General features: G+C 36.6%; 5 protein-coding genes across 8 annotated transcripts in view; 4 read left to right on the forward strand and 1 right to left on the reverse strand.

Annotated features, from left to right (window-relative positions):
- LOC146465993 (uncharacterized) overlaps positions 1–1,868 on the forward strand; it is a 6,304-nt gene extending 4,436 nt beyond the window's left edge. Inside the window, exon 2 of the mRNA XM_085128067.1 lies at positions 1–1,868. This exon is cut by the window's left edge and continues 442 nt beyond it. Coding sequence (XP_084984193.1) covers positions 1–562 — 562 coding nt within the window. The 3' untranslated portion in view covers positions 563–1,868.
- A 6,717-nt stretch (positions 1,869–8,585) lies between these two features.
- Positions 8,586–15,026, forward strand: LOC146465994 (uncharacterized). Of its 4 annotated transcripts, none has more exons than XR_014868171.1 (5): positions 8,586–10,099; positions 10,207–10,325; positions 10,723–10,831; positions 12,928–13,089; positions 14,206–15,026. XR_014868171.1 is itself a non-coding variant. In XM_085128018.1 (4 exons), the coding sequence occupies exons 1-3, from the start codon at positions 9,847–9,849 to the stop codon at positions 10,813–10,815; spliced, it is 465 nt and encodes a 154-aa protein (XP_084984144.1). In that variant the 5' UTR covers positions 8,586–9,846; the 3' UTR covers positions 10,816–10,831; positions 14,206–15,026. The 4 variants fall into 4 exon arrangements, 1 of the variants encoding a protein (XP_084984144.1); XR_014868172.1 differs by having other exon boundaries at positions 12,928–13,078; XM_085128018.1 differs by lacking the exon at positions 12,928–13,089.
- A 5,544-nt stretch (positions 15,027–20,570) lies between these two features.
- On the forward strand, positions 20,571–22,450 carry LOC146465995 (uncharacterized). The gene has a single exon (XM_085127921.1). It carries the CDS (start codon positions 21,645–21,647, stop codon positions 22,308–22,310), a length of 666 nt encoding a protein of 221 aa, XP_084984047.1. The 5' UTR covers positions 20,571–21,644; the 3' UTR covers positions 22,311–22,450.
- LOC146465996 (uncharacterized) lies at positions 22,446–24,578 on the reverse strand. The gene is made up of 2 exons (XM_085127920.1): positions 23,740–24,578; positions 22,446–23,283 (listed from the first exon to the last, which is right to left on the reverse strand). The coding sequence occupies exons 1-2, from the start codon at positions 24,401–24,403 to the stop codon at positions 22,871–22,873; spliced, it is 1,077 nt and encodes a 358-aa protein (XP_084984046.1). The 5' UTR covers positions 24,404–24,578; the 3' UTR covers positions 22,446–22,870.
- A 23,812-nt stretch (positions 24,579–48,390) lies between these two features.
- LOC146465997 (uncharacterized) lies at positions 48,391–50,259 on the forward strand. The gene is made up of 2 exons (XM_085128147.1): positions 48,391–48,470; positions 48,893–50,259. The coding sequence occupies exons 1-2, from the start codon at positions 48,403–48,405 to the stop codon at positions 49,746–49,748; spliced, it is 924 nt and encodes a 307-aa protein (XP_084984273.1). The 5' UTR covers positions 48,391–48,402; the 3' UTR covers positions 49,749–50,259.
- The last annotated feature ends 18,527 nt before the right edge of the window (positions 50,260–68,786 follow it).

A 68,786-nucleotide genomic window follows, 5' to 3' on the forward strand; every position in this document is an offset into this window, starting at 1 on the left:
GGAATCTTCAGTTCAATTTTGTCATACACCATATGATAGTCTTTTATTTCAGGCCATGTGCTCCCTTGCCTTTTTTGCTTGTATGCGGGTCGGTGAGATCACTTTAACGACCACAAAGGAGAGAGGCTCTCTTATTCAACTTCACCAACTTACGCAGCTGGTGGACGCAAGTCAGGGGGTCATTTCTCTAAAGTTCACCTTTCTTGACTTCAAACATAATTACAATCAGAGACCTTTTTCAGTTGTTATTAATCGCCACCAAAATTTTTGTCCTGTACAAATCATATTGGATTATTTGTCTCTCAGGGGGGACAGGCCAGGGCCTCTTTTTTGCTGTGCGGATGGTTCCCCTGTCTCAAGAACTATATTTATTGACAAGCTTTCCATGGCCATTAAGTATTGCGGTCTTGACCCTTCACGTTACAAAGGTCATAGCTTTCGGATAGGTGCTGCTTCTTATGCTGCTGATGCTGGAATGTCTGATGCACAGATTAGGGCTTTAGCGCGTTGGAAGTCCAATGCTTTCCAGAAATATATAAGAATCCCTTCATTATCTTCATAGTTGATTAGTTTAGGCTGGTGGTGGCATCCGGCGGGGGAGGTTGCTGCTCCCGCTCCTGCCATACTCTGGACTGATTTTATTTTACTGACTTGCAAGGGCAGCATTTTGAATCGGTTCCGAGTTAGGTAGTAGTGGTATCTTAGGTTTTTATTTTGTAGATATTTTAGATGGGAGCTGACTTGCAAGGGCAGCAGTCTCCCGTTTAATTTCTCACGTATTTTTCAATACTTACTGGGGCTGGCTTGCAAGGGCAGCAGTCTCATAATTTTTCTAGTTTTTTCCTGCATCCAATTAATTGTAACAGGGTGGAGCAGGGTGTCAATTTGTACATACAAGGTCTGACTAGCAGGGGCAGTATTCTCCTGTTCTAATCTATTATTTCATCTCTGTCCCGGGGTTGTAATATGGCCGAGCAGCATGTCGGTTTATCTTTACTCATTAACGTGTCGAAGGACTGACTTGCAAGGGCAGCAGTTCCATAAATATTTGGTTTTTCTCAGTTGTCTTAACCTATCTTAAGTATTTTTGTTACCTATTCATGGGGAAGAGGAGTTTGCTTGCAAGGGCAGCAGTTCCTTTTCCTCTCCTCCTTTTTCAGGGCTGCATTTCCTTTGGGTGGGGCGAGCATCATTATTTCGGAGAATCGTGATGCTTTTGGCGTTTTTGAGTGCCCTCACCTTTACTGGGCCAGAAAAATATTTCATTTTGTTCCTTGAAAATTTATCATGATCTCAAAACAATAATTTTATTAAAGCGGCTATGGGCCTTTGTTCATAGCCATTTAATTCCAATATTGATGTGTTCTGATATTGTGTTTGGGCCCAGCAAACAAGCTTCAGGATATGCAGCACTGATTTAAGGTAGATGGGAGGAAGGGATAAAACATAAATGAAATATTTGCTTGCGAATAGGATTTTTATGTTTTTCCCGGACAATCTAATGTTAAATGATCTTGTTGCGTTACGGGGTGCGTGACAACATCCGGGCATGTGCCGAGAGGTCATGGGGGTAAATCATAGGATGCCCCCTCTAGGGGCATGCGGTACTACTACACAGTCAATTGCTGTCGCGTCATTCAATTCTTTGACTCGCTGGGGAAAGAGTGTTTTTCCCCTCCCAACCCTTCCCTGTTTTGTCCTCTCAGCAGTGCTCTGGGTTGTTGTTTTGCAGTTTCGTTTTTGAGTGCCCTCACCTTTACTGGGCCAGAAAAATATTTCATTTTGTTCCTTGAAAATTTATCATGATCTCAAAACAATAATTTTATTAAAGCGGCTATGGGCCTTTGTTCATAGCCATTTAATTCCAATATTGATGTGTTCTGATATTGTGTTTGGGCCCAGCAAACAAGCTTCAGGATATGCAGCACTGATTTAAGGTAGATGGGAGGAAGGGATAAAACATAAATACCAGTTTAGTTGTTCCATCTCTGATATCCATCTTTTGTTTTGTTAGATCAAAGTATAAAAACCCGAATAATGATTTGAAATTAGATGCAGTCAAAAGTGTACCTTGTCCATATTCATTGTTTGCATGAACATACTTCAGCACATCTCGGTAAACACGTGTCATATCAGTTGATGGGTTGTAGTGCACATCAGGATATTCATTACCATTCGCAACAACCAGATGAGCAGATGATAGTGCTCGATCATTAGCAACATTGAATGTGTTGTACAAGAAAGGATTAGTCGTTTGTGCACCAATATTAGCATCATTGATGATGAACACAAACACATGTCTTGGTCGTTCGATGCCAGTTGATATTGTAAATGTGCCAGATCGTAGTCTAGTACTGTTTGACCGTTCGATGTTCTCACGGAGATAGGTCCACTTATGTGGTTTCATAAACTGATCAATGTATAATGACTGTCCTTCTGAATTGAAAGTTATTCTTGGCACAACTAGTTGCATCCTCATTATCATAACACGGCACGCAGCCCCAGCTTGCCAAATAAGATTATTATCTGATTCAATTTGTAGATTTATTTCCAATCTTGTTGAAGGAAGAAGTTCATCTCGTAGTGCCTCAAAAAATGAATAACGATTCAGTGATATTTCCGTGGGAACCTCAGCTGAAAGACCGAGGGTCGCTTTTCTTGCAGCAAACCCTTTATTGTAATTTGCCTGAGCAGGTCTTTCTTCAGCGTTTCGGTTTGTATCCAAATAAAATAATTCATTTGTTGCAGTTGATTGGGCGTATTCTTGACTGTATTCTAACAAATTTTTGATATTAACAGCTTGATTTGCATCGTTACAGTCATAAACTTTCCGACCATTTAGTTTAACATCGAAGTTGTTGATGAATGAATGGGATCCATTAACAATCCCATTATGATCCTCAGCCGCAATATTAGCGCTAGCCATTGTTTGTACTTAGAAGGTCATTGAGATTCTGGCATTGTACCAGTCGAAAGGTGTTACCTCACCTGTGTTGTCAACCACAAACCTGTATCCGGTTTTCTTCTGAGAATTGTCGTTTCCTGGATCACCAGTATTCAGTGGTGTTTCAAGTTCGAAAAAGACATCTTCATAACGTTCTAAATATTTTGGATTCCTGAATGATTTCATTATACTAATATATTACACAATTTTCCTCCTTCTCATTTTTCCACCAGATATTATCTGATTAACTCGATCTGCTATTTCCATATCAGAAAGTTGTTTTGCACTCGGTTTACTTGAACCAACTGGATCAAGTGCCACCATTGGTTTAGGCACACTAGTGGGTGACATGATTGGAGGTTGTTTTTTGCTCAATAACTGAACTATCTTATCTCCGGCTTTATTGCCAATATGTTCTCCAGTTTTTGTAACAGCCTTTTCAGCTGCTGTTTTCACTCCTTTTTTTAGCTAATTCCTTGGTTGTTTTTCCGAATAATTTTGATGCAATCGATGTAAATATATTCCCACCAACAATTGATTCATCATAAATATTCTTTCTAACATAACGGCCCAATTCTGGGTCAAATCTTCTTTTGAATTCACTTTGTCTCATTATACAATTTCATTACACAAAACTTGAACGTAGAATTAAACTCATAAACCAATCTATATTATTTAAATCAATGGGTCTGTTTAATGCATCCGTTACCGTTATTCTCATCTCGGATATGATATTTTTTGACACTGGACTGAATAAAGCTCTTTTCGGTTCAAAAGTAAATGGTTGTGATCTTCTTAAATTATCTGTTGGGATCATTATCGGTGTATTTGTTAATACTCCATCGCTGATACTGTCAGTTATAAGATCACAATTTATGTTTATGACATCAATACTATTGGTTATATTTGGAAGTTTTTTGCTATATTCAGTGGCAGTAATTATTTTGGGCTCAAAACCGATCAGATCACCGAATTTTGAATTGGATATATCTAATCTCCATTTGTTTCCAAGTTCGACAACGACACGATAACTACTTTTAACGAAATACAGTTTGACAGCTATGCCATTGGCTGGTTTATCATCATTTTGTTCAATGGCTTGTGTAATATAATCATCGAGATCATCATAACTGTACATACCATCAACAAATGTGATTGTTTCCCAATTGGCTCCACTGTCTTTGGAGTATTTGATTCTATTATTGTTGTTTTCATTATTGATATTATGCCAAGAATAAGTCATTGACACACGATTAACTGCCAGTTCATGTTTCATATCACTGTTAAGATTGATTGATGGATTAAACTTGATTGAAAAGTCTTCAGGCCGACTCCTACCTATTTTTTGACGATTAACGGATGATATCTTTATTTCTCGTTCTTGAATATATATCATTATAATACATAGTTTTTCAACAGCTTAATGAGTTGTTTATTGGAAATCGTACCTAGTTGATTCAATTTATGGGCAATCTGTGAAAATTCATTTTTAACTCCATTGTTACCAGCTAGTATACTTCCACCAAGTAATTCCATTCTGTCAAGTAGGTCATTTATATTATTGAAATAGACAACTCCTGATCCTATTTTTTTGAACTTATTACTGGTTTTATGGATTGGAATTTCACTCAGTTGGTTTAATTCATTGAAAACCATTTTGGCTATATCGCTAAATTTCTTTTTCGAATTGAGTCTCTTTGTCAACAGATCGATAGTATCAAAATCAACCTTCTTATCAAGCACTTTTTGATCGCCTTTAGTTGCAACAAGTCTCAACTGTCCCATCAATTTGGGGATATCAATCATGAGACCACCATACTGACCATATTGATTTATCTTATACGCATTCCGCTTTGGTTGTGTATGCAAACCTTTACCACTGAGGGTTTTGAGACCTTCTGGTAAAATTATAATTCGATCTCTGTATTTCTGTAACGTTTTGATTTCTTTGGTTAACATATCGATTTCATCTTTATTTTTCTGTTTTAATTTATTTGTTTTCGATAAATTACCTTTTCGTCGATCTAGAGCCTTCAAGTCTTCACCAATTAATTCATAATAAGTTTCAAAATCTTCCTTACCTTCTTTGATATTTTTCAACAATGAACTAGGTGGGATTATATTATGTTTCATTAAAATTTCAATCTCATCATCATCGAATCCCTTGTCTAGATTTGATTCATAATTAGACATCATCATTGTTGATTTGTAACCAATCGGCAGTTTTGTTGCTTGTTGTGGTTGTTTTGGTTGTGGTGGTTGAATTGCCGACATCTCAATGTTCTCCAGTCCTGATGTTATAGCTTTTTGGTTTTCCTGCAGCTGCTTGATCAATTTGTCTTGTTTGTCATCAATTGTTTGTTTTGTATCTTCCTGAGCTTTAATTATTGGTTTGAACGTTTCTGATAAACCCAGTTGTAAATCTTGTTTATTATGCTTATATTCCTTCAACGTGTCTCTTACCCCTTTAGTTAAGATTCCGGTCTTATAATCTTGGCTTCAGATATTTGTTTTAATCTTTGTAAGTCCATTATACTATTTGCTTACACAAAGTTATCTCAACTTATCTTAACTTATCTTTCAGAAATCATATATAAGTCAATCATAAACCTTATCTATTGTCTAATGTTGTATAAACAATAATATATGGATATTCCAAATTATGACAATAAAGATGAAAACAACAATTTCAAACGGTTGTATGGATTCATGCCAAATGATACATTTCGGATGCTTATCTGTGGTAATTCTGGTTCGGGGAAAACTAATCTTCTTTATCACATGCTTATGAAGCCATTATTATACTATGACCAGATACATCTTTATGCAAAAAATCTTGAACAACCAAAGTATAAAGATATGATTAAAAAACTGACTGATATATCAGATAGTGTTGGTTACGATGTTATATTATATAACAATGATCTGATAGTTCCAGTTGAGAGTTTAATGGATGATGAATCACAAAAGATTGTCATATTCGATGACTTTATTTGTGATAAAAACCAAAAACCATTAATTGACTATTTCATTAGAGGCCGGCATAAGAACTGCTCTGTTATTTATCTTAGTCAATCATTTTACAAGACGCCAAAGGACATCAGGTTGAACTGTTCACATTTCTGTGTCTACGACTTCCCAAGTAATAATGAACAGAGTCTGATATCCCGTGAATTGGGAGTTGATAAGGGGATATATTAAAGCCACTAAAAAACCATATTCTTTTCTCTATGTGGACAGATCTATGAAGGCGGTAAAAAGAAACTTTTACGGAACAGTCTCGTGAGAGACTTTATCCCAAGCAAAGCTTGGAGGAACAGTCTAATCAATTAGTATAATGGGAATATTCAACGATATTGAAACAACTCATGCAACAGGTTCTGGAAGGAGAGGACAGCAAGGACCTCAGGGTATTGGTTTCAAACTAACATCTGCTGGTGATTATGATATGCAAAATGAAAAATTAACAAATGTCAAACAAGGCACTAATCCTAATGATGCTGTTATAAAGAGTCAGATTCAATTGTTGGATGGAGCACAATCAGGTACAGTCATTAATAATAAAGCAGTAATTTACAGCAATACTGGCAGTGTTCATACCAACAGCATATATTTACAAGATACACCAGACGGTGCTGGTAGCTCCAATGATGTTCGATTAATGACTGAGCATCAGTCTTATGAAAACATTCATCTTAATATACCAGATTTGAAAAACTTTGATGGCCATGGTGGACGAGCTAAAAGCGAAATAATGGTTACATCAACAGAACAACATATTACCGGACGAAAAACATTTTTTGATATTAATGTTTTAAAACCTGATAATGACCATCAAGCAGCAAATAAAAAGTACGTTGATGATTCTGTTAAAAAAATACCATCACCTGATTTATCAGGTTATTTGGAAAAGGATGGATCAAGACCAATGACTGGTAACTTGAATATGAATAATAATAAGATAATAAACCTTGCTGCTGGTACTCAGGAGACTGATGCTGTTAATGAATACTACGTTGATCAGAATTTTCTTAACCGTCTAAAACCTGATGCATTGGATGGTGATCTAGACATGCGTGGTCATACAGTTAAATTTCTGGAATTATCGAGCGAGCCATCAGCTGCTGCTCGGGTGGCTGAGCTGAATCTCAAAGCTGATAAAAACTATGTTGACAATCGAGATACCAATGTTATCAATACTGTTTCAAATTTAGTTAATACCAATTTGAACACCACCCTTAGAATAAATGGGAGCAATTCAATGACTGCTGATTTAAATTTGGATGATCATAAGTTGATAAATGTTAAAGAACCAACCAATGATAAAGACGGTGTAAATAAAAAGTATTTTGAAGATAAACTTGCTGAATCACATTTGATTAGCAGTCACAAAACAAACGAATTCAAATACCTGTATGACACAGATGAATCAGCTTCAGAATATAATATCAGGGTAGATGGGTTTGAAGAAAACTTTAGAGAATCTGCTCATCAAAATAAAAAGGCGTATTCAATCACAATGATTAAGGACACTGATGGATCCAATGATTATCGAAGTGGTATCTCATTCAACATTTATCCATTACCCATTGGTACGTTCACAATGATATTCGAATACTATTGGCCTGAATCCACCAATGTATCATTATCAACTCAAGGAACAACTGTCTATATTCACAAACAGGTCTACCGAGCATTTGACACGTACGGCAAACTGCTTGTTCAGATAAATAATAACAGTAAAAACACACCCGATCGTATAACATTGTAATCCATGGCAGAGCTGTTGTCCAGAACCCAGAAGGATACTTGGTTATTTATGGAATCAAAGGATGGAGTGATAGTGTTGATCCACGGGTTTATGATGGATTAAAAAATGAAATGTATGCTGAAATTAATATGAATAATCATAAAATTATAAATTTAGCTGATCCAGTTGATGACTCAGATGCTTTAACTAAAAAATGGGTTAAAAATAATACGTCTGAAATTTATTTAGCTGGTCCAATTTTTTCTGATGACAAATTCATTTTACCTTCCATTTTTAAACCACTGACTTTAGAAAATATTTTTATAAAAGAAATTATGCTTAACGGACAATGTGTTAGAAATGGTATGGAATTAAGAATCTGGGGAAAAATAACTAAAACACAGCAACATCCACAAAATTACATTTATATCTTTAATTCTATAAAAAATAAAATTACTATATCAATTAACAAGTTTTTTAGTAATATTGATGAAATAAATATTAATCCACGATTAGGTAAAAAAGTCGCTAAAGCTTACATTATAAAATATTCAATTTTTTATGTTGTATAAATATATAATGCCGTTCGTTGTAGATGAGAATGGAAATCATATTTTTGATGAAAATGGTAACAAGCTAGAATACAGTTGAATATGAAGATTACGATCCTGATTATAAAGAACCATTGCATGTAAATGATGGTCACCTTGGCTCAGAAGACCGTCATCTGCACTGTAAAAACTGACTAGTTAAAATGACTATTTTAAATAGTCACGACTAACAACAATGGTCATTTTAACCATTCCTAACAGTTGAAATTGTCAACAAATTAAAATAGTTAAAATAACCTTTAATAATAGGTTTTTTAACCATAGAGATGAGTCATTTAACTCTGACTATTTTGATTAGTGTAAACGACCAAAATCATTAGTCATAGTACAAGTGTTTTAATTTTTTTTCCGTTTTTTTCTGTGTTCTTCGGGAGGTGTATCTTCAATTACAATTTCCATCCCTTCTTCTGCTACACTGTCTTCACGACGCACGACCGGTTGATGAAGATTGACTTCTTTATGCGCTCTTCTCAGATGGCTTTTGTAGGCATGCGCGTTCTTGAAAGTGCGTTGGCAACCAGCGAAATCACATTCGGATGAAAAAGTCAGGATTACTTTGGTGAACTTTAAGCAAATGACTCAGCATTAAAGCCATTGTCAACGAGTAAAAAGTGGAGCACATCTGGCACCTAAGTTTGCGCGCCATAGCGCGCGTAGCCGTAGTTTAGTGAGATAGTCCTGACGGGTTTCCCGCTTTTTCTAAGGTTTTCCAGCCAAAGATAAGATATTCACGTTGTTAACACTACTATTCGGAAGTTACAATATACATCAGTGAAATATTCCGGTTGGTTGTAACTGAGACATGATATCTAAATGAATAAAAATTTACTGTTACTGAAAAAAATACTGAACGTTTTCCATCCTCAAGATCACCAACAAACTCTGATAATGATCCTGACCATCGAAAACAAACTAGTGGGTTTTTTTAAATAACATTTAGTCCTTCTCATAAGTGAAATAGGACTGTGAGAGCTAAATTAGTGGTCTGTTTATACACAATGCAACCCACTTGGCGATAATGGTGTAAATAGAGGATTAGTAAGATAAATGCATCCGAATAATATACAGCCGCTTCCTCTGCTCGTTTCTTTGGCTGTGGCTTTCCGTAACCTAATATGTTTGAGTGCTTTTGCGATCAATAAACATCGGTCCCTAGCTGCTTGACAAGATTACACTGAACTGAGTCGTCCTAATGTATGATTTTAGGGCGATGGATTTCAGCCAATCTGGGTGCCGGATCTAACGCCAATGGTGATTGCAGTCAACACAGTGCTTGAAAGTTTTTTTTTTTTTTTCACTCCGACCGGGATATTCGGTGATTATGAGGTTAGCGTGGGAACCGTCGCTAGTAGTGACACTTTTCAATTCTTTTACTGATTTGTTGAACATCTCGGCCTTGAGCTTTGAAGCTAAGTTTTGAATAGAAACCGGCTTTATCAAAAAACCGCATAATCTCTGGAATTTCCTTTGGTATTAACCAAATGACACTTTAACGGAAACCGCTTTTATTTTTAAAACAATGAACTTTTGGTTATCAAATAATGCTGTTTGGTCACGTAATTATATATAATGAAAGTCCCTTTGTGACATGTCATTCTTATGACTTGTACTTGCCAAGCGTTTCAGTTTGTGAGAAACGTCCATCCGGTGAACATTCTCCGCTGTCGATAGAGGTTTTTTCGTCCGTTTTTGTAATGGCATCAGTGCTTGATCTGTCAAAAGATTCCACCATGGAGGACATAATGGACTTTTTAAAGGAAAGAGAGTTTCATGAGCTGATAGAAGCATTCAAAGGTAAGCCGAGTTGAACTATATCCAAATTATGTCCACCTCTTGAGGGCAGTACAGACAACAGCAAATTTCATAATTGCCTCTTTTATCGTGTTTTGACCCAAATGTAGCTAACGAAATAGACGGAGAAGATTTCTTTGAGTTTGATTATTTGACGATCAATTCCATCATACCGAACCTGAAAACAAGAAAACGTTTCATCGTGGCATGGACAGAGGTGACGCACGTGGTAGGTGGCTTCTCAGTGTTACTCAAGTTTTCGTTTACATACATAAAATGAGAAGTTTTCCGAGAGAGGATCTTTTATTTCTTGTATATTTAGAATCTCTCTATGGATGAATTACAGATCGTAAAAAAACAGTTCCCGCCTAAAAGCGTTGGGGCATGGCGGTCTGCGGCATTACTCACATTCTTACGTGGTTACAAAGCCATGCCTGGTTACATTGCTGCAAGCAGACCAAAAGTCATCATGCAGCGATGTATAAACCTCGAAATATGCTTCGAAAAAAAGCGATACAGATTGAAAATCTATTGGAAACTAATTTCGTTTGAACTATTTAACTTGTCAGTCGATCGTGATGTCTGTATTAATTTATCTTGTTTTGTTATTTGTATTCTTTTTGCAGACTTTTGATGTCAATAGTGTTCGGCAGCCCGTTGAGAAAACAAGAAAAGTCTTCGAAAAGTGCCAGCTAATCATTAAAAAAGGGAAACGATAAAGACACGGAAAGCTTGGTAGGTACTTTCGTGCTGAAAACGTACTCAAATTTGTATGTGTTGAAAGAAGCCCCGCTTGAAACCTTCCGACATTGCATAACACAATCATTGTTATTCACTGAAATTTTTTTTTTCATATTTTATATTCTGTTGAACCAACAATACCTGAGAAGAAAAATTCACATATTACTTAGTGTCAAGTTTGTTTTCGCCCAACTGAGAAAAGCGTGGCTCTCTTGTTTTCGTACTGCACATATACACCTTGCAATTGTGTGCTTAAAGAATGCCTTGCTTGTCCCCTTGCCATCTGGCGGTCCAAAAAAATTGGTGATTGTTGCCGGACACTTATCGGAAACCATCAATTGGGAAAGATAACACGAGATCCTTCAAAATCTAATTGATTGATTACCACAATAAATTGTTGTTTTTTCTTTTGGTACATTCAATGTAGGGTTTTTTTTAATAATTTGTGCACAAGTTTGCTTGTTCAGTCTTACTTTGATTAAAATATGTCATGCTTAAGAAAACATGAAAAACAAAATTGACCAGAGGATCTCAAATGGATATTTCTCACAAAAAAAAGAGAAATCAGTTTAAATCTTTTATTTTGAATTACTTGGAGGACTGAATTGTTGATAAATGAACTGAATGTTTTTTAAGTTATTTTTATTTTGTTTGATATTGTGTACTTTTATGTACATGACTTACAGTGAATTTGAATAAAAACTAAAGTGTGATAAGGGTTGAAATGCTGAACTCCAGCAGAAGCCATAGTTTTGTCAAGGCAAGATTTAATTGCTTGCCTACTGACAATTTCCTAGCTGAGGTTGTCCCTTGGGTCAGCCTTGCTTGGGCTATAATCTGCAGCGTACGGGTTCTTGCTTTCTTTTTTTACCTGGCTCACATTTTTATAGAATAAATTTCCATCAGTGATACCAAATTCAAAATTAATTTTCTATTCCAATCAATATCTTGCCTGATTCTAAACATTTGAGCTGCAACACCACTCAGAAGAAACCAGCAGTCAACATTTCAGTGCTCCAAGAGTGGAAAGAAAAAGAGAAAAAGTAGGCAAAGGAAGAATCACATAAATCGAAAAAAGCTCTCAACATTTTGGCAATCCAATGCAGCAAAGAAAGTAAAAGAAAAAGTAATTGACCTTGAAAATAACTGTAAGATCACCAAGCAAATAGCAAATGGCTATTTTTATAAATCAAAGAAAACAAAAGAAGAGAATAATAGACTTCTATATTTTGCTAGCAATACATTGAAGGACGTAGACATTCCAAAAACCATGATTTATTACGAAAAATTTACTTGAAGTAGAAGAGGACAATGTTCTAGGAAAGGGTACATTTGGGAGCTGCTTTAAAAGTAAATATAAAGGTATAGATGCCTGTTTGAAATTTTTTTTAACGAAGAGCGTTTCGTGAGATCCATCTTGATCAATGAAGTAAAGGCCATGTTAAATCTTATTCCTCACTCTAGTTTTCCCCTGTTTTTGGGAGTTTGCATGGAGAATTTATTGGCATTAATAAGGAAAGTGTAACTTTAGATGACTTTTCCAGGAGACTTAAATCAGTGAAATGGTTAGAATCATGTTCTCCAGATCCTTTATTACTGACAATGATTGAGGGGCTGCATGCAATTCACCTTTCAGGTTTTATTCATAATGACATGAAGCCTAATAATGTTATGGTTGATGTAAGAGGTCTTCATTGTAATGCTGTTGTCATTGACTTTAGAAAAGCATGCCCACTTCACAAAGGAATATTTTACAAATTACCAAATAAAATGGAAAAGCAGAAACATTTAAAAAGGTATCCTCACATGGAACCTGAACTGATAGCTGGTGATTCACCACAAAATGTTTTGACTGATATTTATTCACTAGGCTATACAATAAAGACGGTTTTAACTGAAAAATTTGGTGACAGTGTTTACCGCCTAAAAGACATTTCTTTGAGTTGTATGAGCTGACAGGCTGGCAAATAGACCGGGACTTGATTATTTATCAAGAAAAACAGCATGTTGTTTGTATGTTAGTAAGATATGTGTCCAAAAATAAATTGTTATTTGAATTCTGATTGTGTTTTGTCTGTTTCAACACATAGTGGGAACCTGATGTTAAGCAAGGCTTAGCAAAGGGCTTCCTCTAGCCAGGCAGAACAACAAAATTAACTTGTTCATCAGTTATGCACAACAATAATGGCCCAGACACCAGTTTTGCACTTCAGTGAGAGGGAGCATGTTGCCATGCTGTTGGTACCAGCCATGTAAGTATTTTTATAATTCCAGACCTTTAGCCCTAATGTTACCAGACCATAAATTAGACTTTTATTTCTTTGATGATGATTATCTTAACCCTTTCACTTCCTGGGTAATTTAATAATGGAGACGTGTAATGTAGCACCAACATTTGAGTATGTAAGCAAAATCCTGATCATCACATTGGCCTTTAACAGTTTGCACTCAAAGCTTTGCCAACTGTTCCTTTTATTGCAGTCTTCACTCAACTTAGTCTCCCTCGCAGCCGTTCTGTGTCTTATCAAAAATGCTCCTCCTCACAAACTGCTGCTCACGTTCCAGCCACATTCCTTTCCCGATTTTAGCCAATCACAGCTACAGTTCCACTTACTGGAACTGCCTCTCACTAAGTTATCTCTTGACGACTTGCTTAATCATAGCCCGTGATTTATCGTCAGATGATAGATGTAAGAATCACGTTTAAATAGCCCACTTTGAAAAAGAGTGATGGTCTGGGTCGAGAGTAGCTGCCCGAGCGATTGCGGGAAGGTTTGGGGGACGTTGCTTATTATTATCATCCCCCCAAACAATCCCACAATAACTTGGGCAGTTACTCTCGACCCAGGCCATCACTCATTTTCAAAGTGGGCTATGGGGTTGAAGTTACATATCTGTGCGACTCCCACTGTGCATCCGTTGTGTTGATAAAAGCCTTTTCAGTTTTGCTTTTACAAGCGTGTCATAAAGCGATTTTCCTTTTGTATATTAAGAGATTCTTTCCTTTTCATCAAAATGCAATGCCACCGCTATGCGTAATGGTGTTTGTATTGATTGCCAGGGGGAAAAGGAATAAAGATAGGCCTGTGCGACTCCCACTCGTGTATTTTTGGCCATGTTCAGTTATAGTGTTGCTCTAACGAGTATGTCTTTTAGGGAACGCCCTCTCTTGTATGAGATTAGTGGCCGTTCCTTAAAAATCTCTCTGAGCTTTGGTTGTTGCTCTATTAATGCCATTTGCTCATAAGCATTTCCTTTACGTTTGGCACTGATGGATGATATTGTGTTACAAATGGCTGTTTGTAGTTTGTGATTGTATGTAATGTCCAGGATTTACAGTCACAACAAATCATTTTTTGTTGTTGCAGAATGACTCAGATTTGGGTACAGAAGATGAAATAGCGGCAGCAACAGCACCCCGTCTCATTTCGACGGGGGCAACTGTTGATGATATCCAGTCACTGGTGTTGGTAGCCGTAGGAATGGTAGTCTGCCGTTTCCAAAAAAAAAATCAACATTTTAAGTGCTGTCAACACATTGATTGCAAGCTACTATAGCTTCAATGCTGACTACCCAAAGGGCCAGGGTGGTCATAGCAAGAATGTTTATTTATTTCTTGAGTATATTTTAATACCTGAGTCAAGACGGAGTAGTCACGCACTGCCGTTAAGTGTTAAAGCAGTGGTAGGCAAGATGTGTAGAATGGCATAGAAACCACTCCAGTTTCTTCCATAGAATTGAGTGTGAGATTGGCCAAATGTATGCAGTTTGAGATATATTGAAGAACGTTGAATTTTAGCAAGTTTACAATGAAAAAAGTAAAACCTTTGTGCATGATCAAATTGAATTTTTCTGGTGAGCTGAACCAAGTGACAAAATGCTTATATCCAGCAATTCCTTCTACTAAACCTTGCCACTTAGGTTTCAACAGAAAGAAGTAGTTTAAATTGTTCAGTTTATATTATGTGAGCCAACAAGTAGACATACATGTACACTATTCTCAATATCATTATATAGTTTTAGGTTGTTTATTATATGAATATTAGCAGGTAAAAGAGAGAAAAAAAGTTCACAGCCGATATATTTCTTGTAGATAAGATGTGATCATTAATTTCCCTTTCTATGGAACCATTGTTTACTGCATATGTATATATTTGACTGCCTGGTCATTCAATAAAGATGCATGTAGCCGAAATTGTTTGCCAATATAATCCATTTAAATGTGTTATTTTAACTCTTTTACATGGGTTAAATGAACTATTTATTTGTGGTTAAATTAACAATTTATTGTAACCTATTTTTTAGTTAAATTAACTAACAATAACTAAAAAGAATGGGTTCTCTCAGATGCACCCCGGGTACTTTTTTAAATGGTTGAATTAACTAATTTTGGATGGTCGCTAACTAAATGAATTACGTTATTTCAACCAAGGATATTGGTTATTCTAACTCTATAAAAAATGGTTAAAACTAATATTTTTAGTGGTTAAAACATCTTATATATTGAAGTAAAAACAGCTAAACAAATAGGTTAAAATGACCTAATTGATAGTTATTTTAACTTATTCTAAATTAGTTATTTCAAACCAAAAGAATCCAGTTAATTTAAACCTTTTTAAATTGGTCAAACCAACTAAAAAAAAGGGTTCTCCCAGATGCACTTGGCGACAATTTTAATTGGTTGTTTTAACTAGTCAACTTTTACAGTGTGATTATCAAAGATGAAACACAACCAAATCATGCAATATCTCTCAGTCAACTCCAGAGCCACACAGAGGATATTATCAAACCACTGATTAACAATAGTATAAGACAATCTTTGGTGCAATTGGATTCTGACATCAAAGAACTATTGGAGAATATGATGTCCTCTAAAATAAAGCCTTTAATAATCAGCACGATCAATGAGGCTCTTAAAAAATCATAAAATTTTGTGTAACAATAATTATAAAAGACTATGATTGATGTAACAGAGTTTAACCACGTCAGCAACACATTAACATCTGACCAAATTGATGAATTAAAATCTTATTACCGTACCTATCATAGAAAAATGTGGATCTTTAAAAAAGCTTATAAATCCTATAGAAAATGGAAATTAATCGGTAACATTAGTTCTGCACTTATTGCTAGTGGTGGTGTATTCAGTAGTATACCCACTTCAGGCATATCTCTCGTTGCAGCTACTACTGTTTCAGTTTTTATTCAAATGTATATGAAGCATAAGAATGTTGAAATAAAAACACATCAATGCCAATACGCCTATCAAAAATACGGGCACTTGTTAATATCCATAAAAGAAATTCTTAGAAGTGGTGAGTTTGATGATGATATCCGGAAAAAACTACAACATGCTGATGATTATATTTTAGACAACACACCAATTGTTGATAAACAAGCAAGGATGTATGATAAGTTATTTTACTGACCTATTTCACCACCAATCGAATCCAATGTCTGGTTCCAATATTCTTTATAGCTTGTTAAGGTTCTTTTAGACTTTATACGGACAAGCGGACTGTGTTCTAATCCCATGGCGCTTAAAATTGGTTCTAATAAAAATTTTATACTGATAATACGTTTCCTTTTCCCATTAATGTGGGGAAGGATTTTATTTATTTCGGCAAAAATACGATGTATTTTTACCCTCTGTTGATAATTAACACATATAATCGATGCTGCCAATAAATCATTGATTATATTTTCAAGATGATATTTTCGATTGTAAACGCTCTTTTAACGAAAGCGATAAAGATTTTCTCGGAAATTTGACATATTCGTTTACGACTTTATAGCCAGCAACTTGCCCACAATTTTTACAAACTGAATAACCTCTATCAAGAATTATATAAGCATTATCACAACATTTTTCGCGTTCGTTCGGCTGACGATTTTTAAACTGCTCATGACAGAAAGGACAAGACTCTTCAAAATCCTTTAAACCTTCATGTATTTCTGCTGAACATAAATCACAATTCATTTTACTATACAATATATTATTGTACACAATATTGTTTAATACGTGTAAGAAAAATAACAAAAAAAATCCTTTGTCATGCAAAATGTGAAACTGTTTAAACATTAAAAAGTTTCAATCAGTAAAATCAAACTTAAATTCAAACTCAAACTCAAATTTCTACTCAGATGAGTAATTTACGGGTAATTATCTAATTAGCTCAAAAATCATACGACTCTCTCATGACCTTGAACATAATATTGTGTATTCCTTAGCGTCTTTCAGGTAAAGAGTTCAAAGTCTCACGCAGTGTTACTTGGTGGATTCTTTTTGTATGGTTGATTTTGCACTCGTCTGCCTTGCCGCTTATTCTTCAATTCTTCTCTGATAGTCTTTAATTCTCCTGCATTCTTTATTTGAAAATTCAATCTTCTCTGCGATTTTTCATAAGACAGCATCTTTTTGTACTCTTCCAACACAACTATATATCGATTCACATCACGTTCAGTTGTACTGATGTCCATTGTTTCTAAGCCGAAAATCTCTCTGTTTATATTAAAGGTGAACTCTTGTTGAGATCCCATCTGACTTTCTATGATAGTGATGCTATCCTGTATTTTCTCACATGCAGATTCCATCGTCGCTTCGCTCCTCTTGAGCCATATGATGATAATTTGATGGTTAATTTCATAGTAAATTTGTTAGCGCAATTTTGAATTTGACCTTGGGAAATATTCTTAAACCGGTAAAAACCGTTTTTTTTAACCAAAACGCGCTGAGCCAGTTTGCTTTACGAATGCAATACTTTTGCTACTTGTGGGCTTGTTTTGGTTATGTTTTGGCTTGAAAACGGCTCTGAAATATGGCGCAATTTTATGGCTCAATTTTAGGGCGCAATTTTGAATTTGACCTTGGGACTGAGTCTGAATCACGTGACCTTGGGATTTGACCAGAAATGCGCTGAGCCAGTTTAGGCGGTAAAAGGGGAAATAAGAAGGGAAAGTTAAGAGTAGTATAGGGAATGGGGGCCATAGGTCATAGCAAATTTATTGGCGCAATTAATGGGCGATGCGCTTGTACCCCCATTCCCTATACTACTTACGTAGAATTTAAGCGTTCGCGTGAGTTTCCTGCGTATTTCGCTTTTTCACCGGGCGAGACTCTATTTTTTCTCTGTCGTCCCAATTTACACGAGGAGTTAGAACCTTTTTAAAAACTTAAGAAAGGTAAAACCTGATAAAGCGATTCTTTGACAGAGCAATCCTTGGTGGTACTGATCCTTTATTATAAAACACACAATTAAAATACATGTTCTTGGATTTTGGTGCAGCACTCTTATTGGTTTAGAATAAGAAGTAAGAAAACTTTAGCTTCAAGAGATCAACCAACACAATTTTTCTTTTTTATGACAAGTGCTAACAAGTGAACCGGAATCATCATGGTTGAACATTTGATTGAACAGGTCCGGGGATACTCGCTCCTTTCTTACACTGCGAATGATTAACGAGCGTGCAAGTTCTGACAACCTTAAAACTAAGACAGATCTGTAACTGGCCAAGCCAATACCCCTGCTTTTTGCGGCAAGTCTGCTTGAACGCTTGATCCAACCACTGATTGAAATCATCAGTATGTATATGCTATCTTTAAATAAGGGTCCCCATTGGTTTAGTTCTAATTAGGTTAACTAGCTACATGACCATACAGTATGACGTCAACAGTTGCTCAAAAAGTGTTGATTTCCTTCCACGGTTTCCATCACGAAGCTTGGCAAGCTTGATAACAATGTCGAATACTTGAATTACAATTCACTTAAAACATATTTCTATTTCTTTGCTTTGGATAAAAACTGTCAACCAGGTCACTCAACAACAGGACCCTTCAAGTGCTGACGATTATGCTGTTCCAGTTGCAGTGGCCTCCCTAGCCTCAGACAGCAAGCGGGACTGGTTGCGGAGGTAATGGCCTGGTGTCTTCCTCAGTGTGACGTGTAAAGACTAGAGTAGCGAGAAGTTTTCTACGAAATTCGCTGCTAAGTGGGAAATAAACGCACAGGTTCATGGAACTGTTGGCATCGGCTATCCAACTAGACTTCCGTCGCAAATGGGTGTACTTGATCAGGCCGGAAGAACCAAAAGTAGTGATTGACGAAAACTGGAAACCAGCACAGCACAAACACCACACCATTTTTGCTAGTTAATTTTTTTAACAGGGGAAGTCATGAAGTTTAATGGTGATTGCTTTGATATTAAAAAAACAAAACAAAAAACAAAACAAAAAAAACACAAAAAAAACAAAAAGATAAAGGTACGAATGTTAACGATCAGTGCGGTTCGTTAACACCAATTAAATACTTCTATTTCTAATTTTTTTTTGTTTACATCAATTGAAGACATGATTTTTCATAAATATAACATAGTTTGTGCTGGTTGGTATTTGCACATCTGCTTTTGATTTGACCCTCGTCCACAGGAAAATACTTATCACATTGTTCTTATTATCACACCCGCTCCCCTTGGCTTAGGGGAAATACTGTCAACCGGGTTACCCAACAACAGGACCTTCCAAATGCTGTCGATTATGCTGTTCCAGTTAAAGTGGCCTCCCTTGGACAACAAGCGGGACTGGTTGCGGTGGTAATGGCCTGGGTGCCACATCAGAGTGACAGACCAGGGTAGCGAAAAGCTTCTTGCGAAATTCGCTGTTAAGTACGACATAAAGGCAGGGGTTTATGGCACTGTTGGCATGGGATAACCAAGTAAAAATCACCTCCACTTCCATTGGTAATAAGTGTATTTGATCATGTCTCACGTACCAAAAGTAGTGATTGACGTATATTGGAAACCAGCACAGCGCAAAAACCTCACACACGGTCACCAACAAACGCACCACCTTGCGCTTAGATTTTTCAGCGTTGGCCCGGTTGCTATCAGACACGTTTCCTGGAATTTGACGCAACCATAATTTACGACAAATTAAGGAGTAATTGATACCTGCTACACAAGAGGGTTGTCCAATACACCCAAGCTGAGTCCGATGGACGAGGTCCATGGACAACCCGACTCACCGGAAGTCAGTTCGCGAGAGACTTAGTCAATATACAGCAAACTATAGTTGATAGCGGGTGGAAAATGTCGGCAAACGCACTCCATCGGATCCGATGGAGACGGATTGCCGTGGCAAGAGTCCATCGGACTGCCGCCTGTCAGTTCGCGAGAGACTTAGTAAATAACCGCGAACTATAGTTGAAGAGGGGGGTGGAAAATGTCGGCAAACGGACTCCATCGGATCCGATGGAGACGGGTTGCCGTGGCAAGAGTCCATCGGACTGCCGCCTGTCAGTTCGCGGGAGACTTAGTAAATATACAACAAACTATAGTTAAAGAGGGGGGTGGAAAATGTCGGCAAACCGACTCCATCGGATCCGATGGAGACGGGTTGCCGTGGCAAGAGTCCATCGGACTGCCGCCTGTCAGTTCGTGGGAGACTTAGTCAACATACAGCAAACTATAGTTGAGGAGGGGGTGGTAAATGTCGGCAAACGGACTCCATCGGATCCGATGGAGACGGGTTGCCGTGGAACGAGTCCATCGGACTGCCGCCTGTCAGTTCGCAGGAGACTTAGTCAACATAGAGCAAACTATAGTTGAGGAGGGGGTGGTAAATGTCGGCAAACGGACTCCATCGGATCCGATGGAGAGGGGTTGCCAGTAGTTAGATAATTGGGCGTATAAGCACACTTTTGAAAATATCACTGAATTCATACCTGATTCAACAATAGGGAGTTTAAGCAAATCGCTACGGCGAGCCTCACTACGGCTACCGGAAGTAAAATAATCCACTTACGAGTCATTGCGCATGTCAGTCGTTCGCATCCAGCCGTAGCGGGAAATCCTTCTACGCCAGTTGGAAGGTTTTGGCGTAGTCTGTGGTACGTGGACTTATGTCGCTTCTTTCTCCGCTTTATACAGACTCTTGAGCAATTTTAGCGAATGAAATACATTTAAAAATCCTTAGAAATAGTTTATCGTGAATATTTATCAAGCTCCCTGCTCCTTACCGAGTGAATCTGACTTATTTTTGCATCCTGGCCGGTTTGTCGAAGGATCAAAGCAGTGAGCACATGGCGAACGTAGCGAACGGCAGGAGAAATGCGTAAGTACAAAGTCCAAGTTTTCCTTTTCAAAGCTCAAAGACTACTTGAAATTCAAATAACTGAAGCCGAGGAATGACCAGAGTTATGAAGGCCGGGACCGTGTAGAAACTTTGATTTGGTGTATAGAGGCTCCAAATTGGCATTTTTACCACACGTAATATAATTCACTCATTCACAGGAACGCTTACATTTTTTCCAGACGTTGGAATCTATTAACAGCTGGTCAGACAAGTGTTAAAGAAACGCATTCAATTAACATCTATTTTGAATTTTAATTTTAATGTGCACTGGCCAATTTTGGATTTTGCATGCGTTTTATATGTGTTGGTGGACGTTTGTAATGAATATAAATAGGCTTACATGTTTATTGGGAGCGAGTCTCCCTGTTTTTATAGTTAAAATATATGAAATTTACACCTCATTTTCACTTTTTCAAGTTAAATTTACCATATGGTGTTACATTTTGATTCCTCTACTGGGATGTATTTAACTGTACCTTTTGTGACCTTTTGTATATAAAATAATTCAGGGATCTTTCTCAAATGAAATTCTTCTTGATTATATGTAAGTCGGTGGTGGTTAGAAACAAAAAGCAGCCCAGAATATAACTTCTCTTGTGCAATTATATTGAACCAAACCAAATTTACATGTAGTTGAACTGTGTGTTGAATAAGCTTTGTGATTTCCTATCCAGGTCTATGGAGTGGACAGAAATGCATGATACTTTGTTATGCCGGAAGGTACTGCTAGAAGAACCTTACAAGTATAAGAAAGGAAGTAATGAAAAAGGAAAAAAGTGGTCTGAAATAGCTGAAGCCTTGAATAAGAATCAAGAGGTGAAATTTAAAGTCACACAAAGAGGTGTCCGAGAAAGGATGGAACGGCTTCAAAAGAGGTACTTGGAAAAAAAGAAAGAGGAAGAATCAGCTAGTGGAATCGCAGTGGATGATTTAACTGAACTTGAAACCTTAATTGATGAAATAATAGAGCGGGAAAAGTTGGCAGAGGAAACCAGAGATTCCGAGGGAACCTCAAAGAAGATTGAGGTAGACAAACAAACTGCAGAGAAAATGCGAAAAGAGGCCATGGAGCGATTTGGAGAGACAAAGAGGAGATCCGAAGCTGAGGGTGATGAAGTAAGGCAGACAAAACGCAAGCGGAGTGGAAATGATGCAGTGCAATTTTTGAAGGAAAAAGCAGAGAAGGAAAATGAGTTTCGAACGGAAGAACTTGCCTTAAAGAAACAACACCAACAACAAGAAGCTGCCAGACAGGGACAGATTTTAGCCATGATGCAGCAGCAACAACAACAGACAGCAGCCATGATGGCCCTTATCGAAAGATTGCTACCAAAGAAATCTTAGAACATGGTTCAAGATCTTTGCCTTTTTGTATTGTTGATGTTACCCTTTGCAGGTCTTTTTGTGTTAACTTGGGCTGTAGTCATTATTGAATGCTTTCAACCCAAAGTTCAGTTTTTAATTAGAAGTAGACAGGCATATGCTGTGATTTAAATTTGTTTTTGGTTTAAAATTTTTAAACCAGTTTGGTTTTTTCTATTTTCCTTGACTTAAAAAAAAAAAGGAAAATAAAAATAAAACTATCAAATAAAATTTTGGACCAGAAACAAACTGAAACCCCTCGAAAAAATAAATGTGAAATGACACTAGTTGGAAGAATTTGACAGTTCATCAAAGTTTTACTCAAAGATTAAATGTTAAAATGTTATTATTTTAATTCTACTTACAGCATCTTAATGTTTGTGCCTTATCATAAAAAGGTCTTTGGTTGTGAAACATACATGTACAATTGACAGTTGAGTTTATGTTCCATTTCTCATTTGGGAAAAAGCCTCACCATTACTAAGACTCAGCTCTAGGAACTCTTAACTTAAATGCAATAAATGCTAAATTTTTACTCTTTTTTAGGCAAAGTAATCTTCCAAACTGGGTGGGTCAAGCTCAAAAAACTCTGATGTTTGGTTGCCATAGAGGCATGTGAGTGCATTCCTAAGAAGTGCACACACCACATACATTTTCCCCACACTGCTTAATCCAATCTTCAGATTTTTTTTGAAGTCCAAAAACTTGAAATAATTGATGATGTCCCCAAACAACCACTCCACTGAGGACCGAACTTCACTCATTGCTGAATTGTATGCCTGCATTTGAGGAGTTAACACTCCATTGCGAAATGGCGCCTGCAAATGAACCTTCAGGGGATAGGCGGGGTCGCCATAGATGCACATTGGCTGCCCATGGAGATCGAAAGCAAACATCTGTAAACTCTGCAGAAGCTGAGAATCCCGAAGCATTCCAGCATCATGCCTTCTTCCTTCTAGGAAAAATTAAAAAATATGTTTGGTTATCTGCAGATAATGTCGGTATCAATAATTATTTAGGTCAATCCTGGGGCGGTGCCTCGCATGGTCGTCCCGTTGCACCTACCCTTTTTGGGTCTCGCTTCTTTTTTTTTATTATTTATGTTATATGCTGTAAGTGGAGTACCCAATAAAGCTGTTAAAAAAAAATTTAAAAAAATCAGATTCCAATATTTCAGACAAACTACTGTCAATCCCTACCATGCATCCTATACCCTGCATTATTCAGACAACAACAATGCTCAAGTAAAAGCAATACTTTTCTTTAGACTTACAATTTTGACCACTCTTAGTGGTGGTCTAGGGGAGGGCTCCACCCTCCTTAGACCCACCCCCCATTCTTGAGCACCTGGATCTGCCACTGACTTCCACCTTTTACAGGTAAGGGAAACTTCAAGAACAGAAGTACTTACCAACAGGGCCATACAGGTTTCCAATGATCCCATTTGGCAGAGCTAGGGACTGGAATTTTAAAGCATGCACTCTTTTATGACCGTTGTAGACAATTCTCTGATTATTATCTGGCCTCGCGGTAGGCCTAACTGTTCCGTCAATAAAACCAAAACAGTTCTGCAATGGGGACCCTCTTTGGGAGATAACTTGGGCATAGGTTTGCAATGCTGGTGGGTTCAAAACTGCGGGATTCCAATCGATAATTCGATGACTATGGGCTGTATAGATGTAATCAAGCACCTCGTTTGTTACCATGCTCAAAACAGGGACAGGACGACCGAACCGTGGTACCATGTCACTGTACCGGCAAGGGTAAGCAAAGCGTTCTAGCAGCATACAAAGGGCTTCTGTGCCCTCGGCTTTGCTTCGCTGATTACAGCTAATCCAATCTGGGATTTGAAGTGCTTCTGCGAGTGCAGGTATATCTCGCTTCTTCACTCGAAATTCCGCAAGGCATTCATCATCTTCCATATCATCAAGGTCGAAGAGTGGATATGAACTGTACGGCAGGTCTAAGTTTGGACTCTGGTACTGTTCGTACAAAATCAGGAGTTCTTCGTCGTTAAGAATCCCTTGATCATAGCAAAGTAAAACGAAATCCCTTGTTTCTTTGAACGAAGTCATTTAGACGTACGAAAACAGCCTCGAAGACGCTTATGAGTCTTAAAAACTTCTCAGCCGTACTATTTGTATTTCGCGTTGCTTAAAGTTGAATTTTGGCGGGCTACGGCGAAGTACTCTCCCCAGACCTCCTTAACCACGATAGCCGTAGCAGCGCCAGCCGTAGCGATTTGCTTAAACTCCCTAATGACTCCTGCAACGGAGACGTCAAAAACCTAAATGTAGGTTTTTCAAAAACTTAAATTTTTATCCTCGTTTTTTAAAAACCTAAATCCTCACTTTCATAAATGACACCAAACTGATCCCCAACTCACAAACAATCATCGATTAAATCCAAACAACTCATCAATCGCTGATTTGAATGATGAAGAAAAAAACCGGTTATAACCGGTTTCGAAAAATTATGTAATCTAATTTATATGAACAACCAATTTGATCATAATGATAAAACATATTTTATTCATCCAACATTTGAGAATTACGGAGCCTCAGTTGATGGCTATATTATCAATCGAAAAAGATTAGAACCCAGAAAAGGATATTTGTCTGAGAACGGCTATTATATAATTTCTCCGGGACGTGACAATACATGCCCCGCTCATCGATTCGTCTATGAGGCCGTAAATCAAACAATAATTCCACCTGGATTGCAAGTTAATCACATCAATTCCAACCGTCAAGACAATTTCATTGAAAATTTGCAATTGGTGACAGCCTCTGAAAATATGAAACACATGCACAAAGCCAGAAAAGAATTTTTGAACAGCCCATATTCAGAAGAAGAATTACAAACAGTCAATAGATTAATGGAATTTCCACCAATGGAAGACAATGATTGTGAGTTTACACGCACAGAAAACAGGTTAATCAATAAGATGTATTACAGAATGTGTCACGATATGGACGACACTGATTTTCCACTTTACAATGATTAATCATCAATAAATTCGAGGGTTGTTAGACTATGTTTGATGTATTTTTGGGGTCTCATACATGTACTGTATTTTATTTTACCTTAATGGTTTAAAGCTAACGCGCTTTATACTAAGTATATATGAGAGAAGTGAAAAATCAAAAATCAAAAATCGCATATGTGAATTTTTCTGCCAGTGAAAATTCATCAACGCAAATTCTGGCAACAAATACTATTATTCATCATGAAAAAACATACTATTGTCATCCAATTTACACAAATTATGGATGTTCAACTGATGGATATATTATTAATAGCAAAAGATTGATCCCACGAAAAGGATATTTAAATTCAACTGGATATTTGGAAACATCTGTTTATTCTAATGGAAAACATAAAACTTATGAAGCTCATCGAATGGTTTTTGAAGCTGTTAATCAACAAATAATCCCAGATGGAATGCAAATACATCACATTAATTGTGATAAACAAGATAATTCTATTGAAAATTTGGAACTTGTAACCAGAAAAGAAAACATGAAATATGAAGCAATTAGACTAAAAGGTGTTAAACGGTCCAAAAAACAAAATGTTGAAATAAAATGTAATAAATTTTATTATCATAAAATTTATACCAACTTTGGGGCTAATAAATATGGGCAAATATATAATAAAAAAAAAAGAGAACTTCCATTGGAAATTTACAATCAAATGGTTACATGGGAAAAACATTTTCACAAATTGAATTCCCATGCAAACGCATTTTAATTCATCGATTTGTATATGAATGTTTTTACGGTGATATTCCACCCAATTATGAAATCAATCCCATTGACTCAAATAAACAAAACAATTACATTAAAAATCTTGAATTAGTAACTAGTTCAGAAAATAAAAAACACGCTCATGAAGCCAAAAAATACAAAACAAAGATTGAAATTAAAACTGAAAAACCAATTAAATCAATCAAAATGGACATTGAATTGGAGGAATCAGATGATGATTTTACAGAAGATGAGAAGGTATTAATTGATAAAAAATACAATGCAATGATCAATAAAATCAATAAGGGAGATTATCCATATCGAAGGCAATTGCAAGAACATTTGCCAAACATGGAATTTTGGTAACTTTATTGTATAAATTTCCTGAGAATTCAATTCATTGAGTTTTCAGGGCATGTCCCACAATAAAGTAACACGAAATAGGAGCCGACTGAGTACTCCATCACCGCAAAATCTCAGTATGTCTGGTCAATTGGGTGGCCAGACATTAAGCAAAATCCCAAACGCGCCTTCGAAAAATAATCTGTCGTATAATATTATGAACAAATCTAATCTATCCAAATTAACTAAAGAACAGTTAATTGAATTATTAATCGCCAAACAAAAACCGGTTCCAATGCCGAGAACCAAGAAAGTGAAACCAATACCCTATCCACGAAAATCAGTCAAACAAATGGTAAAAGATTATGAGAATACAATCATCAAGCCGCCAATGCAATTCAGAGATCGACCAATTGTTCAACCAAGAAACAACATTATTCCTCCTCCAAAACAATTTGCTGATACACCAGTCCCGAAGCCAAGGATGAAGAAAATGGCTCCAGTTCCAACACAAAGAACCCAAATCACAGAAGTTGCAAGAGCATTCAAGGGATATACAAAATCTTATGAAGTTGGAATTAAAAATGAAACAGATCCTTTGATTCAAATGAGTTCAACCAGATTAGCGATAGCTCATTTTATGAAACAATTATTAACTCAAATGAAAGGAATTAAATTTATTGAAACTTTGACAATCTATTTTGAACAACAAAAAGGAAACCAAACTGTCTCCAGAATTGGATATTTTAATAGTAAACCAAAAACAATAACTAATGCCAATGATTTTCAAGAATCTTTGGATGTTAATGTTGAACAAATTATGAATGATATTCACAAATGGATTAGTGAAGGTTCAGCTTGGATAATTAAATCAATCAATGAACATTACATTAATATTATCAAATATGAGCCTCTTACTGGAAGTTCTTATATTCAACTCCCAACTGAACTTCAACATCACAAACATGGATTGATAAATCTCAAGAATAAAGACAATGAATGCTTTCGATGGTGTCACATCAGACATTTGAATCCACGAAATGACAATCCACAAAGAATCAAAAAAATTGACAAATCATTTGTCGAAAAATTGAATTACCAAGGAATTGAATTCCCTGTTTCAGTCAAACAATACAACAAAATTGAAACCCGAAACAGTATTAACATCAACGTATTCGGTTATGAAAACAAACAAACTTACCCAATTTATGTTTCAAAAGAAAAGTTTGATGATGTATTGAATTTGCTGTTAATCTCAGATGATGAAAATAAACATTACTGTCTTATCAAAGATTTTAATCGATTTATGCACCACAAAACCAAATCACGTCAAAGAAAACATTTTTGTATGCATTGTTTGCAATGTTTTTCATCAGAACGAGTTTTAAACAAGCATCAGGAAGTATGCATGGAAATCAATGGAAAACAAGCTATTAAAATGCCACCAATTGGTTCCAAAATAGAATTCACAAATTATAATAAACAAATGCAAGCACCATTCGTGATATACGCAGATTTTGAAGCAATAACTGAACCAATTCATGGTTGTAATCAATCTAACCAACAATCTTTTACTGAAGCTTATCAAAAACACACTGATTGTGGTTATGGATATAAAGTTGTTTGCTGCTATGATGACAAATATTCCAAACCAATAAAATATTATCGTGGAGAAAAAGCTGTTTACAAATTCATGGAGGCAATGCTTGCTGAAGTCAAATATTGCAGACAAACTATTAAATACAAATTCAATAAACCATTAGTTATGTCTCCAGAAGATGAAGACAAATTCCAAAAAGCAACATCTTGTCATATTTGTGGTAAAAAATACAAGAAAACAGATAAACGTGTCAGAGATCATTGTCATATTAATGGCGAATTCCGTCGCTCAGCCCATAATCAATGTAACAGGGATTTTACAATAACTAACAAAATCCCTGTAATATTTCATAATTTGAAAGGATATGATAGTCATTTTATAATGCAAGAAATTGGTAAAATTATTGAGACCAATACTTATGTGGATAGAAAAGGTGAAACCAGACAACACAAAATTAATGTAATCCCAAATAATATGGAGAAATACATGGCCTTCATGTTGGGTTATAATTTAGTATTTATCGACAGTCTTCAGTTTATGAATCAATCTTTGGTCAATCTTGTAAAGAATTTGCCAGAAGATGCATACAAATATACCAATGAAGTCTTCAAAGGTGAAAAACTGCAATTAATGAAACAAAAAGGAGTTTATCCGTATGATTATATGAGTAATTTTGATAAATTCAATGATACTCAATTACCAACCAAAGATGAATTTTACAGTCAAATGAATAATACACATATTACTGATGAAGAATACAGTCATGCACAAAATGTTTGGAATACTTTTAATTTGAAAAATATGGGTGAATACCATGATTTGTATCTCAAATCTGATGTACTGCTGTTGGCTGATGTTTTTGAAAATTTCCGTAAAACATGTTTCGAATATTATAGATTGGATCCATGTCATTATTTCACATCTCCTGGATTATCATGGGACGCAATGTTGAAAATGACTGAAGTCCAACTTGAATTAATCAGTGATGTGGATATGTATCAATTCGTTGAAAAAGGCATGCGTGGAGGAATCAGTTATATTGCCAACAGATACGGCAAAGCAAACAACAAATACATGCAAAATTGGAATCCAAATGAACCCAGTAAACATATCATGTATTTGGATGCCAACAATCTATATGGATGGGCTATGTCACAACATCTTCCAACTGGGAATTTCAAATGGTTGAATAAACAACAAATAAAAAATATTAATTGGAAAACAGTTGACGCAGAAAACAAAACTGGATATTTATTGCAAGTTGATTTGGAATATCCTCATGAATTACATGACCTGCATAATGATTATCCATGTGGCGCTGAACAAATCAAAGTGACACAAGATATGCTGTCAGATTATTGCCAAAGAATTGCAGAAAAATTTGGAATCAAAAGTGGACAAGTCAGCAAGCTGATTCCAACATTGGGAAACAAAACAAAATATGTATTACATTGTAGAAACTTACAATTATACCGTGAATTGGGACTCAAATTAACTAAAATTCACCGTGTTCTGTCATTTGACCAATCACCCTGTTTGAAGACATATATTGATTTCAATACTCGTCAAAGAACTAAAGCAAAGAATGCTTTTGAGAAAGATTTCTTCAAATTAATGAATAACAGTGTCTTTGGTAAAACAATGGAGAATATCAGAAAACGGGAAGACATTAAACTGGTGACTAATGAGAAACAATTATCGAAACTGACTTCCAGACCAACATTCATCAATAGCAAAATCTTTAATGAAAACTTGGTTGCAGTCCACAAAATCAAGGAATCATTGACTCTCAATCGACCAGCATACGTTGGTATGTGTATCCTTGATTTGAGTAAAACACTCATGTATGACTTCCATTACAATTTCGTTAAAAACAAATATGGTAACAAAGCCAAATTATTGTTCACGGATACTGATAGTTTGACATACGAAATTGAAGCCGAGGATGTGTATCAAGATTTTTGGAATAAAAAAGAAATGTTTGATAACTCGGATTATTCATCAAATCATCAATTTTATGACTCCACAAACAAGAAAGTTATTGGAAAATTCAAAGATGAAGCCGCTGGTGTACCCATTACTGAATTTGTGGGATTGAGATCCAAGATGTATTCATACATCAAAGATAACAACAACGGTGGAAAAACAGCCAAAGGAATCAAAAAAAAATGTGATCAAAAATGATATAAATCATGATGATTACAAAGATGTTCTGTTTAATGAAAAACAATTATTCCACCAAATGAAAACAATCCGCAGTAACCATCATCAATTGGGTAGTTACACAATCAATAAGACATCGTTGTCATGTTTTGATGATAAACGATATTTGTATCCTGATGGAATACACTCATTGGCCTATGGTCATTATGCTATCCAATGATAGTATCAACTTGTGATCAAAACATGGTAATAAAATTTGTGATTTCAATATTTTAACAATTATTTGGTTTGTTTTTTGATAAATATTTGATTTCGAAACTTTGACTCATTCTTTGTGATGAGATATTTAATTTTAATGTTTTTGGTGAATATTTGGTTTCAAGACTTTGACTCATCTTTTGTGATGTGGTATTTGGTTTGTTTTTTGTCAAATATTTGATTTCGAGACTTTGTATCATCTTTTGTGGTTTCAATATTTTTGAAAACATTTTTGTGTAACTATAATATATAATATAATTATACAAAAATGAATCAAAAATTGAGTAAAACAAAAGATGTTTCCAAGCAGGTGGAATCATCTCTGTGTCAAAGCCTGCATTGCAAAGATGAATGTGAATTTTGTGGATATCATGATGAATCCAAAGTTGAAACACAACAATCAATGCCTGAATGTTGTGGATCACAGAATTTGAGAAACATGAAATGTCAATTGATGTGTTTTGCTTGTGGACAGGTTGTTGGTGAAGAATACAAAACAGAATACATCAATTTTCATGCCAATTTGTTCAAAATATACAAGAAAACAGTGTATAATAGAAAATACCATTTGTCGCATACATTAGATCAAATTATTATGAAAAACAAAGTTGAAATCAGTTGTTCAACCAATTTCAAAATTCATAAAATATTCGTTGAAATAAACAAAATACTGCCACAAATCAATGGCAAACGAAAGAGAATAATCAGTTTGAAATATCTTTTGCATAGAATATTGCAATTTATGAAAATTGATTCTTCCCAAATTGAGTTGACAAAATCCAAAAAAACAATGAAATTATACAATGTTTATTGGGATAAAATTATGGACATTATTGGCCCCCAAATCAAGCACATTATTAATCATACATAAGTGAATATCTGATATTTTTTATCATATTTGTCACCCCATTTATCGACAATCGGCGAATTATCCAAAATGAAATCATCATTTTGAGTAAGCTTGTTTGTCAAATCATCTCTATCAAAATGTCCATTTCTCATTATTTCTTTTATTTCATTTAATAAATGTCCGTAAGTTTGAAAAGCATATTGACATTGATACAACCTTATTTCAATATTTTTATGCTTCATATAAGCTTGAATTACGACAGAAACTGATGATATTGCCAATAATGAAGCTCCACTGGTTGCAATTGATGATGCAATACCACCAGTTGCAAATACAATGGATGAAATATTACCAGCAAACTCCCATTTTTTTAATCTTTTGTATGCACTTTTGTACATCCACATCTTTTTGTGATATGACATGTAATAAGCTTTCAATTCATCAATTTCTTCTCTTGATAATCGATTTGAAATATGATTGAAATCAATTATTAATTTCTTCTTTTGCATATATTATATGGTTATCTTATTTTTGATGCAATAATAGAGACCAGTTATTTGACCCAAAAACATGCATTTTTTCATCCAAGGATATGTTTTTTCTCATTAATGGTGTACATGTATCCTTTGTCATGATGATATCTGTTGTAAAATTGGCCATAAGCATCATGTAGTATTCCATGAGACCTGATATATGGTTGCCAACCAAATAATCGATGGAGAATAGCTGTTAACCATCCATCTCCAGGTCCAATTAATCCGATTCCATCATGAATTAACTCTTTGTAAACTTCATCAGGTAAACCTGTGTTGTAATATTTTTCATGCAAATATGTGAATATTACGATACTTTTTATCTTGCATTCCTGTCTGGGCAATATTGGAAGACTCAATTTACGGTGAAAATCTATCATTGATGTTCGAATGTGTTCTTGCAATTCTGACAATTCTTTCATTATACAATTTGATTACAATATTTTTATAAAATAAAGTAACGGAGTCCACGACCTAGTGGACATTATTGTCAGGTAATTGTATCCTAATATATTCAACAAAATACTTCATTGTCCAATCAGATGGATGATTGTAGAAGTAGCAATAATAGTTTTCAAATGACACATCAAAGAAGAATTCCAATTGATCAAATGATGATGACACCAAATCGGATTTGGAATGATGATATCTGTCATTTCTCCTGATATATGTGTTTGTCACAATAATCTCTTGCAATGTATTGATTCCTTTAATGTCATCTTTACTCAATAATTTTATCCATGTGTAATTTGTTTTTGGTATTGTACCACTTTTTCTTCCTATTCTCATTGCAACTTGATTGTTGAGAAACGTTACAGCTTCCTGAGCTTGTTGAGCTTTAAACTGAGCCAGAGCTTGTTGTATTTGTGTTTCAATATATGGTTTGATGATGTCCTCATTGTTGTTAATTAATTGTTGGAGTGAAATTGCATGATTTGAATTAACTCCATCTTTTATCACCAAATGTCTGTTTTCTGTATCCAAATGACCATCATCATTCAGATGGATAGATTCTCTATATTTGAATCCATCTGGTAAGTTGTCATAAGTTACTGTGTATTCTATTTTATCTCCATTTTCATCAAGAATATGGTTTCCATTTTCATCTTCAATGTATGGCATTATATTAATAGTGTTGATAAATAAATTTCAAAAGTTCCTGTGACTTCTTGGTTTATAGTTGGAGAAGTAAACCCTGGACGTCTTTTAAAAATCCCCATTTGAATTATCATGGGTTTGATTGTTGTATTTGTAGTTACAAAATTTCTCCCAATTTTCATATTAAATTGTATTAAATGGGAAAATAAAGTTGTACTGTTAGCAATGGCGACAAAAGAAACTTGGTATTGATTTTTTGTATTAATTACAATATTTTTTATTTTAACCGGGCCTAATGTTCCAAAATTGTAACCATGTACATTTTCAAAAACTCCATTTTTTATGTTGCCGTTAACAACACTTGAAGTTTCAATATTTGTCAACCAACTTTTATTGACAGCATGATATCTTTCAAAAAAATCAGAGTATAATACTTTCAATTCAAAAGTTCCATTATCAGCAGTTCCTGCTCCAATATTATCCAATATTGACATAGAATCAATACTGACAAATTTTCTTGATTTGGGCAAATCAAATGTATTGCTTCCACTTATTATGTTCCCGATTCTGTGGTATGTGTCAGTGTTGGTTGTTTCACCTTGTTTTTTCCCATTTATCAAAATTTGTGCATTTGCAACTTGTTGATTGCTTTGGAAAACAATGGAGTATAGATTGAAAAAGTTATTTCCATCAGCAGCGATTTGAAAATTATTTGTTGGATTTGTTCTTTGGAAAACACCACTGGCAATAGTTCCAGTGTATTTCGTTTTGAATAAGTTGGTAAAATAACCCAAATTCATTGCTTCAGAATCATATAACGGATTTATTAAACCAGAAATAATCTTATTATTCATATCCAAATTGACTTTCATCTCCATATCTCCATTTTTATATTCAAACATGACATTGTCCAAGCCATCATACACTCCTGGATAAACGCTATCTGACCAATCTTTGACACCGTAAACAACCAGATGACATTGTACTGGAGTCGCTGTAGCTGTTCCATGCATCGTCAAATAGATGTAATTTGGAGTTTGTTTGCTGTTGTTGTTGAATTGAACCAATAGCTTGCTATAAGCAGTGAAATCACGCTGTACAGCTTTGTGAATGTATGCTTCAGATGCAGTACATGATAATTGAATATTAGTCATTTCTGGTGGGTAAAATTTAAACAAAATTGTGTATGTTCCAATAGCAAGAGTATAAATATTGAAACCTATCCTTGATCTGTAATCATTACTTCCACTGTCTTTAATCAATGTGATATCATAAGCTTTTTTATTCTGATGTGGGGATTGATTGAAAGCAGCTATTCCATACACTGTGATATTGTATTCTGAACTGCTTTCATCGGTATCTGTAAGATATTTGAATTCATTTGTTTTATGGCTGCTGACAAGATGACTTTGCTCCAATTTGTCATCAAAATATTTTTTGGTAGTAGCATCATTATCATCAGTTGGTTGAGCCATATCTTTGATTTGTTTGTTATTCATATCAAGGTTTCCAGTCATTGCAAGACTTCCATCTTTTTTCAAATATACACTCAAATCACTTCCAACAGATGGTATTTTAGCTATTTCTGTATCAACACATGCTTTAGTGGAAGCATCATTGGGATTGGAAGGATTTCCAAGAACGATTATTTTATGACCTCTCATATCTAATTCACCACCAAGAGCATTGGGTGTTAACCTGTTGAGAAAGTTATGATCAACGTAGTGTTTATTAACAGCATCGTTATCATCAGTTGGTTGAGCCATATCTTTGATTTTATGATTGTCCATATCGAGGTCACTATTAGAGACTTTTTGTAAATATTTAGTATCACAGAAACCTAAATTAACGACATCATATGTATTTTGTATATTGGCTCCAAGATTAGTAATTTGTTGATTACCCATATCCAGATTTCCAGTCATTTCAACAGTGCCATCTTTTTTCAAATATGTAGATAAATCAGGTGATGGTATTTTTTTAATCTCATCATCGACATATTTTTTATTCGCCGCTTGATCGTTATTATCGGGTTTTAAAACACTAATATCAAAAAATGTTTTCCGTCCAGTAATATGTTGTTCTGTTGATGTAACCATTATTTCACTTTTAGCTCGTCCACCATGGCCATCAAAGTTTTTCAAATCTGGTATATTAAGATGAATGTTTTCATAAGACTGATGCTCAGTCAATAATCGAACATCATTGGAGCTGCCAGCACCGTCTGGCGTGTCTTGTAGATAAATACTATTGGTATGAACACTTCCACTGTTGCTGTAAATTACTGCTTTATTAGCTCGCACATCACCAGGAGCATTATCCAACAACTGATTTGGCTCTTTGTGACAACATCATTGGGATCAGCTCCTTGTTTAACATTAACAAGTTTTTTGTTTTGTATATCATAATTGCCATTTTGGGTCAATTTAAACCCTATTCCTTGAGGCCCAGCGGCTCCTTGAAGAGGAACCGTTGTGAAAGAAGACGATGAACTATGTTCGTTGAATATTCCCATTTATATCATTTGGTTATATTGTTCCATAAAAATTTCTGTTAATTCTCTTCAGGGGCTTATCAACATATAGAAATGAAAATGGCTCGTTTGTTGCTTTAATGTATTTATCCTTGTCGACACCCAACTCACGAGATATCAGACCTCTTTCATTGCTGCTAGGAAAGTCATAGACACAGAAATGAGAGCAATTGAGTCGAATATCTTTTGGTGTTTTGTAGAACGATTGGCTCAGATAAATAACAGAGCAGTTTTTGTGTCTGCCACGAATGAAATAATCAATCAATGGTTTCTGGTTTTTTTCACAAATAAAGTCATCAAATATTACTATCTTCTGGGCATCATCATCCTTCAATTCCTCTACTGGAATTATATCATCATTGCTACAAACAAGGACATTATACCCGACACTATTTGATATATCAGTCAATGTTTGTAGCATATCCTTGTATTTTTGTTGCTCCAAATTTTTGACATATAAATGTATTCTATCATAATACAAAAGTGGTTTCATCAGCATATGGTACAATAAATTTGTCTTTCCAGATCCTGAATTACCACATATTAACATCCGAAACGTGTCACTTGGCATGTAACCATACAATCTTTTGAAATTAGTGTTTTTATCATGTCTATCATAATTTGGGATTTCCATGTATATCAATACATTATATAAGTTAATAATATAATGGATCTACAAAGATTAAAACAACTATCTGAAGCCAAGATTAAGGCTGGAACAATAACCAAACAAGTTAGAGATACATTGAAGGAGTACAAGCATGATAAACAAGATTTACAACAAGGTTTATCAGAAACTTTCAAACCAATTATTAAAGCTCAAGAGGAAACAAAACAAACAATTGATGAAAAACAAGACAAACTGATTGAACAATTGGAGAAAAACCAAAAAGCGTTGACTTCAGGTTTGGAAGACATTGCTATGTTAACTTATCAACCAGAAACAAAACCACAACCACAATCACCAGAATCAAAGCTACCAATTGGCTATCAACCAGCAATGTCAAATTTGGAGGCTGGTTTTGATGATGATGAGTTCCAAAAATTGATTCAATACGATCTTACACCTCCGAGTTCTGTTCTCCAAGCTTCTATGCAAGGAGATATTGACATCAAGGATTACGATGCTAATATTGGCAAAATGTTGAAAAAACTTGGTACAAAGAAGGGCCCCTTATCCAAGGGGCAAGGAAAGACCAAGAATAAAGACAAAATTGATAAAATAGATGAAGATATAAAATTATTGCAAAAATACAGAGGGCGCATTGAAATAATCCCAGAAGGAATGGAAACCATCAAAAAAGGTTCTGGTTGTACTCAACCAAAGAGAAATGCATACAAAATATCATCTTCTGGGAAATATGGTGGACTGATGATTGATATTCCAAAATTAATGGGACAACTCAGACTTGTGGCAACAAAAGATAAACGCAAAGTTATGGACAAAAAGGTTGATTTCGATACAATCGATTTATTGACCAAGAAATTTAATTCAAAGAAGAAATACAGTGATATTGCCAAAATGGTATTTGATGAATTGAACCAACTCAGTGAGATTCCAATCCATAAATCCAGCAAAAAATTCAAGAAATTGGGCTCTGGTGTTGTTTATTTCAATGATCCTAATGATTTGATTGACAGAATGCAATTGCTTGGTGGATCCATTTTGGCTGGCAATAATGGAGTCAAAGAGGAATTTTCACAAATAGCCCATAAATTGAATCAACTTGGCTTAATAAACAACAAACAACTCATTGATTTATTGCAACAATATATAATGTAATGATATATGCAAGAAAGAGCGATACATATTTCATCTGTTAACCGGCAAAAAATAGGTCAAAGTCGGCCTGAAGACTTTATTATCAAATTTGATCCACCATTGAAGCTTGACACAACAATGAGACATGAGCTAGCTGTTGATCGAGTGTCAATGACATATTCATGGCATAATGTCAATACAGGATACAACAATAATACAATAAAATACAGCCCAGATAATGGTACAAAATGGAAGACAATCACATTTGTTGATGGAATGTATTCATATGATGATCTTGATGATTATATCACTCAATCAATAATTCAAAATGGAGATAAACCATCTTCCAGCAAGGGCATCAATCTATATTTTGTGCTTTCATCATATAGAGTTGTCATTGAGGTAGACAACCAATGGAAGCTTGATATTAGAAACTCTAATTTTGGAGCACTTATTGGATTTGAACCAAAGTTAATTAGCCAAACTGAACATGGGACAAAATTGCCAAATATTACCAATGATATTGACGTTTTGAACATTAATTGTGATATAATAACTGATAGCCTCAGTGATGGACGATTCACAAATACACTGATAATGATACCCACTGACAATTTAACAAGGAGTTATCCATTTACTTTTGAGCCAAAAAGAGCATTATTCAGCCCAGTTTCCAAATCAATTATTTCAGAAATGGGGATAACAGTGACTGACGCTTTGGGTCGGCCAATTGACGTGAATGGCATTGACTGGTTCATGAGCTTGATTCTCAGGTCTAGTTTAATATAATATATCAATATATGGTACGACAAAGTGAATTTAAACCACGTTTTGACCCAGAATTGGGTCGTTATGCGATGAAACATATCCATGGTGAAGGAATTATGGATGTTTTCAGATCAGTTGGATCAAAACTTTTCGGGAAAACAGCAAAAGAATTAGCTAAAAAAGGAGCCAAAACTGAAGCTGAAAAAGCAGTCACAAAAACTGGTGAGTTTGCTGGTAATAAAGCAGGTGATAAAATAATTCAATTATTGAGCAAAAAACAACCTTCCAAAACAAAATCAGTGACAATGAACCAACCAAAAATGGAGCAGCCACTAACTGATTTTCAAATAGCTGAGAGAGTCAATCAGATGATATCCGGTGGAAAACTCAAAAGAAGGAGAAAATGAAAATAATGTAACATATCTGTATAAATGAAATCATTCAGAAATCCAAAATACATTGAGAGATATGAAGATGTCTTCTTCCAATTGGAGACACCATTGAATACTGGTAATCCAGGAAATGATAGGTCACAAAAGAAAGATGGTTATCGTTCTGTTGTTGACAACACAGGAGAAGTTACTCCATTTGATTGGTATAATGCAAGAATATCAGTTGGTTTTAAAGTCCAAACAATGCAGAATGCAAATATAGCAGCTGAAGACCATAATGGTATTGTAAATGGTTCACACAGTCTTATACATGATTTCGATGTAAGATTGAATGGTAAAATGGTATATGATTGTAATGATGCAAATCATTGTGTTAATATTAAGAATTTATTGGAATATAGTCCAGGATATGCTCAATCCACTGCAACCAATGAGTTTTTTTTATTTGGATACAAGCCGAAGTGCTGAAGAGAGACCTGTACAAGCTTTGTACAATAAAGGATTTGCTGCAAGAAAAGCACTTTTGGGTCTATCAGTGGTTTTCAATACAGAAATACCATTGAATCGATACTCATTCTTTGAAGCATTGATGGATGAGTTATTGCCATCAACAAAATTGGAATTAAATTTGCAGATTGAATCTGATGCCAACCTTATTTGGCAAGCTGGGGCTGATTGTCGTGTAATGATTACTAGAATGGAGCTTATTGTACCACGAATCACTTTCAATTCAGAAGGACAATCACTGTATATGAGTCAGTTTTTGAAGCCACATAAATGGGTTTATTTGCGAGAAAATATTGAGAGAAGTAATTCATCAACACAAAGAAGTGGCCATTTTCAGATAACAAGTGGGATTTCAAAGCCAAGACATGTGTTTGTTTTCATTATCAATGATGCAAATCTTGCTGCACAAACAGTAAATCCATTTTTGTACAATACATTTAGTGTATCAACAGATCCCAGAACATTGCTAAATTGTCATTTATCTGTGGCTAATGGCAATGAATATCCTGATGTACATTACACTCCAGAGGCTGATTTGACTCGAGTTTACAGAGATGTCCTCAAATATGTGCATGCAAATAACGAATACAGTCAGGGGACTTTGTTGAATATCAATAACTTCAAAACACTATTCCCATTCTTGTATTTTGATTTAACAAAACAAAAAATGGATATCAAAGATGGTACCACAAAGCTGACATTCCACTATGAATTATCTGGTACAACTGCAACTGCATATTCAGTTTATGCATTGACATTATATGAACAAGACGCTGAACTCATCCAGAAGGATGGCAAACTATTGTTTCGATAAATGGAATAAATTTTTAATGTAACGTTAGTTATATAAAAGATATGACAACTTATCATTCACATGGAGTAAACCTATCAATTGGGCAAAAAGATAAACTAGCAAAAGCATTAAAAAACAACTCAGCAATAACAATAAGATTATCAAATTCTGAATTAACTGGACCGGATCAGCTGATGTTAACCAAAACACAAATAAATAGGCTGAAAAAGGCAATGCAAAACAAAACTGGAGCAGATATTAAAATAAGCAAAACACAGATACGAAAAGCTGTACAACAAGGAGACAGTCTTTGGTCATCATTATTCAAAATTGGCACAAAATTACTACCAATGGCAGCAAACGCAGTTGGACCATTAGCTACTGGAGCACTTTCTGGACTTGCAAATGTGGGAGTCAATAAAATATTTGGTAGAGGACAAGCTGGTGGTTTTCTCATTCCTCAAAATAAAATTGATCAATTAATAAAATACAAAGATTGGCTCACTGAAGCACAAAAGAAGCAAATTGTCAATGCAATACATACTGGTGGACAGATTGTAATTAAACCAACTAAGACACAATCAGGAGGTTTTTTGGGGGACATTATTGGCTTCAATTGGCATTCCAATGGTTTTGAATGCATTAATGGGTAAAGGGTTGCAGGTGGATAGAAGTAGATCCAGAAGATCGGTCCCAGTTTTTGTTCCAAACACAACCAAAAAAGATGGTGGTTTGGTCCTACCAGTTAATTATAGGCCGCCTCCATTTTTCGGTACATGGGATCAATATGGCAAAGGGAAAATAAACCAAAAAAGGAAAAGGTCTGTTGTTAGGCAAAAACAGTCCATTCAAGGGGATTCCATTAATCGGAGACATTCTGTGAAATTCATAAATAAACCACTCAGTAACTTTGAACTCATTGATTGGGTCAAAAAACTCAAAATAAAACACTTCAGAGGCATTTACAGCAGAGATAATCTACCACAAAAGATGAAAAAAGATGAAGTTGGTATCATTAACCTGGATTCACAGATTGATAGTTTTGGGTTAATTATGCCAAAAGAAATTATGCAATTCATGTCAACAAGTGGCAAACGATTAATGTATTCAGGTGATGAAATCCAGGAAAGAGATTCAGTATTATGTGGCTATTGGTGTTTGTATTATTTATTTGAGAGACAAAAGGGTACAAGTATATTGAAAACAATCCACAATGCACATTTTGACATGAACAATCAAAGTGTCAACCATAATTTTATAATCCAATATTTTAAAAAATTATCTAATTAATCTGTATAATGGTTGATATAAGATATTGTGAAGAGTGTGATGAATACACAGAATTTTCAGGAAAATTATGTTTATGGTGTAAATTGGTAACAGATTCTGAGTCAGAGGATTATGAGACGGATTATGAGTCTGACTCTGATGATAATTAATCTAATATAGTGATATAAAATGGTCAAATCATATTGTGTTAAACAAAAGAAAGAAACTGAATGTATTGAGCCTGCAGGTTACAAGCAAGCCAAAAATGGTCGGCTCATGTTCTTCTGTACATGTGCTGAATGTGGTATAACTTAAACCAAATTTGTTAAAAAACAGGGAAACTAAATAGCCCGTTCGAAGGGGCGGGCATAATGGATACTTTAGCATCAACTGGTGCTGATATGTTAATTCAACATGCATTACCATGGATGGGAAAGAAAGCAGTTGAAATGGGTCGATATTATGGGTCTGAAGCACTTAGAAACCCTAAATTGCAGAAAAAAGCTATTGATTATGCTATCTCTAAAGCAACACCTTTTGTTCAAAAGACTGGATCAGAGATGTTTGATAAATTATCAACCAAAGTAAGGCCAAAAAGAAGGTACAAAACTGACCGAAAAGAACTTGATGGCGGTAATTTGAATACAATTTTGGAACAACTCGGTACACCAGGTAAGGTTGCGTCGAAGTCAATGGATGTTGTTGGAACATTAATTCCATCAACAAATGAAGTCTTTGATAGATACAAATCTGGAGACATTGCCAAAAGTGCATTTAGCACAGATACTGGCATATTATCGAGTCAATTTTGGTCTGGCAAGGCTGGGAAAAAGACATTAGAAAAATACAAAGATTATCCTTGTGAAAGCATGGTCAAGATTGGAAGCAAATATCACAACACACCGAAATGCTCAAGTTATGATTCAATTGGTTGGCATCCACCAAATTGGGATGAGTATGAAAAGGGAATCAAAGGACGACCCAAAAGCGGTGGTTCAATTGATATACACAAAATGATTGGTAAGCTCCCAAAGCCCAAAGCTGGGTGGGTATTACCTGGTCATAAATACACTGGTCCATACAGTGATTTGGAAAATCAAGTCAAATATAACTCCAAAACAGGGCAAATATTGGAAATTTATGATAAACCAACAGGCAAAACAGATGCAATAGCCATGCAACATGATGTTGATTATTCAGTCTGCAAAGATGACAAAAAATGTAAATTAAAAGCTGACAAAAAGATGGTAAAGTCATTGGATGCTGTTCCATATTCCGAACGACAATGGGGACATTGGTTGGCAAGAAATGCAATAAATACAAAACAGAAACTGGGTCTTGGGGTTCCAAAAAACGTCAAAACCGTCGGGTAAAGAGGAAAAGTGGCAAGAAAAATTAGCTAATGAGCTGCATAAACCCATAAGACGTAACTTTACTCGGCGGCGTGTTATTGTAAATAATATTGATGAAATATGGGCTGCTGACCTTGTTGAAATGCAACAATTCAGTAAATGGAATAAAGCTAATAGGTATCTTCTCATGACTATTGATGTTTTCAGTAAATACGGTTGGATTGTCCCATTAAAAGATAAAAAAGGTGAGACCATAACTAAAGCATTTCAAAGCATATTCAAAGAGGGTCGAAAACCAAAGTATCTATGGACTGATAAAGGCTCAGAGTTCTACAACAAACATTTCAAAGACTTGCTCAATAAACATAACATTACACTGTATTCGACTGAAAATGAAGAGAAGTCATCAGTTGTTGAGCGCTGGAATCGAACGATTAAAAATAAAATGTGGAAACGATTCACTGCTCAAGGCAATACAATGTATCTGGATATTTTGCCTGAAATATTGAAGCAGTATAATAACACTAAACACAGTTCAATAAAAATGACACCGACAGAAGCATCTAAGAAAAAGAATGAAGGGACTGTTTACTTCAATCTATTTGGCAATTTAACACAATCGTCATCCCAAGCAAAATTTAAAGTTGGTGATAAGGTTAGAATATCAAAGTATAAAAGAAAGCTGTTTGATCGAGGTTATACAGAAAACTGGACAGAAGAGGTCTTCATTATCGATAAAATTCAATACACGAATCCAATCACATACAAACTGAAAGATCTCAATAATGAAGAGATTAAAGGAAGCTTTTATGAACCAGAATTATTGAAAGCCAAACAGGAGATATTCAGAATCGATAAAGTTATCAGGAGAGATTACAAGAAGAAACAAGCTTTGGTAAAGTGGAAAGGATACAATGATACCTTTAATTCTTGGATCCCAATCAAGGATTTAGTCGATTTGCAAAAATAAATAAGCTCATTCTATCGATACAGTCACGGCCTCACGAGTATTCGATAGCGAGTCGATCTAATAAAAAATCTATTGTTGTGTGCAAGATAAATGATATTCTTACCTCAAAAAGCGTCTACAAACATCAGAACGATGAAAGTGGAAAAATAAATGTCCAAAAAATCCCAAAACAGGAGCCATAAACATGAAAACACAAGCTCTTCACAAAATGGCGACAAAATGGCCGACACGTGTATTAACAAACTAGTGTCCAGTCCCCTTTGGGTTGTGTCATCGTGAACATGCATGAAAGCGCATGCGTGTTAATCCAAGTCAAGCAATATTACGCAATATACAGAAAAATAGCACCACAAGTGTAAAAATTTCAGAACTGAGTGTAATATATAGGTAATCGGGCCATTATTATATTAGTTCACAAACTCTGGTGAAGGTTTAGGGTGGTGTCAGTTGGCCCCTGACTGAAACCTGTTTAACGGCTTGTGCAGATGGTGAATTACTGAGTAGTGTGGGATGTCTTCCAGTAGACGGTACCTCCAGGGTGAGCCCGCTCAGGCCCTACTGGTTTACAGCGGGGTGCTCAGAGTTCGTCCCAGGACTCAACCTCTGTCCCAGAGGTAAACTGGGAAGGGACAGCCGCATTTGTCCAGCGGCGGGAAAAAGACCTGGCTGGGGCCAGGCAAGTAAACAGCCAACCGAGCACCCCACGTTCGGGGTTTTGTCCATTTTCGTGACAAGTCACACAACGTCACGCGTGACAGTAACGGCATCCAGTCACACAACATCCATAAATTTGAATTATTTATGATTATTTTTTTCTTCATTACAGGTTAATTATATCCAAATTGGTGTTCAAAAATATTGTATTCATCATTCAAATCAGCGATTGATGAGTTGGTTGGATTTAATCGATGATTGTTTGTGAGTTGGGGATCAGTTTGGTGTCATTTATGAAAGTGAGGATTTAGGTTTTTGAAAAACGAGGATAAAAATTTAGGTTTTTGAAAAACCTAAATTTAGGTTTTTGACGTCTCCGTTGCAGGAGTCATTGTTGAATCAGGTATGAATTCAGTGATATTTTCAAAAGTGTGCTTATACGCCCAATTATCTAACTACTGTTGCCGTGGCAAGAGTCCATCGGACTGCCGCCTGTCAGTTCGCGAGAGACTTAGTAAATAGCCATAAATTATAGTTGAAGAGGGGGGTGGAAAATGTCGGCAAACGGACTCCATCGGATCCGATGGAGACGGGTTGCCGTGGCAAGAGTGCATCGGACTGCCGCCTGTCAGTTCGCGAGAGACTTAGAAAATATACGGCATACTATAGTTGAGGAGGGTGGAAAATGTCAGCAAACGTGCTCCATCAAATCCGATCTAGACGGGTAGCCGCAGCAAGAATCTATCGGACTGCCGCATGTCAGTTTGTGGGACATTGATGGAGACGGGTTGCCGTGAAGAGAGTCAATCGGACTTCTTCAGTTCGTGGGAGTGTAATAATATATAGGTCACGAGAGACTGCAAACTAGAACGGAGTTAATAAGCGGCACTAGATACGCATTTTTTAACTGAGGTTGGCGTTAGTCGCGACACAAACGCGAAGTCGAACGCGAATGGAATAAAGCGTGCGCTCACTTTCGTGGGCCTGGACCCTAATATCGAGAGAGCTTGTTGTGTTCCAAAACAAAATGGCGTCCGGCATTTGAATATATATGTGGCGTATAAAGTTGCTTCGAACGCGGTCACTTTATAGTCAGGGAGCAAAGACCAAAAAATGCCAGTTCCGTTCAACCATCGCCACAGAAAAGGTCTGACACTTGATTCTGGTAGAGAAAGGTCTCCTGATGAATGCTAGGTAGTTCGTAGAGTTAAAATGTGGTATACGTTTCAGAATACAGGGCTTTTTTGTCACGCAATTTATAGTTCTGCATGGAAACGAGGCTGAGATCCACATTGGTCTTTAAGCTCGCAATCAATGAGCGAATGTGATTAAATAGTGATGGAGACTTCGCAAACATTACGTATATGTAAGACACATGACACGATGATAATGATAAACATCACGTGACAACTCACGTGATCATTTTTGCTCGATGTTGTTGGGAAATATCAAGTTCGTCAATATCGCACGCACGTTTTTTGTGAATATTACGGTTACTTCATTATAAATTGGGTTAATTACCACCTGAGCCAGGGTATCTGACCACAACAATTGTAATGTCGAATTAAATGTATCTTTAGCTTGTTGAAGCCCACATGAAGACGGGTTAAAGCTAAACAGCAGTGTATCTTCCGTCAGATATTAAGAAAGGTGATAAACGTATAGATAAAAAAAAATGCATTATATTCTCGTTCTGTTTAAATGCTAATGATTTCCCAACGTTTTTTCCCGAGAGAGCTTTCTCCAAGCTTGCACACAGACAAACGTAACCTCGTTTCTGTGTGGATTGAGATCGAGGCTCACATGATCCAACATGGCGGCGCCCATGACAACTTCGCTGCTCTGACTGTAAGTATATCTAGTTTATTTAAATATATATTTAAAGTAAAGATTTTAAAAGAAACGTTTTCTTGCCCGTGTGAGCTATTTATGAATACATATTTATAAATATATATAATTCCTAACTCAAAATTTTTTAACATCATCCTTGTAGCCGTTATCGAGTACTTTTCGGGCATTTTGAAAGAATTTTAATTTCTTCGATTCTATTGACGTACAACAAAAATCTGCATTCGCAACTCTTGTAATGATACTTGGAATGTATAAGTTGAAATGCTTTTTTCATGCAAGATACAAAAAATGAAATGCTGTTTAGTGACTGTGTGTCATAGATTTCAATTTATTTCGTTCAAGGGTACGTTTGATTTACATGGCCATGAGTTGCAAGAATGCTCAGCACACGGAAGACGACCTGCAGTTACTCAGTATACCGGCGCAGTTGACATGGAATGGTTGAGGGGTGAGGGCAGCGTCCTTTCTGACGCTCTCCATACGGACGACATGTGGGCTCTCCTTCGTATCAAACCAGCAAGCTTAATGGATACGGGCATTGCCGTGCAAGAAGTGCAGCCAGTTCTAAGCTGGGGTGGATTCAACTCGATCTTGTATCCTGACCTTCCTTCTGTGAGCAAGATTGGCTACTGTCCTATGATCGAAGGCTCGTCAACTGAACTAAGCACAGTTTACACCGTTATGAAACATGCCCAGACGATCTGTGCCAGTCTTGGACAGCTCGACACCGTCATCACATTTGACCTTGCTATCTACGCAAAGGCGAAGCAGATTCAAATGAAGTTTCCGGAGGAGTTTTCGAACACTGTCACTCGGCTTGGGGGATTCCACATAGCGCTGAATTTTCTCTCATTGCTTGGCAAGAAGTTTCACAGTTCTGGATTGGAAGACCTTCTTATCGAGTCTGGGGTTTACGCAGCAGGAACAACGTCAGCGCTGATGAAGGGGAAGTCTTACAATAGAGGAATTCGCGCACACAAGCTTGCAATGGAGGCTTTTTTTCGACTGATGTGGAACGCTTTTGTTGACTGGTACACAGGAAACACTGGTGATGATGAAGAGCGTAATGTTGATAAGGATGCCTTGATAAGCAAAGTTGAAGAATGCAGGCGCGCGATAACAGCGAGGGTAGAAGTTCGAGCCAGTGTGGAGGAGCTGCGACAAGAAACTGCAGAGCTACTTTCGCTTTTTCAAGATTTCACAGCCGAATCAAAAGAAAAGTCGAAGATGTTTGCCTTCTGGGAGGAGTATGGGCGTATGGTTAAGCTGCTTTTGCAATTTGTCAAGGCTGAGAGAGCTGGGAGTTGGGAGTTGCATCTGCTGAGTGTTTCAGCTATGGTCCCATATTTCTTCGCCATAGACAGGCCAAACTACTCGCGCTGGCTTCCTGTGTACATAACAGACATGAGGCAGTTGGTCACCAAGCATCCGGAAGTTCATCAAGAATTTGTGAATGGCAATCATGCAGTTAGTCGTTCTAGTAAGCCTTTTGCTCAGGTGTGGACGGACATGGCACTTGAACAGTCCATAAATGCCGATTCTAAGTCGAGAGGGGGGATAATTGGTATTTCACAGAACCCAGGTGCACTAGATCGATGGTTCCTCACTAGTCATGAGCGTGCATCAGTTACAACGGCTCTCAAGGATATGTTTACGCAAGAGCGAGGTCGCGTAGGTGTACATAAAGAGGCTGCCGCGAAACGGGTAGCACGAGATGAGGCTGATGTTCAGAAGCTTATCTCTTGCTTCACAAGCGATCTGATGAGTAATCCTTTCACGCAAGAAACCGAGTCGTTAGTCAACTTCGCTACTGGTGTCGTCTTACCCGTCGATATCGCTGATGGTTTAGTAAGCAGTACCAGAGAGGGAAGCGAGCAGATGAACACCTTTGTAGAAAAACGATTGAACAGTAACCAAATCAGTTTCTGGGATCCGATCCCAAAGCTCAAAGTTAAAACCTTTGAAGTCACGACAAAGAAAGTTCAGGTTAAGGCAGCCAATGACAAACTGGTTACAGTCGGAGCTGACAGAGATCTGTTTGGACGCCTTTTGATCGCTGCTAACGTTAGACAGATTAACTTGAAGGAAGTTCTATGCCATGAGCTGTCACCCATCCCGTTTTCCCTGGCACATCATGATGGCAGCTTAAGAAAGACGACCAAGAGCGCCCTGGCAGCTCTCATTGAAGCCAAAATGAACGTTTGCGCACGACTCCAACCTTTCCCACGAGACACCATTCATCTCATCGATGGTATGGCTTTAGTTCAAGTATTGAAATCAGCAGGAAGTAGTACGTTTGGAGAACTCGCATCCAAGTACTTCAAGGTCAGCACTGCCACGCTTTCCAACTGCAAAGAAGTTCACATCGTCTTCGACCAATACTGGGATGTATCGATAAAAGCAGGAGAACGTGCACGCAGAGGTTCCCTGAGCGCTTCGTTGGAGGTCAAAATCCATGGACAATCTACTCCTGTGCCGAAACAGTGGGGAAAGTTTATTCCTAATCCGCAGAACAAGATAAATCTATGTGACTTTCTGTCAGTCTTTTTGCAACTTGGGAGGACAGCAGCTTCCTCCAGACAAGACTCTTGTCATCGGTGGAGGATTCATAAAATGGCAGACGGTCAGTGATGGTCAGGAGCGGCCACTGTGAAGACGTGAACGATCTGGAATCAGACCATGAAGAAGCAGACACTCGGTGAGAAACATAGTTTCGAAAGTGATTCTATGAATTGGAATCATTCAAATTAATTTTAACAATTAACTGTCATTGCATATTGAATTGCAAGGGCATATTCAATGCGGGAGCATATGAGATCACCATGATAGATAGCCAACGAGACGCGTAGCTCCGAGTTGGCGATAATCATCTCATATCTAACAAGCGTAATTGGAATAATGTTTTTATTAAAAACTAACAAGTTATATCACTTGAATCGTGCTAATACCAGAAAACAATTAAATGGTCTCTATTTCTCGGGCATGATAAAATGGTTCATATACGATGGCCACTAAGTCAATTAAATACCTGGAATTGCATTATACAATGATTCAGTCTCTAATAATATGTGATATAACATAAACATTTGACACTGTTTAATTTGTATTGTCATTTCACAGGTTAATGCTGCATGCCAAGTACGCTGCGGATAACTCTCAAGAATGTCGTATTGTCTTACAATCACCAGACACTGATGTTCTCGCTCTCAGCGTAGCCCATTATTCTGTTATCAACTGCGCTGAGTTTTGGTTCAAAACTGGTGTGAAAGACCGCCTTCGTTATGTTCCAGTTCATGCAGTATCGCATGAGCTAGGCGAGAAGATGTGCCGTGCCCTTTTAGCTTTTCACGCCATTACTGGCTGCGACTCAACTAGCGCCCTTGCCGGAATTGGTAAGAAGAAAGGATGGCAACTGCTGTCAAGAAGCGAACAGCATCAAGACAGTCTATGTCTTCTCGGTGCCCAGCCAAGCCTAAGTGATGACATTGCTGACAAATGTGAAGCTTTCATTTGTGATTTGTACCCAAGCTCCAGGAAGATGCCACGCACTGCGGATGAACTGAGATATGTCCTGTTCTGTCAGAAAAAGCAAAAGAACGAGCTGCTTCCGCCTACATCTGACAGCTTACTCCAACACTTGAAACGTGCGAACTATCAAGCGTTTGTTTGGAAAAAGGCTCTGACACCAATCCAAGATCTCCCACAGCCTGAACGTAATGGATGGGTGCGAGACGGCCCCTTGCTGAAGCCGGTCTACATGACGAAAGAGCCAGTGCCGAGTAGCCTGTTGGAACTAACAACGTGCACATGCAAAGGCGGATGTCAGGGCAACTGCTCTTGTAGCAACACAGGCTTATCATGTTCAGAGGCATGTTATTGCATGGCCAGTATTGATGTATGCAGGAATCCGCATGGAGTTCTTTTAAACGTTTCCAGCGATTCCGAGGACTCGGAACCCGAATCTGACTCCGATTAAGAACAATCGTTGTCGTAATAAGTTAAAGAACTAAAGAGTGCAGTAGTTTAAACAGAAACGAGTAAGGGTATTATTTAACATTTTTCCATTGAGATATGTTCAGGTGGGATTTTTTGTTCATAACTTGAAATGAATTACATTAGTCCGTCATTCCTTCCTAAACAAAGAAAGCTACAGCAGTACGTAGATAAGGTATTCTCAGCCTCGTTTCTAGGACTGACGTCATAGTATCAGTGAGGTGTATAGCTCGATAAATTATTTGAATTAAAAAACACTTATTCAAAAGCTGTAGCTGTCTTACTCACTTTTTTCATCTTCGTGGATTTTTGGTGAAGGAAAACCCCGAAAAATTGCACACTTTGTAGCTCTTTTGGTCAAGTAAGTAGTCATTTTGTCATATGCTTCACATCTACGTTATTTTTTGAAACAAGCTAAAGATACTATTAATTTGACATTACAATTGTTGTGGTCAGATACCCTGGCTCAGGTGGTGATTAAACCAATTTATAATGAAGTAACTGAAATATTCATAAAAAAACGTGCGTGGGATATTGACGAACTTGATATTTCCCAACAACATCGAGCAAAAATGATCACGTGAGCAGTCACGTGATGTTCATCATTATCATCGTGTCATGTGTCTTACATATACGTACTTGTTTGCGAAGTCTCCATCACTATTTAATCACATTCGCTCATTGATTGCGAGCTTAAAGACCGATGTAGATCTCAGCCTCGTTTCCATGCAGAACTGTAAATTGCGTGACAAAAAAGCCCTGTATTTTGAAACGTATACCACATTTTAACTCTACATCCACATCTTTTTGTGGTACGTTCTGTAATACGATTTTAGTTCGGCAATCTGCGATTTGGTTAACTCTTCCGATATGTGGTTGAAATTGATGATTGATTTTTTTGTTTTTACCATCTTTATAATTTACTCAAGATAAGATCTGTTTCTTTTTTCCTCAAGCAAAATCCTGTGAAAGTCCAAACTGTCGACGTCAATAAACTTATCAACCAAACCGATTTTATTGACCAAGCCGTCATAGTTGATTTCGAATTGACTACTTTGAAAATTAATCGGTCGGCTTAATGTTTGATTGATGTGAGCATTATAATTGCTTAGCGCCATCTTGTACAAACGTTGGGTGGCATCATAACATATCCAAATGCACAACTGTTTATTTTTGAAATCGTTTGTGAAACTGACTGATTGAATCGGTTGTTTTAAACCTTTGACTCTCCCAAAATCTGTCCTGAATTGATCAGCTGTTATTTCATATCTTGGGTACAACTTTTGTGGAATTGGTGATGTGTGGGACCAAGAGATTCTGCAGGTTTTGGTCTCATCGTGTTCGAAAGACATGAAAAACGTGAAACTGTTTGTCTGATTGAATGTTTTTGATGTAAGAATATGTGTATTTGTACTTAATTTTAAACCATTGTTCACGTCATAGGCGTTGATGAAACGATCCGTCTGAAGGATAAGATTGGGCTCTATTTTGTTTATCACAACACCAGTGACACCCTTGACGAGACCAAAGCGTGATGTTTCTAATAAATCATAGAATTCAGGAAATATACTTCTGTATGCGTGATGTTTTGTGAAATATGACACGGAATCCAAACTTAACTTATTGACAGCGTCTCCATCATCGATCGGGTCGGAAAGATGCACTATTCTTTTGTTATTCATGTCTAGTTCAGTCTGCATTTTCATGTCTCCATTTTCGTATTTGAACATAACATTATCCAACCCATCGTAAATATTTGGATACACACTATCCGACCAATCTTTTACACCGTAAACAACCAGATGGCACTGCAACGGTGTCGCTGTAGCTGTTCCGTGCATCGTCAAATACATGTAATCTGGAGTTTGTTTGCTGTTGTTATTGAATTGAACCAATAGCTTGCTATAATCAGTGAAATCACGCTGTGTTGATTTGTGGATATACGCAGAAGATGCAGTACATGATAATTGAATATTGGTCATTTCTGGTGGGTAGAATTCAAACACGATAGTGTATGTTCCTATAGCGAGTGAATAAAGATTGAAACCTATCCTTGATCTGTAATTATTGGTGCCCGCATCCTTTGTCAAAACTATGCTGTAAGCCTTTTTATTTTGATGTGGGGATCCATTGAAATCAACAATACCATTCACCGTGATATTGTACTCCGAACTGCTCTCGTCACTATCTATAAGATATTTGAATTCATTTGTTTTATGACTGCTGACAAGATGACTCTGTTCCAATCTGTCCTCGAAATATTTTTTGGTAGTAGCGTCATTATCATCAGTCGGTTTGGCGATGGATTTGATCTGTTTATTATTCATATCAAGGTTGCCTGTCATTGGGACGCTTCCATCTTTCTTCAAATAATCTGCACCGGATGGTTGTGGTATTTTGGCTATCTCTGAATCCACATAATATTTGTTTGCGACGTCGTTTTGATTTGTTGGTAAACCAGCGTAGGTGATTTTATGACCCCTCATGTCGAGAGCATTGGGTGTCAACCTGTTGAGAAAGTTATGTTCAACGTAGTATTTATTGACAGCATCATTATTATCAACAGGTTGAGCCATACCTTTGATTCTATGATTGTCCATATTGAGGTCACTATTAGATACTTTTTGTAAATATTTTGTATCACAAAAGCCTAAATTGACAACATCAGATGAATTTTGAATATTATACCCAAGGTTGGTAATCTGTTGATTTCCCATATCCAGATTTCCAGTCATTTTAACGGTGCCATCTTTTTTTACATACGCAGACAGATTGGGTGATGGTATTTTTTTAATCTCATCATCCACATACTTTTTATTCGCCGCTTGATCGTTATTATTGGGTTTTACCACATTAAGATCAAAAAATGTTTTCCGCCCGGTAATATGTTGTTCTGTTGATGTGACCATTATTTCGCTTTTAGCTCGTCCACCATAACCATCAAAGTTTTGCAAATCCGGTACATGAAGGTGAATATTGTCATAAGACTGATGTTCAGTCATTAATCTAACACTATTGAAGCTACCAGCACCGTCTGGTATGTCCTGCAGATAGACGCTGTTGGTATGAACGCTACCTGTGTTGCTGTAAATTACTGCTTTATCAGCTTGTACATTACCGGAAGTATTATTTAGCAACTCTATCTGTTTCTTTGTAACAACATCATTGGGATTAGTTCCTTGTTTGACATTTACGAGTTTTTTGTTTTGCATATCATAATTGCTGTCACCATCTAACTTGAAACCGATTCCTGGTAAACCTCTGTCTCCTTTTTTTAGCTGAGGAAGTGTTATGATTTAAAACTCCATTGTAAAAAGACATTTTATTTAATGTTCAGATTATTTTGGTGAAATTTTTTGCGTTGAATTTTCGTGGTTTGTCTGAATACAAAAAAGTAAACGGTTCATTTGTTGCTGCTTCGTATTTTTCTTTGTCTATCCCTAAATCCTTGCATATTAAATTCTTTTCTCTCGTGTTTGGAAAATCAAAAATGCAGTAATGGGAGCAATTTAATCTTATGGTTTTATCTGTGTTGTAAAAAGACTGAGACAGATAGATGCAGCTGCAATTTTTATTTCGAGAGTTTGTAAAATAATTTCGTATCTCTTGGTCATTTTTGGTTCCTGTGTTTAGGTAATCATCGAAAATGACCAACTTTTGATTTTCATCATCCATTTCTGACAAAGGAATTATCTCACCGTTCCTAGCTTCAATCATATCATAACCGTATTTTTTTGAAAAAGGTTCGAACATTTGTAACAAATATTGATACTTGTTCTGTTGCAAGTTTTTAGCATATAGATATATCTTGTCAAAAAATAACAGGGGTTTGTTTATCATATGAAGCAACAGATTAGTTTTTCCACCCCCACTCGGAGCGCAGATCAACATTCTAAAGCATCTATCAGGCATGAAAGGATACAATTGTTTAAAATAACTATCACCATCGTCTTCAATATCGTAGTTTGGTATTTCCATTTTATTTTTACGCAACAGAATTTTTTCTTTATAATTTTATTGCGACTCGCCATACGACTCGCAATACGACTCGCTATACGACTCGCTATACGTGTGTTTTTATATTTAATTTTTCCATTTTTACAAAAAAATTGTTTTGTAAAAATAAAATGAGTCTCCTCAAGTGGAAAGAAATGGCTGAAAAAAGATCAAAAATAGGTAAAGATGTTAACACAATAAGGGAAACAATTAAACAAAAGAAAATAACCGATACAATGAGTGATGTTGAAGCTGATAAGCTTTTCAAACCAATTACATCCGGTTTGAAAGAGTTGAAGCAAATCCGACCTCAACCAATTAAAAAAAGGTTTGTAAGAAAAAAAGCAGATATTCCAGATTATGGAATCGATATCGAAGATGAAGGAATTCCTGATTACAATCTTGAAGATTTGTTTGATGAAGGGGTTCAACCACAAAATACAAAACAGACTGTTCCAAAACCACCCTCTTATGATGATGTTTTAAAAGATTTGGAATCAGGAAAAAAGAAAATATCCATCGATCCAGAGTATATTCCAAAACTTGAAGAACCCCCAGAATATGAAGAAGATGAAGTTCCGGATTATAGTATTTTTGAAGAAGACAGAATAAATGAGACTTTGGATGAACTTGGAATAGCAAACTACGATGACATTGAAGCACAACTCAATAGGGAAGACATTTCAGAAAAAACGAGACATTCTTTTTTAGTGAAGAAAATTGAAGATGCTACGAAAAAAAGACAACAACTTCCAGGTTACAAAACACATATTACTAAGCAGTTAAACAAAGGAATGATAAGTCAGGCTCAAGCACAGTTTGGAAGAAAGGTTATCGATGACACTCGAAAAGTTTTAACCGATTACATCAACTTTCATAAAAATAAGCTAAAGAGTATCAAAGGTTCCGGTCTTAAAACGAAGAGAGGCGGAAACGCTTTTTTTATCAACCCAGAAGAAGCTGTTGAAAAGTTAATGTTAATTGCTGGATCAATTGACGCTGGTAATAATAGCATTCAACTAAGAAACTCTGGTGTCGCTATTCTTGATATTTTATTGAAAAATCACATAATAAACAAACCTCAATACAACGAAATTTACAAAAACTTTTTTATGTGAATAAATAAAAAATGCAACGACAATTGGTGTTATCTTCTCATAGCGTAAAAAAAACAAGGGAAAAATAAACCTAGTGATTTTACAATCAAATACAATGAGCCGATAAAACTTGATCCAAACAACCAATATGAACTCGGTTTGGATAGAATAATATCGATGTCTTTTACATGGTTCAACATTACAGCAGAGTTGAACAACCAAAAAATAAAATACTCTTCCGATAGCGGGAGTACTTGGAAAGAAATTACCTTCCCACCCGGCACATGGAACTATGTTGATTTTAACGATCACATTAAGGAAGAGACAAGAACAGGAACCTCAAGCAACCCTTCATATCCAATTACCTTGGAATTTGATAATACAACATATAAAACGGTTATAACACTAGCAGCAAACTATCAACTTGACCTGAGAGCATCAAATTTTAACGATCTGATCGGTTTTAACAAACGAATTTTAACCAACACCGAAAATATAGGTGACTACACCCCCAATCTGAGTCAAGATACGGAGATTTTGAACATCCATTGCGATCTTATTTCCGAGAGCCTTGTCGATGGGGATGAGACAGATATCATCTATTCGTTTGGAACAAACGATTTGACACCGTCCTATGCTTTTACGAAAGAACCTTTGAGGGTCCAATTTAATCCTGTAAACAAATATCTCATCAATAACATACGGATATATATCACTGACGGACAAAGACGAATAATAGATTTGAATAATGCCGACACAGCATTTTCTCTTATTTTGAAAGAAAAAATATAAAAGGTTATTATAATAAAATGCAAACATACAATTACAAAAGGATTTTTCATCCGAAACTCGGAAGATTTGTTTTCAAACACAAGGGTTCAGGTTTGATTGTGGATAACATTTTCAAACCAATGAAAAAATTGTTTAGTACCGCAACGAAAGCTGTTTTAAAACCTCTTGCCAAAAAAGCTTTAAAATCGGGAATAGAAAGTGCCGGTGATAAAATTGGAAAAAAAGCTGTAGATTTTGCAGGAAAAAAAGTTTCAGAAAGAGCAGGTCATCTTTTTATAAAAGACCTTCAGTCATTGAGAAAACAAGCTCAACCAAAAGAAGATCACACCGCAATGTTGAACAGATTTATTTCCGGAATTCCAAAAACTCCAAAACCGGAAAAAGAAGATTACAATATTGTTTTGAATAGATTAATTTCCGGAAGCGGAATGAAAAATAGGAGAAAAAAATAAAAAAATAAAAAGTTTAGAATGTATAAATAAAAAGATGAGTTTCAGAACGAGCGACAAACTTCAACGATACGAAATGGTCAGATTTTCACTTGACAATGTCATTGAACAACCAGGAAACAACAATACTCAGAAAAAAACTGGATACAAATTTACAATTAACGACAGATCGACTCTTTTCGATTATTTCAACGGGTATTTTGAGGTTACCAAGGAGCTACAAAAAAAAGCTGATGGAGCCGGTTATGCAGCGGCTGACCGAATTTCGATGATTAACGGTGCACATTCTCTCATCAAACACATGGTAATCAAATCTGCAGGTAAAATTGTGTACGAGAGTGACAACATTCATAGAATCACAAATGCTAAAAATTTGCTTGAGTATAGTGATGACTTTAGCAGATCGGTTGCTAAAAACAGTTTTTGGTATCTTGACACAGATGGAACAACAGCAAATACAAATACGGGTTTTGAAGCAAGACGGATTTTGACTCAAGCAAACCAAGACAACGGTGGTGGTGGGGCAAAAAGCATAAATGAAATCATTCCGTTGAACAGGTACAGTTTCTTTGAGGAATTGGAAGACAAAATGATTCCTCCAATGCAGCTAACAATTGAGCTGACATTGAACGATGATGATGAATTGATTCACAAAGCAGCCGCTGCTGATGATGGTCGGGTGGTTGTAACCAGACTTTATCTTTGGCTTCCAAAAATGGTACCAAAAGATAGCGAATTTGGAGAATACGTAAAAGATTTTTTGAAACCAAGTAAATGGGTGTACATGAGAGATCTGTATAACCAGAGTGCAAATACAAGAGCAGTTCAAAACATGTTTCAGATCAGCCCAGCAATCGACAATGTGAAACACGTATTTATTTATCTGCAGCGAACTGACGGCCCAAACAATGAGGAATCGGAGAGAACTCCTTACATTTTTGATACTTTTAAGCTGAATGCTGCAGATTCAAATTGCAGTCTTTCTTCCTGTCGTTTGGAATATGGAAACAGCACTTTTTATCCTGAATTGGAGTATGATGCAGATTCAAAAGTAAGAATCTTTAACGATCTGATGTCTTATGCTTATCGAAAAAATGATCTCAACACTGGAACGCAGTTGAATCTTCACAATTTCACATCTCTTTACGGTCTTGTCTATTTTGATTTGACCTATCAAAAAGAGGCTGTCACTCGAGATCCAAAACAACTAATTTTAAACTTCAGATTAAATACTGCTCCTACTGCAAATGTTAGAGCACATGCCATTGTGTTTTATGAAAGTGAGGTAATTGTGGACAAGCGTGGAAACGAACTTATGATGGTGTGATTCAAAAAACAGATTGTATTTTTTAATTAATTTATTTTATTTGTATCAGATAAAATAAAGATGACTCAATTGTACGAAATAAACGTAACACTTTCTGACGATCAGAAAAAAAATCTTAGTAAAGCTTTTCACAGTCGTGAAACAATTACCTTGAGGTTAAAAAAAGATGCTCTATCCGGTGGAAGTGATACTCTTTATGTTCCAAAAACAACTGTAAATAAGATGAAAAAAAACATTGCAATGAATAAGGGAATGGATATAAAACTGGCAAAGACAAACATAAGAAAACAGGTTGGTGGTTCACTTTTGAGCTCGATTTTAACACTTGGTAGAACATTTGGTCCCGAATTGGCAAAAACTTTAGGAATGTCGGCTCTTTCAGGTGTTGTTTCTGAAGGAGCATCACAGCTTGTCAAAAAGATATCCGGTGGTGGTCAGACGGGTGGTTTTTTGATTCCAAATTCCAAAGTACAACAGCTCATTGCAAACAAACATCTATTGACCGATAAACAAAAAAGGGATATTATAAATGCAATTCAAACAGGTTCAGGTGTTCAAATAAAACCAACAAAAACACAAACGGGTGGTTTTCTAGGTTCACTATTAGCATCAATCGCAATTCCGCTTGCGCTTGAGGCTTTTAAAAAGATGGTTCGGGTGGACCAAGAATTGGTAGACCGCAAAAACAAAATGGTGGAGCAGCTCCCAGACTTGGTGCATATCAACCACCACCCCCATTTTTCGGAACATGGGAACAACCTGCAGGAACAGTCGGAGCAGGAAAAAAAAAAGGCAAAAAAAAAAGAAGGGGGATGGATTACTTCTTGGGAAAAACAGTCCATTCAACCAGATCCCGTTGTTAGGCGCAATCTTTTAAAATTTCATAAAAACATTCCAATGAGTAACCACGATCTGGTAAGATGGTGTCGTCATATGAAAATACCTTTAACAAAAAATGGTGTATTGTCAAGGGATCAAACTGTCCCACACAACCACAAAATGGCGTTATTCATATACAACCTTGAACCGTCATACATGAGTGGAAGCCATTGGGTAGCAACACATGTAAAAAACGGTGTTATCAATTATTTTGACAGTTTTGGGTTACCTCCTTTCCAGGAGATTGTAAATCATGCAAAGAAAAAAAATCTAACCCTGATTCATCAAAATAACCAGATTCAAGCATTGAACACAACGACTTGTGGATACTTTTGTTTGTACTTTTTGAACGAGATGAATAAAGGTAAATCATATTTTGACCTTTTACAAGTATTTGATGTAAATGATACCGCAAAAAATGAAAGATTTATCGAAAAATATTTTAAAAGTTTTTAAAAATAATGTGGTCTTATTGTAAATGAAATCTTATTGCGTAAAACAGAGAAAACAAACTGAATGTGTTGAGCCTTCCGGCTACAAATATGCGAAGAACGGTCGACTTATGTTTTTTTGCACATGTGCTGAATGTGGAATAACCAAAACCAGATTTGTGAAACAATCTGAGGCGTCGGGAAACTGATTGGCCCGTCCAAAGGGGCGGGCATTTTGGATTCGGTTGCATCAACCGGTACCGATATGTTAATTCAACATGGTATTCCATGGCTTGGAAAAAAAGCTGTGGAGATGGGACGTTATTATGGAAGTGAAGCCTTGAAGAACCCAAAACTACAAAAAAAGGCTCTCGATTATGCGTTGGAAAGAGCAGCACCTTTAATTCAAAAAGTTGGTTCGGAAGCGTTAGATAAATTATCAACAAAGATTCGACCCAATAAAAAATACAAAACCGATAGAAAAGATTTAGACCTTCGGTCAGGTGCTGGTTTATTGGATTCAATATTAGACCAATTGGGCACACCTGGAAAAGCAGCAACAAAGTCGATGGATATTGTTGGAAAACTGATACCGTCAACAAAACCTGTATTTGATGAATACAAATCCGGAGACATTGCAAAAAGAGCGTTTAGTACAGATACTGGACTATTGTCGAGTCAATTTTGGACAGGAAAGGCAGGTAAAAAAACATTAGAAAAATACAAAGATTATCCTTGTGATAGTATGGTAAAAATAGGAAGTAAATTTCACAATACACCAGCTTGTTCAAGTTACGACAACATTGGTTGGCATCCACCAAATTGGATTGAATATGAAAAAGGAATGAAGGGAAGACCAAAAAGTGGTGGTTCAATTGATATACACAAAGCAATTGGAAAACTCCCAAAACCGAAAGGGGGTTGGACTCTTCCGGGACATAAATACACGGGTCCCTACAATGATCTTGAAAATCAGGTCAGATGGGATCCAAAAACAGGAGAAATACTCGAGATATACGACAAACCGTCGGGTAAGACTGATGCGATAGCGATGCAACATGACGTTGATTATTCAGTTTGCAAAGATGATAAAAAATGCAAAAATGAAGCCGATAGGAAAATGGTCAAAGCGTTGGACTCTGTTCCTTATAATGAGAGACAATGGGGTCACTGGATGGCTCGAAATATGATTAACACAAAGCAAAAACTTGGTCTGGGCGTTCCAAAAAACGTCAAAAGCCGTCGGGTAAAGACATTGGGTGGCAAGAAAAATTAGCAGATGAACTGCATAGACCCATAAAAAGAAAATTCACCCGACGGCGCGTCATTGTGAATCACATCGATGAGATATGAGCTGCTGACCTTGTTGAGATGCAGCAGCTCAGCAGATGGAATAAAGGTTATAAATATCTTCTCATGATAATCGATGTCTTTAGCAAATACGGTTGGATTGTACCATTAAAGGATAAAAAAGGTGAGACCGTAACCAAAGCATTTCAAAACATCTTTAAAAAAGGTAGAAAACCGGAGTTTGTGTGGACTGACAAAGGTTCAGAGTTTTACAACAGACATCTGAAAGACTTGCTAAGAAAACATGAGATTGAACTGTATTCAACAGAAAATGAAGAGAAATCATCAGTGGTGGAGCGTTGGAACCGAACCATTAAAAATTGAATGTGGAAGGAATTCACTGCTCAAGACAATACTGTGTATCTGGACATACTACCCGAAATATTGAAGCGGTACAACAACACCAAACATCGTTCGACAAAAATGACGCCGGCAGAAGCGTCGAGGAAAGAGAATGAAGGAACCGTTTACTTCAACCTTTTCGGTGATATGAATCCAACCTCAACCAAGCCAAAATACAGAGTCGGTGATAAGGTTAGAATATCTACGTACAAACGTCCTGTCTTCGACAAAGGATACACACCCAATTGGTCAGAAGAAGTTTTTACAGTCGATAAGATACAATACACCAATCCGATCACTTATAGACTCAAAGACCAAAGTGGCGAGGAAATATCCGGTTTTTTTTTATGAACAGGAGATGCAAAAGGCTGTTCAAGACGTTTACCGTATTGAGAAAGTGATTCGACGAGACTATAAAGTAGCTCTTAGGGATGATTTCTAGTCGGGCAAGATGAAATTATCGGGAATTTTTCACCTGGCCAAAGACTTAGTTTATTTTCTTGTTGAAAACCGCCATATGTGTTCCCCGTTCCAATCTTTTTGCCAACATCCGGGACTTAAAGTTATATCACTAAACACGAACAAGAAATGGCAAGGATTTTCTCTTCAAAAAGCGTGAGTTTGAAAAGCTATTCGATTATTTTTCGCCGTTATAACTGTAGCGTTGTTAGGCTTGTGATCGATTAGTCGAGAGGTGCGGTTTGGGGTCGGATTTCCGGACTCAATGTCATAAATAATTTCCAGATGTCGTTCGGCGTGATTCGTTTCGATTTGTAAATATAGAAGAGATTCGGAAAATCAATTTAGAACGCTGTCTTGCTCCGATTAAGCCGATTCTGTCGTAGAAAGCTAGACTGGACCGCTAAAAGACCGGGTTTTGGGTGAGATTTAAGATGCGTTGGCGCCGTTAATAATTGCGAAATGTCGCACTTGTTTTGTCAACACATAGGCCATGTTTCATGTCAGTTCAAATGTCAGTGCTAGTGTCATGTCCAATTTCAAAGACAAACCTTCTATACCAGGTCTGTAGTATTCTTTGACCTTGCTTTCTTGTGATGAGCCCTAATTAAAGTCATGTTCTGGACTAGCATATTCCATCAGCCTAGAAAGTCTCAAAATGTGGTTAATTTCTGAGGGCATGTTCTTAAAAATCCAGACAGATATTAAAATGATATAAGTGGAATGATGAAAATATAAGCTTTTCTTGCTAGTCCTGCTTTTGTAAATCACAGTTGTTTTGTCTAACAATGTAACTGCTGTTAGTAGAAGGGCTTAAAGCCTCAACTTTACAGCTTATTTCAAAATATGATGAATGCAAGGAACTAGTTAGCCCTTGCTTTGTGTCACTCATAAACTGACATGATTTCTTGCCTAAAATATAACTTGTGGAGGCATCATTTCCTCTTTATTTGGTTACTACAGTTTATCTTGAAGTGATTAATGATACAAAGAAGCATATCAAGCCGTTCTGAACAATTTGAGCCCAAATACTAATAATATCTGTCTGAATTTAAAAGAACATACCCTCAGAAATCTATGATTTTTGTTAACTTTTCTTAACATATAACTTGTTTTTTTTTTTTTTATTATTATTATTTTTTTATTTCCCATTAAATGTAGGGATGTACAATACAAGAGTCACCAGCAGTCATTTAAAAGACAAAAGCTATTCTTCTCCTCACCCCCCCCCCCCCCCCTCCCCGAAACTACCCGATGTAGAGTCATTTAATTGTTTTGCCCAGCTAGCCCCATTCTCTCTCAAACGTTTATACACGGCACAACGAACTCGCTTTGAATTCGGCGCGGTCTTAGCTGAGAAGAAATTCGTTAGCCCTAGCGTTTTGTTTGGCTTCCTGAAGCAAAGTTTTCCTGAGGACATCATTAAGTCTAGTGAAGGAATAAGTCTTACGAGTGCAGTTCCTGTCTCGTCTAATATGCTTGCTACCAGTAGTCCTGTTTTTTAGCTAAACGGGTAAACTTTAGTTACTCGGGCTTGGACGAAGGCTGGCATATTTTGGGCTTTGCTTGAGGAGGTGACAGTCTTTGGCTTTAAAAAGTAGCTCTTAGGGATGATTTCTAGTCGGGCAAGATGAAATTATCGGGAATTTTTCACCTGGCCAAAGACTTAGTTTATTTTCTTGTTGAAAACCGCCATATGTGTTCCCCGTTCCAATCTTTTTGCCAACATCCGGGACTTAAAGTTATATCACTAAACACGAACAAGAAATGGCAAGGATTTTCTCTTCAAAAAGCGTGAGTTTGAAAAGCTATTCGATTATTTTTCGCCGTTATAACTGTAGCGTTGTTAGGCTTGTGATCGATTAGTCGAGAGGTGCGGTTTGGGGTCGGATTTCCGGACTCAATGTCATAAATAATTTCCAGATGTCGTTCGGCGTGATTCGTTTCGATTTGTAAATATAGAAGAGATTCGGAAAATCAATTTAGAACGCTGTCTTGCTCCGATTAAGCCGATTCTGTCGTAGAAAGCTAGACTGGACCGCTAAAAGACCGGGTTTTGGGTGAGATTTAAGATGCGTTGGCGCCGTTAATAATTGCGAAATGTCGCACTTGTTTTGTCAACACATAGGCCATGTTTCATGTCAGTTCAAATGTCAGTGCTAGTGTCATGTCCAATTTCAAAGACAAACCTTCTATACCAGGTCTGTAGTATTCTTTGACCTTGCTTTCTTGTGATGAGCCCTAATTAAAGTCATGTTCTGGACTAGCATATTCCATCAGCCTAGAAAGTCTCAAAATGTGGTTAATTTCTGAGGGCATGTTCTTAAAAATCCAGACAGATATTAAAATGATATAAGTGGAATGATGAAAATATAAGCTTTTCTTGCTAGTCCTGCTTTTGTAAATCACAGTTGTTTTGTCTAACAATGTAACTGCTGTTAGTAGAAGGGCTTAAAGCCTCAACTTTACAGCTTATTTCAAAATATGATGAATGCAAGGAACTAGTTAGCCCTTGCTTTGTGTCACTCATAAACTGACATGATTTCTTGCCTAAAATATAACTTGTGGAGGCATCATTTCCTCTTTATTTGGTTACTACAGTTTATCTTGAAGTGATTAATGATACAAAGAAGCATATCAAGCCGTTCTGAACAATTTGAGCCCAAATACTAATAATATCTGTCTGAATTTAAAAGAACATACCCTCAGAAATCTATGATTTTTGTTAACTTTTCTTAACATATAACTTGTTTTTTTTTTTTTTATTATTATTATTTTTTTATTTCCCATTAAATGTAGGGATGTACAATACAAGAGTCACCAGCAGTCATTTAAAAGACAAAAGCTATTCTTCTCCTCACCCCCCCCCCCCCTCCCCGAAACTACCCGATGTAGAGTCATTTAATTGTTTTGCCCAGCTAGCCCCATTCTCTCTCAAACGTTTATACACGGCACAACGAACTCGCTTTGAATTCGGCGCGGTCTTAGCTGAGAAGAAATTCGTTAGCCCTAGCGTTTTGTTTGGCTTCCTGAAGCAAAGTTTTCCTGAGGACATCATTAAGTCTAGTGAAGGAATAAGTCTTACGAGTGCAGTTCCTGTCTCGTCTAATATGCTTGCTACCAGTAGTCCTGTTTTTTAGCTAAACGGGTAAACTTTAGTTACTCGGGCTTGGACGAAGGCTGGCATATTTTGGGCTTTGCTTGAGGAGGTGACAGTCTTTGGCTTTAAAAAGTAGCTCTTAGGGATGATTTCTAGTCGGGCAAGATGAAATTATCGGGAATTTTTCACCTGGCCAAAGACTTAGTTTATTTTCTTGTTGAAAACCGCCATATGTGTTCCCCGTTCCAATCTTTTTGCCAACATCCGGGACTTAAAGTTATATCACTAAACACGAACAAGAAATGGCAAGGATTTTCTCTTCAAAAAGCGTGAGTTTGAAAAGCTATTCGATTATTTTTCGCCGTTATAACTGTAGCGTTGTTAGGCTTGTGATCGATTAGTCGAGAGGTGCGGTTTGGGGTCGGATTTCCGGACTCAATGTCATAAATAATTTCCAGATGTCGTTCGGCGTGATTCGTTTCGATTTGTAAATATAGAAGAGATTCGGAAAATCAATTTAGAACGCTGTCTTGCTCCGATTAAGCCGATTCTGTCGTAGAAAGCTAGACTGGACCGCTAAAAGACCGGGTTTTGGGTGAGATTTAAGATGCGTTGGCGCCGTTAATAATTGCGAAATGTCGCACTTGTTTTGTCAACACATAGGCCATGTTTCATGTCAGTTCAAATGTCAGTGCTAGTGTCATGTCCAATTTCAAAGACAAACCTTCTATACCAGGTCTGTAGTATTCTTTGACCTTGCTTTCTTGTGATGAGCCCTAATTAAAGTCATGTTCTGGACTAGCATATTCCATCAGCCTAGAAAGTCTCAAAATGTGGTTAATTTCTGAGGGCATGTTCTTAAAAATCCAGACAGATATTAAAATGATATAAGTGGAATGATGAAAATATAAGCTTTTCTTGCTAGTCCTGCTTTTGTAAATCACAGTTGTTTTGTCTAACAATGTAACTGCTGTTAGTAGAAGGGCTTAAAGCCTCAACTTTACAGCTTATTTCAAAATATGATGAATGCAAGGAACTAGTTAGCCCTTGCTTTGTGTCACTCATAAACTGACATGATTTCTTGCCTAAAATATAACTTGTGGAGGCATCATTTCCTCTTTATTTGGTTACTACAGTTTATCTTGAAGTGATTAATGATACAAAGAAGCATATCAAGCCGTTCTGAACAATTTGAGCCCAAATACTAATAATATCTGTCTGAATTTAAAAGAACATACCCTCAGAAATCTATGATTTTTGTTAACTTTTCTTAACATATAACTTGTTTTTTTTTTTTTTATTATTATTATTTTTTTATTTCCCATTAAATGTAGGGATGTACAATACAAGAGTCACCAGCAGTCATTTAAAAGACAAAAGCTATTCTTCTCCTCACCCCCCCCCCCCCCCCTCCCCGAAACTACCCGATGTAGAGTCATTTAATTGTTTTGCCCAGCTAGCCCCATTCTCTCTCAAACGTTTATACACGGCACAACGAACTCGCTTTGAATTCGGCGCGGTCTTAGCTGAGAAGAAATTCGTTAGCCCTAGCGTTTTGTTTGGCTTCCTGAAGCAAAGTTTTCCTGAGGACATCATTAAGTCTAGTGAAGGAATAAGTCTTACGAGTGCAGTTCCTGTCTCGTCTAATATGCTTGCTACCAGTAGTCCTGTTTTTTAGCTAAACGGGTAAACTTTAGTTACTCGGGCTTGGACGAAGGCTGGCATATTTTGGGCTTTGCTTGAGGAGGTGACAGTCTTTGGCTTTAAAAAGTAGCTCTTAGGGATGATTTCTAGTCGGGCAAGATGAAATTATCGGGAATTTTTCACCTGGCCAAAGACTTAGTTTATTTTCTTGTTGAAAACCGCCATATGTGTTCCCCGTTCCAATCTTTTTGCCAACATCCGGGACTTAAAGTTATATCACTAAACACGAACAAGAAATGGCAAGGATTTTCTCTTCAAAAAGCGTGAGTTTGAAAAGCTATTCGATTATTTTTCGCCGTTATAACTGTAGCGTTGTTAGGCTTGTGATCGATTAGTCGAGAGGTGCGGTTTGGGGTCGGATTTCCGGACTCAATGTCATAAATAATTTCCAGATGTCGTTCGGCGTGATTCGTTTCGATTTGTAAATATAGAAGAGATTCGGAAAATCAATTTAGAACGCTGTCTTGCTCCGATTAAGCCGATTCTGTCGTAGAAAGCTAGACTGGACCGCTAAAAGACCGGGTTTTGGGTGAGATTTAAGATGCGTTGGCGCCGTTAATAATTGCGAAATGTCGCACTTGTTTTGTCAACACATAGGCCATGTTTCATGTCAGTTCAAATGTCAGTGCTAGTGTCATGTCCAATTTCAAAGACAAACCTTCTATACCAGGTCTGTAGTATTCTTTGACCTTGCTTTCTTGTGATGAGCCCTAATTAAAGTCATGTTCTGGACTAGCATATTCCATCAGCCTAGAAAGTCTCAAAATGTGGTTAATTTCTGAGGGCATGTTCTTAAAAATCCAGACAGATATTAAAATGATATAAGTGGAATGATGAAAATATAAGCTTTTCTTGCTAGTCCTGCTTTTGTAAATCACAGTTGTTTTGTCTAACAATGTAACTGCTGTTAGTAGAAGGGCTTAAAGCCTCAACTTTACAGCTTATTTCAAAATATGATGAATGCAAGGAACTAGTTAGCCCTTGCTTTGTGTCACTCATAAACTGACATGATTTCTTGCCTAAAATATAACTTGTGGAGGCATCATTTCCTCTTTATTTGGTTACTACAGTTTATCTTGAAGTGATTAATGATACAAAGAAGCATATCAAGCCGTTCTGAACAATTTGAGCCCAAATACTAATAATATCTGTCTGAATTTAAAAGAACATACCCTCAGAAATCTATGATTTTTGTTAACTTTTCTTAACATATAACTTGTTTTTTTTTTTTTTATTATTATTATTTTTTTATTTCCCATTAAATGTAGGGATGTACAATACAAGAGTCACCAGCAGTCATTTAAAAGACAAAAGCTATTCTTCTCCTCACCCCCCCCCCCCCCCTCCCCGAAACTACCCGATGTAGAGTCATTTAATTGTTTTGCCCAGCTAGCCCCATTCTCTCTCAAACGTTTATACACGGCACAACGAACTCGCTTTGAATTCGGCGCGGTCTTAGCTGAGAAGAAATTCGTTAGCCCTAGCGTTTTGTTTGGCTTCCTGAAGCAAAGTTTTCCTGAGGACATCATTAAGTCTAGTGAAGGAATAAGTCTTACGAGTGCAGTTCCTGTCTCGTCTAATATGCTTGCTACCAGTAGTCCTGTTTTTTAGCTAAACGGGTAAACTTTAGTTACTCGGGCTTGGACGAAGGCTGGCATATTTTGGGCTTTGCTTGAGGAGGTGACAGTCTTTGGCTTTAAAAAGTAGCTCTTAGGGATGATTTCTAGTCGGGCAAGATGAAATTATCGGGAATTTTTCACCTGGCCAAAGACTTAGTTTATTTTCTTGTTGAAAACCGCCATATGTGTTCCCCGTTCCAATCTTTTTGCCAACATCCGGGACTTAAAGTTATATCACTAAACACGAACAAGAAATGGCAAGGATTTTCTCTTCAAAAAGCGTGAGTTTGAAAAGCTATTCGATTATTTTTCGCCGTTATAACTGTAGCGTTGTTAGGCTTGTGATCGATTAGTCGAGAGGTGCGGTTTGGGGTCGGATTTCCGGACTCAATGTCATAAATAATTTCCAGATGTCGTTCGGCGTGATTCGTTTCGATTTGTAAATATAGAAGAGATTCGGAAAATCAATTTAGAACGCTGTCTTGCTCCGATTAAGCCGATTCTGTCGTAGAAAGCTAGACTGGACCGCTAAAAGACCGGGTTTTGGGTGAGATTTAAGATGCGTTGGCGCCGTTAATAATTGCGAAATGTCGCACTTGTTTTGTCAACACATAGGCCATGTTTCATGTCAGTTCAAATGTCAGTGCTAGTGTCATGTCCAATTTCAAAGACAAACCTTCTATACCAGGTCTGTAGTATTCTTTGACCTTGCTTTCTTGTGATGAGCCCTAATTAAAGTCATGTTCTGGACTAGCATATTCCATCAGCCTAGAAAGTCTCAAAATGTGGTTAATTTCTGAGGGCATGTTCTTAAAAATCCAGACAGATATTAAAATGATATAAGTGGAATGATGAAAATATAAGCTTTTCTTGCTAGTCCTGCTTTTGTAAATCACAGTTGTTTTGTCTAACAATGTAACTGCTGTTAGTAGAAGGGCTTAAAGCCTCAACTTTACAGCTTATTTCAAAATATGATGAATGCAAGGAACTAGTTAGCCCTTGCTTTGTGTCACTCATAAACTGACATGATTTCTTGCCTAAAATATAACTTGTGGAGGCATCATTTCCTCTTTATTTGGTTACTACAGTTTATCTTGAAGTGATTAATGATACAAAGAAGCATATCAAGCCGTTCTGAACAATTTGAGCCCAAATACTAATAATATCTGTCTGAATTTAAAAGAACATACCCTCAGAAATCTATGATTTTTGTTAACTTTTCTTAACATATAACTTGTTTTTTTTTTTTTTATTATTATTATTTTTTTATTTCCCATTAAATGTAGGGATGTACAATACAAGAGTCACCAGCAGTCATTTAAAAGACAAAAGCTATTCTTCTCCTCACCCCCCCCCCCCCCCCTCCCCGAAACTACCCGATGTAGAGTCATTTAATTGTTTTGCCCAGCTAGCCCCATTCTCTCTCAAACGTTTATACACGGCACAACGAACTCGCTTTGAATTCGGCGCGGTCTT

This window comes from Pavona decussata, unplaced genomic scaffold (genome assembly GCF_977016875.1).
Source record: "Pavona decussata unplaced genomic scaffold, jaPavDecu1.1 SCAFFOLD_155, whole genome shotgun sequence".
NCBI lineage: Eukaryota > Metazoa > Cnidaria > Anthozoa > Scleractinia > Agariciidae > Pavona > Pavona decussata.

Excerpts from the sequence above, each read along its gene's own strand:
- LOC146465997 (XM_085128147.1), top strand. The coding sequence starts at position 48,403 with ATGGTCAGGAGCGGCCACTGTGAAGACGTGAACGATCTGGAATCAGAC. Across the intron at positions 48,471-48,892 it reads CATGAAGAAGCAGACACTCG|GTTAATGCTGCATGCCAAGT; the intron begins GTGAGAAACATA and ends GTCATTTCACAG.
- LOC146465994 (XM_085128018.1), top strand. The coding sequence starts at position 9,847 with ATGCTGTTTGGTCACGTAATTATATATAATGAAAGTCCCTTTGTGACA. Across the intron at positions 10,100-10,206 it reads GCTGATAGAAGCATTCAAAG|CTAACGAAATAGACGGAGAA; the intron begins GTAAGCCGAGTT and ends ACCCAAATGTAG. Across the intron at positions 10,326-10,722 it reads GGACAGAGGTGACGCACGTG|ACTTTTGATGTCAATAGTGT; the intron begins GTAGGTGGCTTC and ends TTCTTTTTGCAG.
- LOC146465996 (XM_085127920.1), bottom strand. The coding sequence starts at position 24,403 with ATGACTTCGTTCAAAGAAACAAGGGATTTCGTTTTACTTTGCTATGAT. Across the intron at positions 23,284-23,739 it reads AAACCTGTATGGCCCTGTTG|AAGGAAGAAGGCATGATGCT; the intron begins GTAAGTACTTCT and ends AATTTTTCCTAG.
- LOC146465995 (XM_085127921.1), top strand. The coding sequence starts at position 21,645 with ATGGAGTGGACAGAAATGCATGATACTTTGTTATGCCGGAAGGTACTG.